The following is a 71,502-nucleotide window of genomic DNA, read 5'->3' on the forward strand; positions in this document are numbered from 1 at the left end:
TAGGGGTGTGTGCATGTGTGTGATGTGTGTGTGTGTGTATGTAGGTGTGTGTGTGTGTATGTAGGTGTGTGTGTGTGTATGTAGGGGTGTGTGTGTGTGTGTGTATGTAGGTGTGTGTGTGTGTATGTAGGGGTGTGTGCATGTGTGTGTGTGTATGTAGGGGTGTGTGCATGTGTGTGTGTATGTATTTGTGTGTGTGCGTGTGTGTGTGTGTGTTTGTGTGTGTAGGCGTGTGTGTGTGTGTGTGTGTGTGTGTGTGTGTGTGTGTGTGTGTGTGCTCCAAGGCTCCCTCTCTGCTTTCTGCTTAGACCAACAGACAGTAAAGTTGAGCGTCATAAACTCTCCCAGGCTGAATCTCCGTCCTGAACGTCTGTCAGCCTGAAGCTCAGATCGTTTAAAGGTTTTAGTGAAGAACCAGGAGCTCCGTCACGCTCCCAACGCAGGAAGGCAAAGGATGCCATGTTTCTTCCTGTGGTGCTTAATTAGACGGAGCCGGTTGGTTAATTGTTTGGCTGATACAGAAGGAAGAGAAGGAGGAAGAGGAGGAGGAGGAAGGGCTACTTGATTCATGACAAGGAACCAGAAGTTTGAAGGGTGTCGACAGATAAGAGTGCAAGGGTAATTAACAAGAGAGAGGGGGACGAGGAGACAAAGGAGAAGGACGGAGAGGGAGGGAGGGAGAGAAGTGCCAAGAAGAATAAATGTCATAAAAGCTGTAATGACTTCACACAGAAAGAGGAGCTGCTGCGGGAGCAACGAGATAAAGGAGGAAGAGGATGAGGCTGATGGAGAGGACTGGAGCCTAATTCCAGTTTATAACATGAAGGTGCTGCAGGCCAGCAGCCCTGGACACGCACAATTAACTTTATTCAAAATTAAAACTAAAAATAGAGAATCTGAAAGTAAACAAACACGAAGAGTGATGGGGAAAGGAGCCAGGATGAAGGAGGCTTTGGAAACCGACAGCCCGTTTTAAACAAAGTGGGCGGAGCCTAAGAACTCTGATCTGAGACAAATCAATCAGAAGACCGACCAGCTCACAGAGTGAGAGTCACTGCCTGGGTCCTCTGGACCTCCAGGCCGAGATGCTGGGGAACTGTTGGCTGATCCGGGTGGGTCCGGTTCCTGGAAGGTTCTCCACTGGTCCAGGTGTTTCTGCAGTGTTTCTTGGATTTCTTTATGTTTCTATCCGCCTACTTCATGTTGTCAGACGGGTTCTACCAATCAGGCCTCAGTTTGGCTAATTAATAAACTAACTAATATTAATTAATCATCCATGATGTTTTGCTTCAGTGTTTTGAACGAGTTTTGAACGTTTTGAACGTGTTTTTAACGTCTTTTGAACGTGTTTTGAACGTGTTCTGAACACGTTTTGAACGTGTTTTGAACGTGTTTTGAACGTGTTCTGAACGTGTTTTGAACGTGTTCTGAACATGTTTTGAACGTGTTTTGAACGTCTTTATGATGTGTTTTAGACATGCTCTGGAATGTCCCGTCTTACAGAAGATTTGGGTTGTTTTCTGAGCAGTTGACCATCCAGCCATTTATCTGCAGAGCCTCCAGGCTGCAGCAGGTCGAGGATAAACTTTGTCTCCTGGCTCACAGTAAACTCAGTTTCCTGCTGACTGGAGCAGAAGAAGCAGTCCGGGTCGGTGTTCAGGGCCGGGTCGTCGCCCTGTCAGGTCTCTGCTGCTGGACATCAGAAGAGCCTGCAGCTCTGACCGGGGCTGGAGGAGTGACGGGGTCATGACCTCCTCTGGACTCTGAGGAAAATGTGGCTGGAAGTTTTCACAGCTATGTTTTATGTTTTGTCCAGAACCTTTTTCTGCAGACGGTTTAAACTTGTCAACTGTTTCACCAAAACAGGACAGCAGCGGATCATCAGAGGAGACGTCAGCAGGGAATCCACTGGCTTCAGGTTCTGACCTTTGACCCTGAAGTCAGAGCGGGGGGCGGGGCTTCATGCTCCACAGCCAAGGCCAACGCTCCATCAGCGTCGTGATTCTCTGTAAACTCAACGTGAGTTTCTGGTTTCTCCGGGTTTCCCCTTCATCTGCTTGCGTTTCTGTTTCCTCCCCGTTTCCACGGTAACACTGATAAACCTCTCATGACCTCTGACCTCCTCTTCTAAGAGTCTGCATCATTAATCTGCTCTCCGTTCTCCTGGGAATGCTGGGATTGAGCCGCCATGCTGCTCAGCCTCAGGTGTGGAAATGTGGGCGGCCATGTTTTATGCAACAGAGAATATTCTGGGATGGCGAGCCGCCTGCCAGCTTCCTGCCTCTATATGTCAAGTGGAAGTTTAAAAATAGCGAGAACAGAGTTGCCATCAGGCCGTCGAACGCGCCGCGGTTTGCTCCAGTAAAGTGTGTTGAGCTGAATCTTCTCCAGATTTCCTCTCGTCGTCCTCAGGTCTCATTCTGTCCCGTCACCATGCCGATTCCTCCGCTCAGGGACCAATCAGGGCTCTCCTGCTCGCTTCTGGACCAGCCGTCCTCAGGGACCCGAACAGGCGGCGCCGACCCGGCGGCCGTCAGCGGGACGCCTCCATGAGCAGAACTTCTGCCGTCCAACAGGGATGAACGAAGAAATGGACTTCTGAGGATTCTGACGAACTTTAAACATTTTATTAGTAAAAGTAGAAAACGTGTTAAAACCAGAGCAGAGAGACATCAGCAGGGTCATAAGGTCATCACCAGATGCAGGTTCAGCCTGAGGTCAAAGGTCAGAGAACCAGAAGCTGAACCAGATGTTTGTTCGTCGTACAGTTAGCCGCCGTCGCCATGGAGACGCTGCTCAGTGAAACCAGAACATTTCTGTTGCCATCCAGCAGGTTCCAGTCAAACTGTCAAAGGAAAGAAACTTAAATGTGTTTCCATCAGCTGGTTTGGAGAGAATCAAGCCGGCGACGCAGAGCGTGATGTCATCAGATGATGTCATCACGCAGGCTGGAGGAAACAGGAAGTGGAACCAGCAGCCGAACTGCAGTGCTCAGCGGTGTGAACGGTCTGCAGAACGCTGCAGCGTGTAACACCTACAAACATCAAATGAATCAAAATAAAGGCTTGAAACCTTTAATCTGTGTGGAATTAATAATCTGTTCCACTTATGATTAACTTGCATAAATAAATAAGTTTCCATAATACTCATTTATTTTACAGAAAGTTGAACATGAACAGAGTTTCTGTCACGTTTCATGCAGCTTCGTAACGAGACAATCGATGTTTGGTGAAGCTTTAATCCGTCTGTTCTCCAGGAATTTGGCCTGAAACGGTTTGGATCTGTAAGATTATTAAATTAATCAACCGGGCTGGAAACGAGTTCTATGAACATGAATATTCTGGGGCTCACATCCACAGAACCGGTCCTGGTTCTGATCCCGTCATTGAAACTGTGGGCCCTTTAACTGCGCTCGCATTTAAAGAGACAGTGTCGTGTAAAATCCACTTTTCTATCTTAACATCATGTTATAAAGTTTTTCCCTCATCGAAAACAAACCTGGAGTGTCGCCTTGATCTTTTCATGCATGCTTGAGAAATCCTTTCATCTCCATGGCAACCATTCAGCTGCAAAAGCCTGCGTGGGCCTAGCTGGACCGGGATCCGCTCCCAAAACCAGAACCATTTTCCTGATGATCCGACTTCTGACCCGACGGATCCCGGCCGTTCCTCCTGCAGCGTTGGGAACCAGCAGAGACGATCCTGCAGAGAGAAGAAGAAAATTTCCCTCCAATAAAATCTAAACTATTTCCTTTCATCAAATGTTCCAGCAGCGTTCAGCCTGTTGAGCGGAACCGCCATGAGTGGTTCCCTGACCGGACCGACCCAACACTTTCTGCTTTCAGGACACAGATGGATCCGGATCGACTCGCATGCAACCCGACGTTTCCTGCTAATAAACCTCGTTCTTTTGCAATAAACATAAAAAATCATTTTCTGTTGATCTAGATCCTAAAAATGAAATAAACTAAAAAAAATTTACAAATATTTTAAAACTACACAAACCATAATTCATGGATGTTTTTGATTTACCAATACTGATTTATTTCCCCTCAAATAAAATCCCAATGTTCTTCATTTTATTGTTATTTTTCTTTAATTTCTCTGTTTGATTTTTTTTAAAGACGTTTTAAATTTAATCATCAATATCTGCTCCCAAGGAAAAGTCAGAACTTTCACACCTTAATCTTAAAAATAGTATCTCATAAGTAAAAGCATTTTTTAAATTGCATAGGAAAGTCCTGAAACGGGAACCTTTGTATCCACGTGTTTCCGGTACATCCATAAATCCTCCAACACCAGAAAACTGATCTGCTTCTCCTGGGCTTCATTTCTGCTCCCAGAAACAATCTGGTGCTTTTCAGTTAAATAAATGATGAATTAATTAAAGACTCTGATTAACTCAACTGGAAATTTAAATCCTTAAAACCAACAGACACAATAAATCACCACATGTTGAAGTTTCTCTCCTGCTGGAAGAAAAAAAAACATTAAATGACTTTTTCACTATTTCACTGCCAAATTTCAGATATTTTATAAAATGTTCCTAAATGATTTGTTTTTGGGCTCCTGGAGGATGAACACTGCAGCAGCTTCTCTGCACAGATCCTGTCAGGAAGGCTGGGCTGCTCGGTCAGCTCGTCCTGTCACTGTGAACTCAAAGGTGTTGGATAACAAACCAACATGCAGGCGTTGATCGGCATGCGGCTCCAGGCAGGAAGAATGTCTGCACGGGAGGACCGGGGTCCTGGAATACCGGCACAATGAAAAGCCACTTTGTCTTTGTTAGCGTGGCGGCAGACAAAGCGGCCGCGAGTGGGGCTTAGCAGCACGGAGCTGGCACGGCGGAAAGGCCGGGTCGGGTTTCTGAGGCAGCGAGGAATGCATGGGAACTGGCCCGAGAACACAGGGGGCTGGGCTTTGATTAGGCCGAGTGGGGGAGAGTCACTGATGAACCAAACTGACCAGAAACAGCAAAACAACGATTGGTTTTACTGCTGGTCAGGTGAGAATGCTAACGAAGTCCTTTCCCAGCATGCATTTCACCAGCAGAGGCGCGTCGGATCCAAACTTTAAAACATGAAAACATGGCGCCGACCCAAACAGTCAAAATGTTTCCTTCATCCTCATGTGAAGAAAATTTGTGGTTTTCCAAAAAACTGTTTTCCTTTTTGACCAAATCTGATATAATCTGGAAAAAAAAATCAGGAGGAAAGAGAATAAAGCGACATCCAGTCCAGAGCCGCTCCGCTCCGATGGACGTCGCTCATGAACGCTGTGGTTCTGTCAGAGTTTTCCTCCCGTCCGGACTCAGGCCCGGTCCAAACGCTCCACACAGACTCTGTGAGGAGTCCTGTGGTTGGTCAGAGGTTTGTTCCTGCAGAATTATTTATATTTTCTCTTCATCTCCTCCCGTCCACCGACTGAATGCAATGAGGAATTTTCTGTCAGTCAGTTTTAAATGTCTAAAAACTCCTGGATGGAAATTATTTTATAAGCTGTCATCATGTCGACGGTCCGTCCAGATCATCTGTCCGCAACTTTCCTGACCGGAGAGAATCTGTCCATCTGAGCAACTAGAGCAGAGCCTCAAACCAATCAAAGTCATGATGAGGTAACAGAGCCAGTCACAGCAAAACACGTCGATTAAACTTCCCATCAAACTGTAAAATCATGAACAATGTGTTTTATGAGTCCTTCGTTCCACCGATGAGGACGACGTCTCCTGCAGCCTCCGTCTGCTGCATGGCTGCTTGGTTCTGATTCTGAGGAATTTTCCCAGGATACAGATGAAAACTGCTTTGATTTTATTGATAAAATAATATTTATGCACACAAATGTTTTCTATTTTTGTATCTCAGTTATAGATCTACAGCAGGGGTGTCAAACTCCAGTCCTCTGCTGTCCTGCAACTTTTAGAAGTGCCTCTGCTGCACCACACCTGAATAGAATAATTAGGTCATTAGCAAGGCTCTGGAGAACTGAGGAGGTAATTAAGCCATTTGATTCAGGTGTTTTGTACCTGTGGCACATCTAAAACCTGCAGGACAGCGGCCCTTCAGGACTGGAGTTTGACACCCCTGATCTAGAGTCACTCCTGGCGCATCTGGATGGCGCCCTGAAGGGGGCGCTGTCTGCAGATGGGGGACCCTGAACTCCTCCTTACACGCTTCGGTTCACATGTGTCAAACTTAAGGCCCGGGGGCCAAATCTGGGCCGCCGTAGTGTTTTATGTGGCCCCCAGACTCCATGATGTTTTTCAAGTTGTTGTTGAAAATTCATATTTGTATGTGTCACATACAGAAGCTGCTTTAACTCTCTCTCTATTTGTCCACCTGCAGTCAGAAACTGAGGCGAGACGCAACATTAAGATGTGAAACGAGGGAAAAAGGAGAGAAACTGTGGGAGCGACAGCCGGCCATCGACTTTCTGCAGCCGAGGAAGGAGGGAAGAAAACAAATTAGGAGAGAAGGGAGGAGGATGAAAGAGGGACCTCATGTTGATCAGCCTGGGCAGACATGAATACCAACGAACCGGCAGGAAAACCTGCTGCAGCTGGACAGCAGGACGTTTAACTGACGCTTAACCTCTGACCTTCAGGAGGCTCCACAGGCCACGCCCACTGCGCCCCGATCACAGGAACCACAGAAGAAGAACTCTGGATGAGAAGCTTTGATCAACTCAGTTCAGTCCCAATGAGGCGAGTGAATCTGAACCAGCAGGGGAACTGGGGAACCAGCAGGGGAACTGGGGAACCAGCAGGGGAACTGGGGAACCAGGAGGGGAACTGGGGACCCAGCAGGGGTACTGGGGAAACAGGAGGGGAACTGGGGAACCAGGAGGGGAACTGGGGAACCAGCAGGGGAACTGGGGAACCAGCAGGGGAACTGGGGAACCAGGAGGGGAACTGGGGAACCAGGAGGGGAACTGGGGAACCAGCAGGGGAACCGGGGAACCAGGAGGGGAACTGGGGAACCAGGAGGGGAACTGGGGACCCAGCAGGGGTACTGGGGAAACAGGAGGGGAACTGGGGACCCAGCAGGGGAACTGGGGAACCAGGAGGGGAACCAGCAGGGAAACTGGGGAACCAGGAGGGGAACTGGGGACCCAGGAGGGGAACTGGGGACCCAGGAGGGGAACTGGGGAACCAGCAGGGGAACTGGGGACCCAGGAGGGGAACTGGGGACCCAGGAGGGGAACTGGGGAACCAGCAGGGGAACCGGGGAACCAGGAGGGGAACTGGGGAACCAGGAGGGGAACTGGGGACCCAGCAGGGGAACCGGGGAACCAGGAGGGGAACTGGGGACCCAGGAGGGGAACTGGGGAAACAGGAGGGGAACTGGGGACCCAGCAGGGGAACCGGGGAACCAGGAGGGGAACTGGGGAACCAGGAGGTGAATTGGGGAACCAGCAGGGGAACCGGGGAACCAGCAGGGGTACTGGGGAACCAGGAGGGCTGAACTGGGGAACCAGGAGGGCTGAACTGGAATCCAGACATGTTGGGAAGAAACCAGGAAAAACTTCAGCCTCCTGGTCACACAACAGTTTCCCAAATTCAGTTCTAAAACAAAACTAATCAAGGAGTAAAAGTTAAGACATGAAACATTAAAGACAATAAAAATAACTGATCAACTCTGGATCAGTTGATCCAGAGAACAGAAATCAATAAGCAGGAAGTGAAGATTTCTGTTTAATATTCAAAGTAACGAAGGAGACACGCCAGAAAAGTCTGATCTCCTCTCAGGTTCTACGTTTAAACCTGAGCCTGATCTGAGGAGGAAAATCAGGTGGAAGGAAAACATTTAGGGATTTAACTCTGAAATGAATTCTGGTGCTCAGGAAGACCGATGTTTAACTTTGTATCTGCTGGTGGTTTTAATGTGCAGAGATCAGAAACGGATTCAGTTCTGAATTATTTATTATTTTAGCTTAAAATCATCATCATCATCATCATCATCATCATCATCATCATCATCATCAGCAGCAGCAGCGGTTCTGGTCCAGAACTTTCTCATATAGAAGTTCTGTGCTTCACTTTGTTTCACTGCGTCTATTATTATAATTATTAATAAGGTTGGATTGGATTAAACCTGGAAGCCATTTTTAATGTCCGCCATCTTGACTGATGGTGTTAAAAAAAGGAGGAAAATCCCATCATGATCAATTTTTAAAATAATGATAATGACATATTCAGCTGCTTTTACCTTCCATTCAGTTTATTGAAATTAAAAACAAGCTGACCAGAGAAACTCCACAGTTTCAGTCAAACCACCAGTTTTTTCCAGTTTGAATGTTTGTGTTTTCCTGGTTTCTGTTGCAGCTTTGCAGCACACAGAGCCTCACATTTAAACCTCTGAAGCTGCAGACCGGGTTCATTAAGACAGAAAAGAAATGAAGCAACAACTGGAGTGGGAGACGCTGCGGCTCTCCAGGTATAATTAGCTGCATTGATTGCAGAGCACTCCACCGCTCCTCCAAACGGCTCCAGCTAACATCCGTCTCCTCCTGCGACGCTGAAATATTTTAAACGCTCTTTGTGTTTCCTGTTTGTGTTTGCTGAGCATCGTCATTTATATCCTGACGTGTGGATGCAGAAAGGATCCCTGCATCAGCAGCTCGCAGCTCGTCTGAGGCCAAACCTGCAGCTCTTCAGAGCGGATCTTCATCCTCATGAGGTCCAGACCTCATGAGGATGAACCAGGAAAACTGAGTCCTGGATGTGACCTGAGTGAATTCTCACAGCTTTTCAGCTCATAATGATCAGATTTCTGTCTCCAACAGGAGTTTAATGAAAACATCTGCTTTATTATCTCTTGTTTTTATTAAATTCATGTCTTAGATTCTAATTCTTTTCCCTGAGAAAATAAGTGGAACTAATAATTTGTTTCTGATTAGAGATTAAGTAACAGAGGGAGACGTTACATTTTTATTTCTTTCAGTTTTTCCTTTTATTTTTACTTCAGTTCTTTTCTTATTCGCTGCAGGTTTTATCACGTTTCTTATGTCTGGTTATTCATTTCCCAGTTCTACTGAAACGCCTCTTTCTCAGTCACTCCTTGCTGGTTCCTCCCAATCTTCCCCAGTTTTCCTGCATCCTCACCGTGTTTTCCTGGTTTTTCTTTATTATTTTTGTTTGACATTGGCTTCCTGTAGTTTTGTAAGTTTTGTTCTTTTTTTTTATTATTAAATTTGCAGCTCAGCGTCTGGATTCTGCTGCATTTGGATCCGTCTGTAAACATTCGTCATGACGACATCTGCACCATTCAGGGGAAAATAATATAATTTATGATGAATATGCATCTTTTATCCAGTAGAGTGGAGGTCAGCATCCCTGTCCTCCATGTCTGATGCTTCTCGACACGCCATTCGTAAAGTTATACATCAATATTAACGCCAGTCATTTTTATCCTGTTAAAACTGAACCATGGAGGTTTCACCATGTTTTCATACATGTCACAGTTTCAAACTGAACATTTAGTTGTAGTTTTAATGTTTGGCTCTAAATTAAATATTAACTTTTTAGCCAATATGAAAATTCACTTGCTGATAACCAGAAGTGTACTATCAAAATAAAAGCTTGGTGTTGAGAACCTCTTCATATCTCCTGCTGCTGAGTCTGAATGCTTCAGCGCTGATTCGGCGCCTTTAAAACGCCTCATCAGAGAAAAGAGGAAAAGAATCGATGATGAAGAGGAGAGAGGAAGGAGTTCAGAAGATTCAGCTTTTATTTTGGTAGTCCACTTCCAGTTATCGGCAAGTGAATTTACATATTAGCTAAATATTTAGCCAAATAAATATCCAGTTTGGAAGTGAGACAATAATAAAAGATCAACATGGAGGAAATATGAACCCGTTTCTCTTATGACAGACGAAATTATTGCTGTTAAATTGTGACATCAACTTTACAAATCATCACAGCTTCGCTGTTGCTGCACATCAGGGAACGATGCTTCCTTTTTATTTGACCCTGAATTCATTTTAATGCTTTTGTTTTATTATTTGGCTTGTAGCAGCGCTGAGCTGTTTGACTGACCTGGAGAAGTTTTATTTTACCGTGAATTATTACTGTGTGACCTGTCAGCTGCAGCAAAGTAGGAGCTTCATGTCCATCAGGTCCGTCGGGTCCATTGGGTCTGTCCTTCTGTCAGTCTGTCCTTCTGTCAGTCTGTCCTTCCGTCGGTCTGTCCTTCCGTCGGTCTGTCCTTCTGTCAGTCTGTCCTTCTGTCGTCCCGTCGGTCTGTCCTTCTGTCGGTCTGTCCTTCCATCGGTCTGTCCTTCTGTCGTCCCGTCGGTCTGTCCTTCTGTCAGTCTGTCCTTCTGTCAGTCTGTCCTTCCGTCAGTCTGTCCTTCCGTCGGTCTGTCCTTCCGTCGGTCTGTCCTTCTGTCGTCCAGTCGGTCTGTCCTTCTGTCAGTCTGTCCTTCTGTCAGTCTGTCCTTCCGTCGGTCTGTCCTTCTGTCGGTCTGTCCTTCCGTCGGTCTGTCCTTCTGTCGTCCCGTCGGTCTGTCCTTCTGTCGGTCTGTCCTTCCGTTGGTCTGTCCTTCTGTCGTCCCGTCGGTCTGTCCTTCCGTCGGTCTGTCGTTCTGTCCTTCCATCATTCTGTCCTTCCGTCGGTCTGTTGTTCCGTCGGTCTGTCCTTCTGTCGTTCTGTCCTTCTGTCGTTCTGTCCTTCCGTTGGTCTGTCCTTCTGTCCTTCCATCATTCTGTCCTTCCGTCGTTTTGTCCTCCCGTCTGTCTGTCCCTCTTTTCTTTCCTTCGGTCTGTCGTTCTGTCCTTCTGTTGGTCCGTCGGTCTTTCGTTCCGTCGTTCTGTCCTTCCGTCGGTCTGTCCTTCTGTCGGTCCGTCGGTCTGTCCTTCCGTCGTTCTGTCCTTCCGTCGGTCTGTCCTTCTGTCGTCCCGTCGGCCCGTCCTTCTGTCCTTCCGTCGGTCTGTCCTTCTGTCGTCCCGTCGGTCTGTCCTTCTGTCAGTCTGTCCTTCTGTCAGTCTGTCCTTCTGTCGTTCTGTCCTTCCGTCGGTCTGTCCTTCTGTCGGTCCGTCGGTCTGTCCTTCCGTCGTTCTGTCGGTCTGTCCTTCTGTCAGTCTGTCCTTCTGTCAGTCTGTTCTTCCGTCGTTCTGTCCTTCCGTCTGTCTGTCCTTCTGTCGTCCCGTCGGCCCGTCCTTCTGTCCTTCCGTCGGTCTGTCCTTCTGTCGTCCCGTCGGTCTGTCCTTCTGTCAGTCTGTCCTTCTGTCAGTCTGTCCTTCTGTCGGTCTGTCCTTCCGTCGGTCTGTCCTTCTGTCGGTCTGTCCTTCCGTCGGTCTGTCCTTCTGTCGTCCCGTCGGTCTGTCCTTCTGTCAGTCTGTCGTTCCGTCGGTCTGTCGTTCTGTCCTTACATCATTCTGTCCTTCCGTCGGTCTGTCCTTCTGTCGTTCTGTCCTTCCGTCGGTCTGTCCTTCTGTCCTTACATCATTCTGTCCTTCCGTCGGTCTGTTGTTCCGTCGGTCTGTCCTTCTGTCCTTCTGTCGTCCCGTCGGTCTGTCCTTCTGTCGGTCTGTCCTTCCGTTGGTCTGTCCTTCTGTCGTCCCGTCGGTCTGTCCTTCTGTCCTTCTGTCGTTCTGTCCTTCTGTCGTTCTGTCCTTCTGTCGTTCTGTCCTTCCGTTGGTCTGTCCTTCTGTCCTTCCATCATTCTGTCCTTCTGTCAGTCTGTCGTTCCGTCTGTCTGTCCTTCTGTCGTTCTGTCCTTCCGTCGGTCTGTCCTTCTGTCCTTCCATCATTCTGTCCTTCCGTCGTTTTGTCCTTCCGTCTGTCTGTCCCTCTTTTCTTTCCTTCGGTCTGTCGTTCTGTCCTTCTGTCGGTCTGTCCTTCTGTTGTCCCGTCGTTCTGTCCTTCTGTCCTTCCGTCCTTCTGATGCTCCTCAGTGGAACAAAGAGCCGCCCGGTTCAGAAACAACAACATGTTAAATATTTTACGAAGCTCTGCTGGTCGTCTGCTTTTAGCGCAGAGTTCATCTCCACCCACAGCAGAGCCTCATCCGAGGATCACAGCAGAACTGAGTTTGTGCTTTTAAACGGGATGTTTGTGTTTCTGATGTGAGCTGAGATCATTTACAGCTTCTGTGTTTCCTCTGTAAACATCATTATCCCAACAGCTCTGAAAACTGGAACGTTTCAGGAAAACCTGAACACAAACAGCACAGAGATGCTTCTAAACACTTCACAAATATCACAACTAATCGGTGAAAATGTTCAGTTATGGTCATATTATTATTACCCAGAGTTCCTCTGGTTTCAGGTTCAGGTAAAGTATTTGAAAAAACTGAATGGAAACCTCAGCATCCTCCTATCTGTGTCATTTGTAACGTCTGACCTGCAAACTGTGTTGATTTGCTGTTTCCAAATGAAAGATATTTTAGCTCCTAACGTCCAAACATGTAGATGAACCTGACTGGACTCTGTCAGTTTAATTATCCACGGTCTGAGAGCCGACTGAGGAGTTTCAGAGGGAATGAAGGAGAAACGCAGAGGAAATGAGACGGGAGGAAGGCTGGAGGTGCAGAAATGAGACACAGACAAGAGAGCAAGTCTTTCTGCATGGATCCACACACAGAGCACAATGATCCGGGGTTTCTCATATGTACAGTCATCAGATACCATATCTCCTCTGAAAGCCAAATAATGTGTCACATTTTGGAGATACGGCCTCCAGTCAGCTGTGAATGAGAGTCGGAAAGATGAAAAAGGGAAGTGAGGAGAGGAAATGAAAAACAGAGGGAGGAAGAAAAATGAAGCAGAAGAATAAACAAAACCATAACGGAGCGACAAAAGGGGAGAAAGTGAGAAATATGAGTCTGCTGGGAAACAAATGGGAGAACATCAGAGGTTTCTGCAGAGTTCAAACCTCACAAGTTAGAAAGTTTCTACCAGAAAAGCTTCACGAGGAGCATCGAGCTAACAAACACCACATGTGGGAGTTTATTGGAACGGCGTCTTAATTACAAACTGAGTATGGGGCAACCTCACCGGGAACCAACGGAAATCGCCATGGAAACCAGAGGGACGGCGCTTCCTGGACGGGACGGTCGGACCTGGGACTGCTGCGATTGAGCACAAAATCATCAGAAAAAGTCAGAATACAGAAAGAGTTCACCAGGATTAGAAACTGTAATTTAAAAACTGCTTCAGAAATTTCCTACTTTCTCTCTTTAAAATGGCTTTGAAGAGCTGAAGCTAAATGTTTGCTATCTGACATCTGAGACATCTTAAAATATAATTATGACTATTAGTCTAAACAATAAAAGAGATAACTCTAATTTACTTCATAACTAGTCAAAATGTAATTGTTTTTGTCTGAGATTACCAAAATAAAACAGGAAGTACGACCCAGAGGGACACAGAACCAGTAAATGGACCCAAAGTCTTTTGTTTTTATGTAAAACTCATTTTTATCTCGCTTCTAATACTCAAACCTTTATGTAACAATCCAGATGTCTTCTTTTAAAAAGGATAACAGATTCCCAGCTACAAAATAAAAGCACCAGCAGATTAAAGCCACAGAAAACTTGAAGCCAGGACCCTGTAAAATGAAGAAATAAATGTTTCTTAATTTTCTCATATTATTTTGTGTTTTATGATATTTTAAACCTGCTGAGAGTCTTTAATCATCTGTTTCTGTGTTTCCTCAAACTTCGTCCCAAACCGGAGCTTTTTATGAAGCCAAACGACTTCGGACTCCGGCTCACGCTGCAGGACGTCCACACAGATCCACTCAGCCAAAGACTTTAATTTATGGCTGTTTATCAAAATGTTTGATGGAGCAGAGAAAGTCGAGGTCACCTGGGTGTGAATCCAGATCATCAGTCAGATCAGAGAAACATTTCCCACTTCATGCTTTTAATAAACTCCCTGAAGTGGAAATTAAAATTCTGATCGTTTGTCACAATCATGTTTTCTAATTCAAGGACAGCAGGGATGCTTTTAATCTGAAACTGAAAATGACAAAAACTGATCAAGTGGGCTCTTTGCACGTACGGCGTTGACGTCACATCGGCATGAGCCAACGCGGCTCACTTGTTTCCGCTTTGAGTTACCATGACAGCGAGAAAAGATAAAGTATTTCAGATGCAAAAAAAGCGACACTATGAACATTGTTGTCTTCCTAATATAATGGGCTTTTAAGTTTTCATTAATTTCCAAGCGATCCTGAATTAAGACGGTGGCTTGTAAATATCCGTCGCTACCAGTTGAAGCTAACGCTGCACAACACAAACATCACAGCCTTCACTTCACTCCGATCAGCTTCTTCAGCCTAAAACTACGGGGAGACGGATGGTGAATAAAGGATCCTGAGTTATTTCCATGGAGTCACTTCTGTATTCAGCCTGAAACAGTTTATGGGAACCAGAGAGCCGAGCCACTGATCCGCCTGAACATCCTGCTGTAAACACCGAACTATCTGAGCTCTGAACAGGAAACAAAGGTAATAAAACTAAATAACACGGTAAGAAACACAGCCATGTTTTTCTAAAAGCAGCAGCTTTGAACCTGAACAGCTGAACCAGATCTGACTCCAGAGCTGCTGCTGTTAAGCTAAGAGGCTTTTAGCTCCGTCAGGCTGCGGGAGCTAAAAGCCCGAACCGGAACCGGAACCGGAACCTCCCCTCTGACACCAACGACAATAAATACACAATATACTAGAAAATTAGATAAAAACATTGTCCGTTAGAATGTTTAGATACTTAAATATCACATTTTTACAAGAACAATGTCTGAAAATATTACCTGCTAGCATAAGCTAAAGTTAATGTTGGCCTCAAAGTTTAAGTAAAACTCACCTTCGTGTCAGTGAATATGTAACGAGGCTACATCTTAAAACCTTCCTCCAGCTTGTTGGGGCTTCGGATTGATGTACAAACATTGGCCAAGCCCTGCAAGCATCTAGTGTAAAATGATATTTTTATTGGATCGGAAACAATCGAGCCGCTTTTCCCCGAACGCGGAAGCTGAGGTGCAAAGAGTCAGTTCACCTGCTGCAGCAAACAGGAAGGGGCGGGACGGACCGCTGTCAGTCTCATACCTTATTTGGAAATGGGACCATTACAATCCGGAAGTGAAGGGGAAGCTATTTCCTGTACTTCCGTTTATATTTTCTTTTGAAATCTGTGATATATTTTCACCTTTAGGAAGGAGTTTCACTCTCAGAATGTATTTGAACTTCTCTCTTTTATTTACTTCACGGCAGCTCACAGTTTTTAACAAATTCTGTAGCTTTCTTTGTACTTCTAAGTCTGCTCCTTAAGTCGCATCTTTTCGGGCCTGCTACTGCCTCTAGTGGCGCGGGGGTGGTAGCACAACCAATATAATACATTACTAAATCAGAATACCACAACGTCTTTATTATTTTTAAAAATGATTTTTTTCCTTATATCTGTTTAACAACATTAGTTGTGACAACCTGGGTTGTTATACTTCGGTACCTAATTCATTTGTTTGTTATTGACTTTTGCTCAATTAAATTTCTTACGTATAAACTGCAAATGGTATTTTTATTATAGTTGATCATGTTGTTTTTCATGTCTCCTTATGTCTTTTGTTCCTCCTATAATTGATGGAGATATATAGATATTATTTCCCTGCCAGCATGCCCAGGTGGGCCCCATATGGGGGAAAGAAGGGCAGACCATATGGGTCCCATATGGGTTTGTCTGCGGGTGCAACGGTGGCCCCACATGGGTTTGCCCATGTAAGGCCACAGCCCACATGGGCCCTATATGGGGCCTACATGGTGGTGGGCCCACAATTATATTATTGAGACTTTTTGTTTTTAGAGTCTAATAAATAGAAAAGAGAATTCACAGAACAATATATTAGTGACTCTGAATCATCTGCTGCTTCAGTGCCTTATGGTGTCCCACAGGGCTCAGTTCTGGGCCCTCTGCTTTTCTCTCTTTATTTACTGCCTCTGGGTTCCATCCTCAGGAAACATGGGATTTCATTTCATTGTTATGCTGATGACTGTCAGATTTATTTGCCCCTGAAGCAGAAGGACGTCCATCAAACATCTCCTGGCCTGTCTAGGTGATATTAAAGCTTGGTTGGCCTTGAACTTTTTAAATTGTAATGAAAACAAAACAGAGGTGATGGTGTTTGGTCCCAGTGACTCCTGCGAGTCCTCCTCTGTTGACCTTTGACCTTTGGAGGTACATTTTAAACCTGTTATTACAGATCTTGGTTTTAAGGTGATTTTAAACTGGACAGCCAGATCAGAGCCGTGGTTAAGTCCAGCTTTTAACATTTAAGGCGACTGGCGTCAGTGAAATCTTTTCTTTCCATGTTGAAACATGATCCAGGCTTTTATTTCCACTCGGTTGTATTACTGTGACTCCCTTCACCTGGGAGTCAGTCAGTCGCTGCAGCTGGTTCAGATGCTGCTGCACCACTTTTAACAGGAACTGGAAAGAGGGAGCATGTGACCCCTGACCCCTGACCTGGCCTCACTTCACTGGCTGCCTGTATATTTTAGGATTCATTTTAAAATTCTTATGTTTGTTTTTAAATCACTACATAATCTTGGCCCCGGCTGACCTCTCTGAGCTTCTTCACCCCTACGGGCCCCATCGGTCTCTCAGGTCCAGCTGCTCCTGGAGGAACCGAGGTCCAGGAGGCTCAGAGGGTCAGAGCTTCTCTGTCATCGGCCCAAAGTTATGGACCGACTTGCCTTTGCAGGTGAGAGACGCCCCTTCACTGTCCACTTTTAAAGCTCGTCTTAAAACCATCTATTTTATTTGGCTTTCAACTCCAGCAGGATCTAGTTTTAAACTGTATGTTTGTTTTTAAACTGTAAGAGTTTTTATTTGTTTTATTGTTATGTTGTGTTTTAATGTACAGCACTTTGTATCAGCTGTGGTTGTTTTAAAGTGCTTTATAAATAAAGTTGGATTGGATTGTCAGAAACATCTGATGAGTGAGTAACCAGAGGTCATGTGAATGGTGGGAGCGGGCTTTGACTGGTCCGGCCGGCTGGCTGAGCTCGGTCTGAGCCGCACAGCGGCGGCTAATTGCACATGGAGAGGGTGAATTTAGATTGACTCCAGCTATTTAATATTTCAGAAGCAGTTTTTATAGTTGTGAAAGTGCTGAGTTGAAGCTCATTATGCACCAGCATTTGTCTGCATTGCTATCTTCGGAGCTGCATTAGTTGTTGGAGGCACTTAAAGCCCATTAGTTACCTGCTGTGCCAAAGATTTCTCCTAAACCAGCAGGCTTGATTAAAACGCGGAGAGCTAAAAATATTTTATTATATGCTCTGCATTAACTTAAAATCAAGGAAGAAATGAAGAGATCGCCTGTGAAAGTTGGAGAGTTTAACAGAGAGGTCCAGAAGAATTTCTTCAGAACCTGCAGGTTCTGTGGTTTACCGTCCAGCTGATCCAGGAGCGAAATCATCGCAGGCAGAAAATCCTGAAAAACACAAAGAAGATTTAAAACCAGATTGTTTGTGTGCTGGATGCTGAAGCTGCATAGCCACTAATAACAACAACGTGGATGTGATGTGGTTTTGGGGCGAACTCCCAGAATCCTCTGCTCAGCTGCTCCAGGTTCATTCATGACTTTGTCTTTAAAGATGAATCTGGATTTAACAGTTTTCTGCTTCCTTCTGGTTTCTGTGAACCTGGTTGCTGTGCTGCAGTTTCTGAGATGATCCGATTTAAACATCGTGATAAACGAACCGGATGCAGCAGCTGCTGTTTTCTAACGGTGATGAAGATCTGAATCTCACCTGAAGTTCTGCTGGTTCTGGACCTGAACTGAGCCGGGAGGTTCTGCCTGCTCCTCGTTCTGCTTTCATCTCTCTGATCTCAGACAGAAACAAGCCTAAAAATGCATCTGCATATTTTTAATGAAAGCGCTGACAGATGATGGCAGCAGGCGCTGGATTTACCGCCGCTCCCCAACTGTTCCTCACTCATAAAACATGAAATATATCCTCGGTGTTCTCACTGCTAAAACAGCAGCAGGAGTCACACAGTCAATCAGCAGTGTTTACTAATGCCGATTGCTGCTGCAGGCTGTAGATAAAACTGTTTGTGTGAATCAAAGCAGAGGCTTAATTCCCCGGGTGGATCCGGTTCTGCCGGCCCGGCCGTCGAGTCGTCGCTCCGACTTGTTGCTGCTGCCCTGCGGCTTCTGGCCGACGTCCAGATCTGGGAATGAAAGGGCAGAAACTTCAAATGAAGGGAAAGTGGATGTGAAGCCAAACAGAAACGTGGGAGCGTCCTGAAGCACGGCCTCCTACGTACGGATCAGAACCAAACAGAACCACCACAGGCTCCCAATCTGTTTCACTTCCAAACAACAGAAGGAAGCAAAAACCAGGCGGGTGGCTCAACTTTATTCTAATTACAGCATGGACTTTAACGTGTTAGTTTCAATTAAGTCATTTTTTTAATTCTTATTTTTATTTATTTTTTTTTTTTTTACAAACAAAAGTTCCCACCAGAACCTTTGTATTTGTGTGTTTCTGGTACGCCCATAAATCTGACGGACAAGCTAATGAAACACAGGAGATTTAAACCGACTGAAACATTTCACCTCCACCTGAAGATCAGCATCCCCACAGCATGATGCTGCCCCCACCTTCCCCAGCCAGCCTCATGGTGTCACATGCACCGATCAGAGGAATCCACTTGTTTACATATTATGCAGTCACATTTGCTTTATTTTATGTTGAAAATGTTTAATTACACTTTATTAGAGGAAATTTGTTGATCCTGAGGTGAATGCGGTTGTGGAGTCCGCCACCAGGGGGCAGTGTGGCGTGAAGGCAGAGTGAACCGCGTTGCAGCTTCCGCTGGTTCCTGATTCATCATTTCTGCTGTTCATTCAGGTAATATTGCATGAGACGCTTACAAATCACATATAGCAAGACCGTATCTGATTCCGATGCTTTATATTTAACTTGTATGTGGTTTTAGTAAAGTTGAACCTGTGAACCGAACCGTTGTTGCTCAGCAGACACCAGGCTGCGTAATGGCGGCGCCATTTCCACTTTAACTGACACCAGAAACGCTGTCATAAAGTTCAGGCATCGTCGGTGTCATACGAAAATGGTTGTAGTTGTGTTATTGGCTTTGTTTGTATATTTAGCTATTGTTTACTATTGCTTTGGGAAAATAAGAAGTATTGGTTATCAGGCCGAGCTGAAGGGAATATTATTTCAGTTCGTATTTCATAACTTGCTAAGCTTCTGATTGGTCGATCCAGCTAAGCAGTTTAAACGGAGTTAATGGCTGTTTTTGTCTGTTATTTTATTCTGCCATCATGTTCGAAATAAAAATAAAACATAATGGCTCCTCTCATGCATTATTGTTTTGAACAATTATAATTTTTAGTTGTTTATCTTTTAATCTGTTCACAACCTGCTGACGTCAGCTTTTTGCTGTTTCCGTTCCTCAGATCATTTTGTGTTTCGGTTTGTTGGACAGGAAACGTCTGTTTGTTTCAGACCTGACATTCTGGTGTTTTTAGAATATCAGCTGATCCTGATGGTCCAGATGATGTGGAGCAGAGTAACCCGCCCATCACTTCCCACCAGGTTTTATCTTAGGGTAAAACTTTATTGTTCTTGTGCTGACATGCAGAGAAACCGGTCAGCTGACCTTTGACCCCATCGCCCGGATTCAGGGAGCCACGCTGCAGACGGACGGATGGGTCCCACTCTCATCCTGACCCAGCAGCAGGTTCTGGTGGTTCTACTGTCAGTGTAAACCCAGTTCCTGGTTCTGAATGGACCTTCCACTGAGGAACCGGGTCAGCTGAACGGAGCCAGAACCACTTCCTGCTGGCCTCTTTTCATCAGCTTATCATGGAAAACCAGAACCTGGAATGTTTGTTTCCTGGTAAACGTCCAGTCACCTCAAAGCAGAACATTTACCCAGAATGCAACGGTGCAGAATTAAATCTTTCTGAAATCCTGTTTACTTCGCCGTGTCCAAACAAATGTTGTGTTCAGGGCCCAGCGGGACGCCGGCGCGCAGCGGCAATGTGAGCCGCTAAGCGGAGTTTTGCTCCACGTCAGGAATGGGATTTGGCGCTCCGGATTCTCTCCCTGTTCTTCTTCTCTTTCCTTCTTTCTCCCGATCACTTTTTGATCCGTTTGACCAAACAGGATGGATTTTTGTTTGTGGTTTCGTTCTGCAGCCGGAGCGTTTTTATTTGATTAAAACGTCCAGTTCTGTGCAAACAGAAGGTTTTACTGTTGATTAAAGACAAACAACGTATTCATTTACAGACATGAAGCTCATCCAAATATGTCTGCTCTCAGGAATCTGAAGGCGATGAAGGAACGTGTCTGGAATCTGGAGAATTCCCCTGCAGCTCAGCCCTTTGCTTCCCTCCTGCCTGGTTCTGGTTCTGGTTCTGTCACCTGATTGGTGGATCAGACGGACAGCCAGCGGCTCGACGCCGCAGCGAAACTTTCTGCAGGATCCAAACATGCTGCAGGATTCCTGCATCAAACATGGAGGGAAAAACTCACCTGTCCAGGTAGAAACTGCTTCCAATTATTTTCTACTTGGGTTTTTCTTAATTTTTGAATAAAATCCTTTAAGGGTCAAAAAGTTTTGATTTTGATGGCATTAAATGAGTTTAAATGACATATTTTGGACGAAGAGACGTTTCATTACCTCGACACCGTTCAGGAAAGGTTCAAAGTTCTGGTTTGTAAAAATAAAAACACTGCACAACAAACCAGTATGAGAATTGCTAACAAAATAAAAATAAGTTACTAATAATGATAAAATGAAATAATCTGCTGTAAACCTGTTAATGTTGGATCATTCATTCCGCTTCCAGTTTGGTTTCTGTAGATCAGGAGCAAATAATCTGCAGTTTAATCATCATATCAGAGCTCATGCATGCAGCAGAAAGGAGACAAACACATCCGCCTGTCATGCTCTGCGTCTCTTTTGTTGTTTCTTCCTTTGTTCTGTTTCTCATCAGTCCCCATGTGTCGTTGGTTTGCCTCACAGACTGAATGTTTAATAGACAGAAAGACGGCAGTAAAACACAAAGGCAGGCGAGTGATGGAGGAGAAACGAGCCGTCCGGTCTGCAGAGAGGAGCTGCGGTTTCAACACGTCACTCAGGCTTAATGAGAGGAAGGAGCCAAGCTCTGCCTCCTTCAGTTTCATTAAACCTGATTAAACCTGAAGCAGCTCCTCCACATGCTGATTGGTCCGTGTTGGTTTGATGAGGCGGCGCTGAAGGAGTTTCCAAACCAAACATTAAACTCTCCTGACGTCTGATCAAACGCTGGCTGTCTGCTGAAGCTGATCCGTCGCTTGGTTCCAACTCGGGCGAAGCACTAAAGGCTGAGTGGCAACATACAACACCGGAGTCAGGAGGAAAACCTGCAGCTGAGTTTTCCTCCTGTCGCATGGCGAGGTGGTTTCATCATCACCATCATCATCATCATCATCATCATCATCATCCTGGGTCTGATCAGGAGCCGTTTGGAGCACAAACCCTTCATCATAAAATACTGCTGGATGTTTCAGGGCATTTCTCTATTTTGGTGGAAGATAATTAAGGCTCACAAAGACAACAGATTTATTTTGAAGAAACGGTTTCCATTTCCTCTTATAAACTCTACATACAGAAACAAAACACAGGAAGCAGAGAACAAGATTCAAAAGTCAATTATGTCAAATTTAAGTTGGTGCTTGATGGTTGTAATCTTTCAGGTCTGAATATAATCTGAATTGAGTTGATGCTTTAGCTAAATGCCGTGTTTTAGCGCTGCTATCGTCTTGGTTAGCGTTGTCCACCACTATCTGCGCCCAAATCCTCAGGGACGACGTTCAGCCGGTGCAGGTTTCCTCCAGGATGTCCTGGCAGCGCGAACACCTCCACCTGCCGGTCCGAGTCGGACGGAGAACCGGGAGCAAGGTGCTGATAGGCTGCAGCAGAGAGAGGGACATCAGCAGGACGTTCAGACATCTGAGCTGCCAACACATTTAACCCAGTGGACCCATCCGGGTCGGACGGTTTCTCCCTCACACGAATCCGACCCGCCATGCAGTGTTTCGTCTCGCTGCCTGCAGCCTCTCCTGCTTCTCTTCTCCTGTGAAAAAGCCGCAGGCTGAGCAGAACGTTCAACAGATTCTCCTTTTTCTTTAATCATAAAACGTTTGTAATTATAACAGTGAGGAGTTTCAGGGCTGCTGACCACTTCTGCTCTTCAGCATGTTTTACTGCAGCCATTAAACGCTTCTTTTGTCTGTCTGTAGAAAGTACGCCTAGCTCAGCGCTTCTGCGTTCATCTGTGTGAAATTGCTCTCATGCTTTCACTTACTGAGCCACATTAAAAGAGTTTTTCATACTTTGTGTCAGAATGAGCAGATGTATCCACGGCAGAGACAAAGAAACCGTTTGGCTCCGAGTTTCGTTTAGAGAGAGAGAGAAATGCAAAACCAGGAGCAGCTAACAGACTCCATCTGTCTGCAGAACCGCAGGAGACGAGTTGTGAAGGATTCAGATGCGGTGCGCCCATATCATTACCCCCAGAATGTATTTTCACTCATTTCCATTTAACCAGGCTCCATCCGTCCTCGGCCGCCGCTGGAAGCCGCTTCCCTTTGGGCTCGGCCGCGGCTCTAAATGTGAACGCATGCTTCTGCTTCACACCTTCCTGCTGAGGAGGAAGACTTGATGTGGCAGCGAGATGCATGAGAGCATCCTCAGTCTCGTTGTGTTACCTTCATCAGCCTGACGTTCAGCCGGCTCTTTGGGTGTGTGAACAGACGAGCGCAGCGCAGCGAGGTGTGATGTCTTCTGGAAAGTGTTTGTGAGGACCAAGTTTTTTGTGGATGAGAAGCATCGGCGGTCAGAAACCATGGCGACGCGTCTTTCTAACAAACCGAAGGTTTTCAGGACGGCTGTGTGCTGAGCGGGTCAAAATCCGCTCATCCAGAGAAACGAGACTTTAAAACCACAGAGAGACGTGTGGCTTTTGTATGGGGATTACCCATAATGCTTTGCTTGCTGAAGGTGAATGCAGTTCCAGCTTCCACCAGCAGATGGAGCATTTCAGCGGACGTCGACGGAAGCTCACCAACGAAGTTTTGTGGATATTTGTAATGGAAACGCAGCTCTTTCTGCTTCCAGCAGGGATTGTGTCTTGTTTTTTTGTTCACGTATTTTCAGAGGGTGGTTTGCTACTTAACCCTGGGAAAGGTCAAAGGTGAAACGTCCGGGGCTCCTAGTTTAGTCCTGATCTGATCTCAGTGGGTTAGCGGACAGGGTCGATGAAGATGATGATGATGATGCTCTCCAGTTGTTGCATCACTTCCTCTGGTAAACAGTGAAACGTTGAGTCAGAATCTGTTTCCTGGCTCTTCTGGATGAGGGATTTTCCTCCTCCTCTGCTGCAGCTACGTTACGTCCCACATTTCCTGCATTTTGTTCGTTTCGTGTTTGGTTGTGTGTTTTCTGGTTCTCCTCCTGAACATTTCCTTTTCTGAGAGAGAGAAAGAGCTTAGCTGGTTCTTACAAAGGCTAAGCAGCTGTGTTGACAGAAGAAGCTGATTCTCTATTCTCTTCTCCTCCATCCTTCTTCCGTTTAGTCTCTCGCACACGCACACACACACACACACACACACACACACATTCACCACGACTTGGCAATGAATCTTGTCGGTTTTAATAAACAGTTACATCTTTCAAGCTGCTGACGTTGCAGCGAGAGGCAGATCTCAGACGGAGAGGAAGGAGGGCGATGTGTGCGTCTTCCTGCTGAGCGCCGCCAAGCCACACCGAACTTCTGAGGCTGTGCTTTTTATAACCGATGAGGATTAAAATCAGCAGATTAACGGAGCGACTCGGCAAACCAGTCGATATGTTTGTTGGGTTTAACTCTGTGCTTCAGTTCATGAACCCAACAGTTAATTTAAGCTGAATCAGCGTTTATTCAACCTGAACCCAACTAAAACTTTACTGATGATGTGAAGATCTGGTTCAGTTCAAATATCCAGCCAGAATTATCCCAGAAGCAAACGTGGCTGACTAGCTTAACCACACTGGGATTACTAATCCCAGTGTGGATTACAGGAAGCACTCAGTAAATCATATTCTTTGGAGTTGAACGAGAGAAAGAAATTAAATTCTAACCAATGCAGACAACAGATCAGCCGCGAGGTACATGTATGTCAAAAATGATTCAGAAAACGTTTTCATTTTCTCTGTCGAGCATCAGTTTTATTAGAAAAGCTAAAAACTCCTCACACTGAAACATTTCAGCCAAAGTCAGAAAGTTATTCCAAATTTTTCCCATCGGTGCTTCAAAATGTGCATAAAAATCTTTGATGGAAACACAGTTAGTGAAAGACTTAAAAACTGAGACAGGAGTTAAAAATGATGAAAAACGAACCAGAAGAAACGGCAAAATAACCGAAGGAGAGAAACTAATGAAGACTGGAAGAGCTGGGCTGAAGCGTAAAGAACCAACATTAATGCCAGAGAAACACACTTTAAACAAGCAAAAGACAAAATAAACTAAGAAACTAAACACCAAACATCCATCCATCCATTTTCTTGCACCCTTTTTCCCTCAATGGGGTCGGGAGGGGTGCTGGTGCCCATCTCCAGCCAACGTTTCGGGCGAGAGGCGAGGTCACCCTGGACAGGTCGCCAGTCTGTCGCAGGGCAACACAGAGACACACAGGACACACAACCATGCACACACACACTCCTAGGGGCAATTTGGAGAGGCCAATTAACCTGACAGTCATGTTTTTGGACTGTGGGAGGAAACCGGAGTACCTGGAGAAAACCCACCATGCACAGGGAGAACATGGAGACTCCATGCAGAAAGACCGGGAATCGAACCCAGAACCTTCTTGCTGCAAGGCAACAGCTCTACCAACTGCGCCACTGTGCAGCCCGCAGAAACTAAACAGTATTTTAAAATTATTGAACAGAGAAATGAACTAAATGCGGTTACATAGAAACCTAAAACAGGAAATGATCCAGGAAGACGGAGGTTCGGACTGAAATGAAACAAACTTTAAAGCTTTTAGTCGTTTGGGAAGCAAAATAAAATATCTATTTTTATTCCACAGTTGGATAAAAAGTTCATTTAAACCCAAAGATTTCCTCAATAAGTTTAAAAAAGCAGAAATGGAGTCAATCCCAGTGTGGCTGCCACACTGCTGCATCAGCGGAGCGTTTATCGGAATCCAACTGGGAATAATTCAGCCGGGTTCACGGATAACGATGAGAAAACCTTTTCATGACGGCAGTTTGGTTTTAAAACCATCCTGGTTGTCCTGACCGTCGGCTGGAAGCGGGCGGTGAACCGATGGAGGCCAAGCTGGTCCTGGCTTTAAACATCGCCATGGCAACCATTTGGCAGTAATTGAAGAAACTGTGCGGCTGCGTCCAAACATTTCTCCTTTTCTACTGCAAAAAAATCCACATTCACTGTCCTGAAGGGCTGAACCGTGTTAACTGTGGAAAACTGAAGAAATTAAACGTTTCAGTCGTTCCTGCAGCACATTCATGGTGTCATCTTCAGCGGGAACCAGTGGTTTTCTGCCGTCAGCAGAGAGTGAATCTGCTGCAGGGATGGAGAAGCATCACTCATTCACTTCCTGTGGAGGGAAACGCTGACGGATCCGCGCCTCCGGATCCGCCGCTAACGCTCACCGGGTCGCGCTTCAGGGTGCAGAAACGGACGCTGTCGTTCCTGGAGCTGCTAAATGTTGGCTTCCTACTCCTTCTTCATGTCTTAATCTGGACCTTCCAGATCCAGAGCGGTTCTGTGAAGAGGGAGCAGCTCTTGTGTGTTTCACTGCTGCTTCCTCTGCTGTCTTTGTGATGCAGATTCAACACGCAGCATTAAATTTACCGTCCGTTTATGGCGCGTTTCTGCTTTGACATGACATTACAAAACGAAGTCCTGATGAAAATGTCAGTGATCATATCGGGTTGGAGTCACTCTCATCCTTCACCTCTCTCCTCTTCCTCTGGGTCGGTCTCCACCCGCTCCGCCTCCAGCATCTTGATTCTCCGTCTCTCTGTCTGAAGCCACTGACCGCTCCGTCTGTAATTATTCCTCCCAGGAATCTCTGCTCCTCGGAGCTGACGTTGGGACGGATCAATAAGCCATCAGTTGCATATTGAGAGCCGATAGTTTCAGCCCTGCCCAGGAGGCTAATTCTTCTCTTCTTCAGTTTGCTCTTCTCTGTCCATATTTGTCTTGTTGTTTGGATATAAATATCGATAAATGTCCTCTATTTATCATCTGAATGATGGGATAATTAATAAGTGGAAGCTCAGACTCGGATCTGATTGGACGGCAGCTGCTGCATCACCTAAACTCAGTTCTGCAGGTTTTGAGCTGAAATGTTTCTGCTTCTATGGCTCAACATGAGAGACGTTAATAAAACCAAACAGTAGCTTTGCTGCAGCAGCAGCAGGGTCTCGTATGGAGGCTAATCGCTGTCGGTGCTAACGATGTCGGGTTTAATCCAAGCCTCCAGGCCGGACCGAGGCCGTCCTCCTCCTTCCTTTGAGGTGAACTGATGTCTCCGACTCTGGCTGCTTTATTCAAGCTTTAAGAGCTTCCTCCATATCAAGACTTTTTAAAGTAAAATGTAACATTGGAAATGTTCAGAAAGCCATCAAACAACTGATCTGTGCAAACATCGTCCGCTGATCTTCCGACTCATGGAGGGAAAATTCCAGACATTCCTCTTCATAGCAACACTTGAAAGTCCTTCATGGTGAGTTTAACGGAGATATTCAGTTCTCCAGGACGCTCCGGGTCAGAACCGGGTCAGAGGAAGAGGTCTCCTCCCTGGGTACCCATAAAGATTCCCGAACCATCTGATCCGACTCCTGATCCGATTCCTTCTGACGGAGAGTTCATGTCTTTGTATGACTGATTCAGAAAAAAACTCAATTCAGTCACTTTGACCAGGGTTCTGGTTCTTCTCATCATGACCCAACTCTCCTGACTCTTAGTGAAGAAAGGACGAGATGGACCCGAACACCGAGATGGTCGAACGTCCGTCCAACCTGAGGGCCGGTCCAGGTTCTTCCCAGAGAGCCTCAGCTTTAACCGGAGTCTGGTGGAGGTGTTACAGACCTGGAGGTTCTCCATGGCGCTCTAATATTCTTCATGACCGAAACAAACAGACTCTTATGTGGTTTTAGTGAAACATCAGTAGTTCTTCGCTGTAAGCATAAATATGAACGACCAGTCAACCATGGCAGTAACCATGGTAACCTCCTCTCAGTAAACGCACCGCGCTGCTGGAACCAGCGTCACTTTTAAAGGTTCTTCCTGTTCTGGTCTCTGGGTCCAGAAGAAGCGTCAGAGTAAGATTCAGCGGCGCGGCTTCAAGCCGGCGTCGGGCGTTTCTGGTGCAGCTGCTGCAGATGGAAGGACGCGACATGCTGACATGTGCTGCAGGCGACGAAGTGCCAGTCATTTACAGTGAAACTCTGAGAGACACGTCGTCGGTGGACCAGGACATGAAAGGAGGGAGATGGAAGAGCCGCCCGCGTCCGACAGCGTGACAGGCGGTAAGCCCGAGCGACGGCTCAGCGTCCAGCTGGAACCTGCAGGTTCTGGTGGGTCCAGCTAGAGGAACCGACGTGTGTCTGCTTTCATCCAGAAGGTCCGGAAGGACACAGGATCCGTACTAAAGCAAAGGATCTGGACAAGGGAAGAATGTGACGTTATAGATGAAACAATGGCGATTTCTGCACACAAGCAGCTAAAACTTTCCCATTTCTTGGATCTGAGGAGTTTTATAGAAAGATCATTCCAGAGAGTCAAAGACCTTAATGGAGTCAGAATAATCCATGTCTGCATCGCAGCGCACTGAAAAACAGATTTTTGTCTCCCACCTCCAGTATGAGATATTGCACTGTATTATTTAAGATATCAGGACTGTACTAAATATAAGTGGCTTAAATACAGACCCTCGAGGAACCAAACAATTTATATTTACCTGTCCAGATGCGTAATTCATAAATGACACAGATTATCTGCAGATTAGCAGAGAACCAGTCAGTAAATTGTGGTCGGCTGAGTCAAATGTGGAGCAAAGACGAAATAAATTAAACTTTGTTCAGGATTTTTATCGGTGCAGCCGCAGAGATCCGATGTAATCTGGAAACGACTGAAGAGATTATTTTCCATCATAAAATGGTACATTTGATTATAAGCGGTTATTCTAAGGTCTCTGCCAGAAGAGGTAGATTTAAAATGTGATTGAAACATTTATTATTGATTCTGGATTAGTTCAGTTTTCTGATTCGCACAGTGCTGCTATTTTCCTCTGAATTTTGTTACAAAATGAATCTCTGAAGTTTTAGCTGGACTTCGTTGTGAACGGTTTATAAAAGAGGAATCTGAAACTTTCTCTTTCTGCTTCTAGTCTAATTTCATTTTGTTGAACTTCATTTCCTGCCATGAATGAATGAACGTGTGTGTTTAACATGAGCCCTCTAACGTGTTCAACACAGCAGCGTAAACATTTGATGCTGATGAAACAAAGCTCAACATGACTGTGTGCTCATTTTACTGTTTTATTGTTTATTTAAACCCATTTTCTTGCTTTTTTAAATTCCTTTAAAAAAGCTTTGAACTTTGAGCTGCTTTTCATTCACTTCTGATCTGAAAACGTCATTTTAACTGTGATACCTGGAGAGGAAATCAGTGTTTCACTGCATCTTGACCTGGAACATTACCTCTTTGTTTTCATTTTAGCGGATCAGCTGGCCATCAAGCGGTCAGGAAGTTATTGTGACGTCGTAACTCCGCCCACTCCGCCATGACGGACGTCAGAACAGCAAGGCTCCTTTACAGCCTGTCAGAAAACAGGCAGCCGGGTCTAACAGCGCTTTGATTCAGTTGATTTCACTTTAAAAACGATCCGCTGCGCGGTCGGCAGGATAGAAACCAAACTTCTCATTTTGTTGTAAAGCCTTTAATGAGGAAAGATGCAGCGGCGCTGGACAGCAGCCATGATGGCTGGCAGCCTTCGGTGTAATCGAAGGTATTTTACAAGGCAAGAAGATTAACGTTCATTTAAGTAAGTATGATTAGAAAGGAGAAGGTAAGGGTCTGGCCATGGACAGGTGAGTTACAGACACAGCAGCTCAACAAGTACAACTTTGGAAACCGACTTCAGTCGCGCTGCTCAACACATCATGGCGCCTGGAATGGTTAAGTGACGTAGGTCAGATCTCACCTGTAAACCAGAGAAGGTTTTTCCCGGCGGTGTGTGAGCCGGGTCGGGTCGGGTCGGGACGCCGAGCAGAGATCCGGTTCTCCGCCTGCCAGGCTGCTGCTGGGGAAGATAATCACAGCACATTCTTTGGTGACAGCATGTTTTCAGGGAGAAGCTTTCAGAAGTGAATACCCAGATCAGGAGGAAGCCTCCGAAGCTTTCAACGCCGAACAAATCAGCCATCAGCTGATCCGAGGTTCATTCAGCAGCAGGAAGACGCGGCGCAGCGGCGCTTCCTGAAGATGCTTCTGTGTTTCGTTGCTGCTTGCAATCACCTCCTCTCTGTTCCTGTGAAGTGAAGCGTCGTGTCAGATAAACAGATTAAAAGCAGCTTAAATGGAGCAGCTCAGATTCCTGACCCGTCGTCTCGACCCAGGGACGGAAAAAGGCCTCAGAAAGTTTCCAGAGCAGGAAAACAACTTTGTTTTTCTCGTCTGTAATAGCTTTTGTAGGATTTTGCCTCCTGTGTTGATGTCAGGAAAAAAATCAATAAAACGTGTGCGGCGAGATTTTGCACACCTGAAAGAAAATCACTGGAGCTACAAATTCTGAACTGTGTGAAGCTTCATGGATCTTTCCTGGAAAGATGCGCCGATTTTTCTACATCACTGCGTCCCTATTTGCTTTTTAGAATATAAATGTCCCATTTCAGACGTTCTTCACTCTGTTTAAAATTGATTTTCGAGCTTCGCGCACAATGAATACTTCAATCACATCTGAAAAGTCCCCTTAACAGGAGCTGCTGCGGAGTTTCATGTTCGCTTTGTGGCAACACGACAGAAAAGATTTCCATGAGAACTCAGAAAGAAAAACTACATGTAGAAATTAAATTACGTGAATGGGAACACCTGGTGAGAAACGGTGAAACCGGTGAGCAGGCAGATGTAGATGAGGGGAGGGAAGCGTGAGGCCTGAGTAAAATCTGATTCCAGCGCCGGCGGAGAGGCTCAACGCCTCGACCTTCACCGTCTCCCAGGCTGACGGCGCTCGGCTGCGTTAAGACGTTTTTCTGTCAAACCTCACTGCTACTGCAGATGTGAACGCCTGTACGGAGGCCATGTGTGCAGGTGAAGCAATAACTGAATGAAGAAAACGATGATGAGCTTTACTGACCAAAGGCAGGTCAGGCTTTTAACCAGCAAACACAAAGTTGGTAACATTCTGCTGTAAACCGGTTAAACTCTGATGAGTTTCATTCACCACGTTTCTACACACACCAGACATTTGACTGGTTGGTTTAGGAGCAGCTGCTCAGAGCAGCGCTGGTAGAAACGTTAAGGGTTCATAGAGGAGCCGTGTTGGGGAGACTTCCTGGAGGCGGAGCTTCAGAGAGAACAGAAGCTTCTTAAAGAGACAGAGACCCAGTTTATTGGAGTCACATCTGATTTTCTATAAAATGTCTCTGTGTGTGGAAAACCAGCAATACTGGCCCTTTAAAAAAGGGAAAATTAAAAGTAAGTTTTTTCTCTCCTTATTTGTGATGCGCCACAAAAATTTAGAAGAAAAAAAAGTGGAAACAACTTCTGAGAAAATATTGTTTTTTTTAATATTTTTCTAAATTTAAAGACATTAAGATAGAAAACATTTAAAGGCTTCTCTGATATCTGTCATTCATCCATGAATCATTGGTTGCCATGGAGACAGGGTCGATGCGAACACATAAATCCCCCCCCCCCTGAAGGAAGGTACGTAAAGGAGCACATGCGCTGCACTTCTCAGGTACGCTCGCTCTACCCCGTGAAAGGTGCGTGAAAAGTAAAACTCGCTACATTTACCCCGTTAATGGGCGCGAGGTGAAGGGGCATAAGGCGCGCCGCCCCCTCCAGACGGGGTTCTGACGCCCCCTGTGGTGCAGCGCCCCTATGCGCTGCATGCCCACTTTTTGCGCCACAGCATGGAGACAAACATGACGCTCGTATTATAATCCACTCAGCCAATCAAACCGAAACCCATAAAACCTTCAGGTTTCTACTTTTACCCTCAGAGTGTCATTTTCAGGTTTCATTTTTATTCTGGGATTCTTTTTAAATTCCTTTTATGCAGTGAAACTCGTATGTTCCAGATTTTATTGCACTAAACTAATGATGCCCGACGCTTTGAGCACACCGTGACACGTTTTTCAGCTCTCTCAAGTTTTCATGGGAACGTTTTCAAGTTGAAAAGCATGAGCAACATTTTCTTTTGTTACGTTTTGTGTTTAATTAACCCTTTCCTGAGGATTTCTCCTCTCTTCCAGCGCTCCACCGCTGTTCAACACGCAGCCGCAGGGTGCCTTGCTCAGAGGAACCCTGCAGGAATTACTCTGTCATGTTCCATACAAAAGTTTCCCCAGCCAATCAGCAAGGTCTGAAAACCAATTTTGGTCAACAGTGCCCTCAGTTTTTTAGAGCATCCATCAGCAGGCGCCCACAAAACTCATTTCAAGAGCCGCTTTAATAGTCTGGCGGTTCTTGACCTTCCGTCTCAAAGTGGCTGCAGCTGTTGCTGCTGACGCCTCGTTGTGTCCAGCCGCGCCGGCGGACTCACATTTCTTTAAATCCGTTATGACATCTGTGAATTTCTCTGTCAGCAAGCAGCTTTTCCTGCATGAGAAGGAAGAAATGCATTTTCTTCCCAGTGTTTGTTCTCTGTCTGCTTTCCCTGCGACACGCTGAGAACATTCTTCACAGCGGAGCGGGAGCGGCGGCGCTCCGACGCCGAGCTTTGATTAAAGAACGAGGCGGGAAAAATAGCTTCACTGCCAACAGATGTTCAACACGCCGGAGCTTTTCATGGTTAAACTTACAAGTAAGGCGCAAGAGAAGAAGTCAGAAAGAAAAAGAAAGTGAATAAATAAACTTGATTCGGAGACTGAAGACTGGAACTGATCAGCTGGTAGCTAAAGGCTGGAGACGCTTCATCTCCTGCAGCGACTGATGCAACCAAACAGACTGACATGAACCTGCAGCTCTCTGGGTAACTAGACCGGCCTGGATCCAACCTGATCACCAATAATCGAAGCTCAAGTCGGAGGAATCTCTTCAAAGAATGACAGAGGTTGTGCGGCGGCCATGTTGGAGCTTCAGCTATGGGGAAACTTTACTGGAGACACAATCCCAGTGATCCCAATGATCTCAGTGATCCCAATGATCTCAGTGATCCCAATGATCCCAGTGGTCCCAGTGATCCCAGTGGTCCCAGTGATCCCAGTGGTCCCAATGATCTCAGTGATCCCAGTGGTCCCAGTGATCCCAGTGGTCTCAGTGATCCCAGTGGTCCCAGTGATCCCAGTGATCCCAGCGGTCCCAGTGATCCCAGCGGTCCCAGTGGTTCCAGTGGTCCCAGTGATCTAAGTGGTCCCAGTGATCCCAGCGGTCCCAGTGATCCCAGTGGTCCCAATGATCCCAGCGGTCCCAGTGATCCCAGTGATCCCAGTGATCTAAGTGATCCCAGTGATCCCAGCGGTCAGAGGAACCAGGACATTAAATGGTGAAGGTAAGACCAGGATCCATAAATATTGTTAGCTATTACTTGCTCGGCTGCCCTGAAACAGCCGATGCTCAGGCTAATGCTGCCGTTAGCATTCCCTTTTTGCTCACATGCTAGCTGCTAGCATCCTATAAATAAATAAAATAAACCTCACCGTTCCAAAGACCAGACCATGTTTACCGTGGCGTCGTTTGGTACCAAACCCTTCTCCTCCAGACGTTTCCAGGTCTGGTTCTGCTGTTTGGTTCTGCAGGATGTTGACCGGACCCGGTACTTCATGACATCTACATGCTGCGGCGGGTTTCTGGGACGACGGGGCCAGAAAATCACCTCGGGCTGTCGGTGCCTCGCTTTGTTTTTCAGAAACTGAGAAATTGGTGGAAACAGAGCAGGAATATTTTATCCTTTTTCAGACCTGCTGTTTGTTTTCCTCCTTTTCTTTTTATCTCCATCTGCCGGGAAATTTCCTTAAAAGAAGCTTAACTTGGAGTCCGATTTGCACCAAGCAGGAAACCTTTTGCTTCCTGATCTCTGCAGAAAAGTTGAACTAAAATCTGGATAGTAAGAATCTGATCCTGAGTCGGGAAACTGCTGAACACCAGAGAGTTTAACCTGCAGGAAAAGGTCCAGGGATTATTTTTATCACTGTGAGAAAAACGCATTCTGGCTGAATCAAGCTGTATTTATTTCCACTTCGCAGGCTGCAAACGACTCCTCCTACCTTTTAAAACCTCATTTGACCGTGTGTGTGTGTGTGTGTGTGTGTGTGTGTGTGTGTGTGTGTGTGTGTGCGTGGGTGCGTGTGTGTGTGTGCGTGTGTGTGTGTGCGTGTGTGTCTCTGTGTGTGTGTGTGCGTGTGTGTGTGCGTGTGTGTCTCTGTGTGTGTGTGTGCGTGTGTGTGTGTGTGTGTGTGCGTGTGTGTGTGTGCGTGTGTGTCTCTGTGTGTGTGTGTGCGTGTGCGTGTGTGTGTGTGTGTGTGTGTGTGTGTGTGTGTGTGTGTGTATTAGCCCTGCACGGCAGCAGCTGCAGGACGGATAATGAGCCAGCGGAGCCGGCTGGCCCTCCTCCAGATAAACTGCTGGCTTTAGTGACACTTTGCAGGTTTCCTGTTTCTTCCTGCTGGTTTTTTCTGAGATCACAGCTCAGAAAATCTAAATTACAAAATTCTGGGATTATTCTCAAAGTTTTCTCATTATAAAGAGACATAAAAGTTGTTGGAATTAGATTTATATCTCATTGAAACTAAAATATGTTCTGGTTTAAAGTGGAAAGGTGTTAACAGTAAAACAGCAGAAAATCAGGATGTTAAAGAGTAAAAGAAACAAGTTGATGGAAAAGAGTCACAGCGAAAACATTTAAAACTCAATCTGTCAGATTAGCGTAATTTCATAACTTGTAAGAAGAAAATATCTACAATGAGATAAAATGTCTTGTTTTCACAAAAACTTCCTTGTTTTTTGTCTTTTAAATTTTATGTAAATTCTGTCTTTCAAACATAAACGTGTCACTAGATAACATGAATTATTCAGTGATGTCTGCAGCTTATTATTTAATTAATGACATTAACTGACACATATTGATTAGTTTCTACCTGGAGGTTGATATATTAGTGATGAACTAATAAAATCTTGTTTTAACCAGTTTTATTTCTCATTATGATGAAGAAGTTTCTCGTTATAAAACATGTCGTATTTTATTTCTCTCTAGAACGATTGTGTTGTTGTCCAATCAGATCATGAGGATGAGATTTTCTCTGGTTTTGTTCCACTTTAATAAGTGATGTCATGTTCTGGTGACCAGAGGATCAAACCTGAACCTGCAGGGAAATCTGGGCTGTGAGGACTTCAGCAGGGTAGCTGACCGAGCAGCTTTGTTATTTCTGTGTGCGTGTGTGTGTGTGTGTGTGTGTGTGTGTGTGTGTGTGTGTGTGTGTGTGTGTGCTCTTTAGCACGTCCTTCACTGCTTGTTAATTCATAACGAGTGTTTGGCTGCAGAAAGCCCGTTTCTGCTCCATCATCTCAGCGGGGTTATCATGCTCGCTCCTCTTCTTCACACATGGCTGCTGCGCCTGGGGAGCGGCTGCTCAGCGCTCTCCGCCTCTGAGCGCCGCGCCTGCTTCGCATTCAGGCGGCGGCTCCTGGGAGCGTCCCGCTGCAGCTCGGCTCTCCGTGTTGTTCGTGGCCCCGTCGAGGATAACGGCTCCTAAAGCCAACTCTCTTCTTGACTTTCACTCACAGAACAAATTAACTGTCAGCGCTTCCCTCACTTTACATCCTGCAGGGCTGGAATAAACGAATCGGAGGCGTGACAGGCTCTCCAGGTTTACCGTGTTAAAAAATCATGCTGAAGGCCAAGTTCAGCAGATACTTTATAACAGAATAAACAGTAAGACTGGAGCTGGTAAAACACAAGGACCTGTTGACGCTCAGCGGGTCACAGACGTCTTTAAGGATGAAACAGTCGGACAGAAGAACCTCACGGTTCTGATGAACAGAAATAAATACCAGATGGAACTGATGTGTCTTCTCAACTGTCCATATTTGGTTTTTTTTTTATGCTTTAATTCTTATGCCTTAAAACTTTCACTGATTTTGTCACTGATAGCTGGATTTCATGAATATCTTGAAGATTTTTGGTCTTTTGATTCTCAGAAGGTCTGATGAAAAGATGTTGGACATTAAGAAGTCTCAAACACAGCAGGGGGTTGGATAGCTGTAGGGTGTTTTCCCACTGATGGACCCGGTTCCACTGGACCCAGAACATCTGCTCCACCTCCAGCTGCTCTGGTTCTGAGTCAAACCAACCTGTTCCCCTCCTGATGGTCCAGTCGACCGGGTTCCACTGGACCCAGAACATCTGCTCCACCTCCAGCTGCTCTGAGTCAAACCAACCTGTTCCCCTCCTGATGGTCCAGTCGACCGGGTTCCACTGGACCCAGAACATCTGCTCCACCTCCAGCTGCTCGGAGTCAAACCAGCCTGTTCCCCTCCTGGCCTGTGGGGGCGCTGCACCAAGAACCACTGAAGACACTGAGAGCAACTTCCTTCTTCACCAGATGGAAACAAGATGGAGGATTTTAGCGGTTGGAGGATTTCTCTTTAGGCTAAAGACCAGGAGCCATTTCTGCTGCTAGCGCTAGGCTAACATGTTAGCTTTGGTTGGATTTACCCAGAATGCCCTGCGCTGTAGTCCACTAATAGAAAAAATATGAGATTTTGCTTGTAGGTTATTAAAAGAGCTTGTTCGCCCTCATCCTCCTCTGCTGCTGAGAGCAACACAGATTATTTTGAAGTGAAAATATAAAAACACTAATGTTACATTAAAATGAAAGTTTATTTGATCAGATGTATCAGGCGGTCCATCTCTGGAGGTGATTATTGTTGGTGTGGAACCGTTTCAGGTGTGTTTAAACTTGGCATCTGACGCGTTTGAGTCCAAATCCAGAATCTATTTTAAATCTCCACTGAACAAGAGGCGGCTGCTGATTGGCTGGCAGGTCCGTGTGATGACAGAGGCGCCATCTGTTCTGATCAACTTCCCCCTACGTTTCCCTCTGATTACCACGTTGACGAGACGCTTCAACTTTCAAGCTGCTTTACAGCAAAGTTGCATCATGAAGGTTTTTATCGCTGCGATCAGATTTTCATGATGCAATGAGAAGACAGGGGAGCAGAGGGAGGAGCGCTGCAGCGGCAGCCTGCTGCAGCGGCAGCCTGCTGCTGCTGCAGCAGGCTGCCGCTGCACAGCTTCATAACTGTTTTCACACAAAGGAAAGACACACCTGAGCTCTGACCTTTGACCTGTGCAGCCACTGCATCAGGGTTTCATCAGAGGAAATCAGGAACGATGCGTCTTCAGGCTATAAGCCTGCTACCCAAACCTGAGGACGATCTGAGCTGTGGAGTTCAAAGGTCAATTCAGTTTAAAAACAAAAATACTTTAACAATACCGGAAAAAATATATTTTGTTCTGACATGAAGTCATTTTCTCCAAACAGTCCTAGTTTCCTCCAGTCTGCTGTCCAGACGAACAACGAGGTGTTTCTATTCCTCCACGTTCTGAATTGTGTGACCTTTGACCCTGGTTCTCCTGAAATCTCCAATCATGACTGATCCTAAAGCTCAGCTTCTTGTCCATCTGTAATCCGCCCGACGACTGCCGAGTCATCAGAGTATTTCTGTGGATGACAGAAGTTGAATTGAGGGCAGAGCACCCCCTGCTGTGCCGCCTGGCTGGAATGAAGGAATTTGTGATGAGAAACGTAAACACTCGGCACTTTGCATCGGCTTTCAGGACTCTGGGCCTCATTTGCTCTCGTTCCTGTTCAGACAGACTAAATGTTTTCTGCACAAATTGGACGGGTGAGTTGGTGTCAGAGGCTTTAAGGCTTTGTGTCTCCAGAGTTTTGGAAATGTTCACTTCAGCTTCTTTAAAAGCAAAGTTTGGAAATCTGGTTTCTAATCAGAAACAGGAAATATAAAATCCTGGGTGTTGGAAAAGAGCTGGACCATCAGCTCCAGTAAACAGGATTTCACTGGGCGAAAATGTTCTGGGCGTCCATGTTGGGACGGTTCTCAGCCGGAACAGCAGCAGGCGTCTCCGTAACCTGCAGAGCGATGGACATCGCCACTTCCTGTCTGTCTGAGCCAGACAGGAAGTCTGGCTCAGCTGCTTCATACCTGAGAGGATCAGCAGAAAGGCAAAGAAGCGGACGAGTCTTTTACTTCTCAGATCTTTTCTTCCTGTGAACGTAACGAAGCCGAAAACAATTAAATTCATCCAGCAGCTTCCCGCCAGGCTTCCGTACTCCTTCACTCCGCATCAGGGCCGTGCAGAGGCCACTAAGGGGCTCAACAACAAAAAGGCCCATCCAACCGCATTTTAGGACAGAATATTAAAGCCTCTCAGCTTTCAGAGTTTAATAAACAATGATAAATTACAAAAATGTGACATATACAATTAAAGCTAAGGAACATCTCCATATAGAGCATAACTCTATGCCTATGCAAGATATTTTATTAGTCATTTCTTTCTGGAGGTCTATTTTGTTATAGGAAAGTTTTACAATATTCAAACCTGCAATTTAGCAAGATATGTAAATCAGAGCTGGACCACCAGACATATTTAGTCTTTACATAATTACACTATTAAAAATATAAACAAGGGCTCAATGCAACCTTTTAGTGACTGTAATCTATAAAACAAAGATCTGCCTGTTTGCTGCAGTGGAGATGAAGACGGTCAGGACAGCAGAGCTGCAGCAAACTTTAACTGGAACTGCAAAAAAAAACAAAAATTTAATTGTTAATGTCACCATGAGAAAAGCTACTGAGTTCTGCTTTAAAAAAAACTTGTTTTAAAATTAAAATCACACATTTGTGACTCATAAAGTGAATTTTTTTTCTTTTTTGCAAAACAAACTTATTTTGCTTGTCATGAATCTTTTCTTGTTGTTCTAAGTTTTTGTTTGTGACTCAAAGTTTTGCTTGTGATTCTCACATGACGTCGTGAGCAGAGACTAAAACCACAACAACAGATTTATGATGTGTGCAAATAAATGTTTATGTTTGGTAAAAATTAGTTAATTAAAAAAAAAGTATTTTAAACAAAACTTTTTTTTTTAAAGGAATCATTCCAAAAGTTTTGATTACAATTTTATTTTACTTAAATGAACTTAGTTTGTTGTTCATTGAATAATTGGGAAACAAATTTAACTTCATACTCTGTGAACCAGATGCTAAACTTAAAGTCTGGGTTGAGTTTTTTCCTTCATTAATGATAAACTTTTATTACATTCATTATATCCATCATGGTAATTCAGGGTGAGTTATTGTTAATTCTAAATTAATATCCTTGTTGGACTTTTATTTAAGTGTTATTCTCCTTCAAGATACATTTACCTAACGCCAGAATAAATGAAATGTACATTATGCAGCAAAGGAAGTTAGAAGATCTGACATTTATCCATTATGGAGATGATCGGTTTTGGACGGGCGATGTGCCCTTATTGCATAATAAATACTAAAGAATAACTGCTATCATTAACGATACAGGGAAGAAGCTGTTAGTTATCTAGCTTTGCTAGCAAAGTTGTTAGCTAGCAGTTAGCTAATAGCACAACAACAACAGCCTAATGTCTGTATGATAAAATAGTGAATGGATAGATAAGAACAGTTTCTCCTCACCTGGCTGTCTCCTCCCCTCAGTAGTTCTTCAGAGAAAGGCAGACGCAGAGGCCTGTCAGTGTCAGTTGTATTTCATTACCTCTCTGCTTAAACCGCGACTCCGAGCTGAAGCAGAAACGATACTTCAACGTTTTCCGTCATCTGACAAGCAGCAAGTCTCCACTTTATTCACCAAAAACGATTTTATTTCACCAAAAACTGTTCTGTAATCTGGAACTTTCGCTACGTTGAGCTCCAGTTAGCCGCCTCATCTCACTGCGCGAGAGGCAACTGGGTCACGGGCAAAAGGTCAAAGGTAACAAGGTGACCGGTTTATTATGTTAAAGAAAAAAGCAAAGAATTTTAGCACGTTTTTATGTGTCAGAAGAGGGCTTAGGAAATAATACCAAAAAAAAGACATTTGACCAAAACGGCACTTTGGGGCAAGGAGCAACAAGGGCAGGTGCTGAAGCCCCCCCAGCCCCCCCCTCTCTGCACGTGCCTGCCCCGCAAAGCGTCTCTCCAACATTCAGGGTCTGGAATCTGAGTTTTGGTTTTTGCACCAGAAGAAAATCTATTGTTGAATCTTGGAGGAGCTGGAAACAGTCAGAGATGTGAAAATGTTCCCACTGGAGGAGGAATTAGCTGCAGAGTGAAAGATTGAGGACAAACTGTCAGAATCGCAGCTAACCTGGTTTCTTTTGAAGTTCCTCCATGAAGCTGTCCGTCCCGTCCTGTGGAGGACACGTCTTCTGTCCCCGCCTGATTCCGGTCATTCAGAAAGTCCCGCTGCCTGCTTTCTGCTAATAAAACATTTTACACTCCACCGAACAGCCGGTTAATAACTTGTCTCTTCATTTCTGGGATGAGAACAAAAACCTCCCAGTTGCGCTCATTAATGTGCAACAACGTGAAAAATCCAAAGTGTGACAGCGAGCCTCTCTGCGATGGACTCTGACAGGGCCAAGAAATGATTTCTGATTTATTCTTTTTCTTTCTCTCCAGTTTCCTCTGATCAGAGCAGAAACTGGACCGACGTATCGACTGTTTAGTCTCACTGCTGTCTGAGGAAAGTGTCTCTGTCCCTCGTCCAGCGGCATGAAGAGGGAAACGAAACACCTTGACTTTCACTTTTCCTTGCGAAACTTCAAGGTAATACAATCATTTCCTGAGATTATTCTCTAACTTTACTGCATGTTGGGTGGTAGCAGCTAGGCTAGCTAGCCAAACGTTAATGAGCGTTAAGAGCTTCGCTGCTGTTTCGCACCTGGCTCCTTCCTGCTGTGTCGTGTTTTCTGTCTCTGCGTTGCAGCTTGGAGCCGTTTGGAGAAGCTGGTGGTCGATCCAGAGCAGCTTTGCTCTCCAGACATGATATCTGGATGTCATGGCAGACAGGTTGCATGCATGAAATAAGAACCTTAAAGCTCTGCTGCAGTCTGGTTCTGATCCAGCAGCGCAGCTTGAGAGTACCAGAGATGTCTTCCTATTTGTAATCAGGAGTGTGTGTGGAGTGTGTGTGGAGTGTGTGTGTGGCCCAGCTGGCATTTGGAGCGACGCTCCATGAAGGCGTTTCATTTAAATCCTGTAAACTCAGTAATGAGCTGCTGAGCTGAAGCACCGTCTGACCTCTGCTGGAAAAACACTCATTTTCCTCCACTAACTTTCTGATCCAGATTGTTGCTGCTTCATTAGAATAATCACCTATAATCTTAGCTAATTCTGATAATGACATGGATCATTTTTCCTATTATTCTGCATTGTTGTGCTTTTATATTTGTGCCTTCTGTGTGAAACACCTTGTGATTAGAAAGGTAGGCGACTAAAAGGGATTAATGTTATATTATTATCTAAATGTCAGACATGAGAGCATCATTACGCTCTATTCAACGTCCTCTAAAGATTTCTGTCTGTAACTCAGGAACTGATGGGACTTAATCTGGACTGGAGCAGCTCTCAGCCAATAATAACACGATTCTTCAAATCATTCAGCTAAATCAGATACTTCCAGTTTAGCAGACTGGAGAGGAAAATCCGTCCTGTTGAAGCTCATCGAACAAACAGAGTTTATTTTAATGAAAAGCTCGACTTGCATTCTGCTGTTCGTAATGGAGGCTTCATGTGGAAGACGGTAAAAAATAATCTTCATCTTGGTGACAGAAATCCTCCTCAGAGCGAGGAAGGGAGCTCCGGGACTCAGCCGTCCATCAAACGCTTATCAGTCCAGGAGACGATGGTTCTGACACGGAGCCGGCTCAAAATGTTCCAGATTCCACGATGAGATACGGGAGAACACAGAGAGGAGAGGAAATGATGGGAAATTACGGAAAGGGGAGAGAAAAAGTCCAGTTTCTGTCATTTAAAAATTTCTGACAGGAAGTGACAGAACACAGTGTTTCCCTTTCCATCCACAAAACCTTTATGATTCCTGCAGGCTGTGCTTCGCACAAGTTCCTCTGGATGAGCTGCAGGTTCCTCTGGATGAGCTGCAGGTTCCAGGTTCCTGTGGATGAGCTGCAGGTTCCAGGTTCCTGTGGATGAGCTGCAGGTTCCAGGTTCCTGTGGATGAGCTGCAGGTTCCAGGTTCCTGTGGATGAGCTGCAGGTTCCTCTGGATGAGCTGCAGGTTCCTCTGGATGAGCTGCAGGTTCCTCTGGATGAGCTGCAGGTTCCTCTGGATGAGCTGCAGGTTCCTCTGGATGAGCTGCAGGTTCCTCTGGATGAGCTGCAGGTTCCTCTGGATGAGCTGCAGGTTCCTGTGGATGAGCTGCAGGTTCCTCTGGATGAGCTGCAGGTTCCTCTGGATGAGCTGCAGGTTCCTCTGGATGAGCTGCAGGTTCCTCTGGATGAGCTGCAGGTTCCAGGTTCCTGTGGATGAGCTGCAGGTTCCTGTGGATGAGCTGCAGGTTCCAGGTTCCTGTGGATGAGCTGCAGGTTCCTGTGGATGAGCTGCAGGTTCCTGTGGATGAGCTGCAGGTTCCTGTGGATGAGCTGCAGGTTCCTCTGGATGAGCTGCAGGTTCCTCTGGATGAGCTGCAGGTTCCTCTGGATGAGCTGCAGGTTCCTCTGGATGAGCTGCAGGTTCCTCTGGATGAGCTGCAGGTTCCTCTGGATGAGCTGCAGGTTCCAGGTTCCTCTGGATGAGCTGCAGGTTCCAGGTTCCTGTGGATGAGCTGCAGGTTCCAGGTTCCTGTGGATGAGCTGCAGGTTCCTGTGGATGAGCTGCAGGTTCCAGGTTCCTGTGGATGAGCTGCAGGTTCCTGTGGATGAGCTGCAGGTTCCTCTGGATGAGCTGCAGGTTCCTCTGGATGAGCTGCAGGTTCCTGTGGATGAGCTGCAGGTTCCTCTGGATGAGCTGCAGGTTCCTGTGGATGAGCTGCAGGTTCCTGTGGATGAGCTGCAGGTTCCTCTGGATGAGCTGCAGGTTCCTCTGGATGAGCTGCAGGTTCCTCTGGATGAGCTGCAGGTTCCTCTGGATGAGCTGCAGGTTCCAGGTTCCTGTGGATGAGCTGCAGGTTCCAGGTTCCTGTGGATGAGCTGCAGGTTCCAGGTTCCTGTGGATGAGCTGCAGGTTCCAGGTTCCTGTGGATGAGCTGCAGGTTCCTGTGGATGAGCTGCAGGTTCCTCTGGATGAGCTGCAGGTTCCAGGTTCCTGTGGATGAGCTGCAGGTTCCTGTGGATGAGCTGCAGGTTCCTCTGGATGAGCTGCAGGTTCCTCTGGATGAGCTGCAGGTTCCTCTGGATGAGCTGCAGCTTCCTCTGGATGAGCTGCAGGTTCCAGGTTCCTGTGGATGAGCTGCAGGTTCCTCTGGATGAGCTGCCGGTTCCAGGTTCCTGTGGATGAGCTGCAGGTTCCTGTGGAATAGCTGCAGGTTCCTCTGGATGAGCTGCAGGTTCCTCTGGATGAGCTGCCGGTTCCAGGTTCCTGTGGATGAGCTGCAGGTTCCTCTGGATGAGCTGCAGGTTCCTCTGGATGAGCTGCAGGTTCCTCTGGATGAGCTGCAGGTTCCAGGTTCCTGTGGATGAGCTGCAGGTTCCAGGTTCCTGTGGATGAGCTGCAGGTTCCAGGTTCCTGTGGATGAGCTGCCGGTTCCAGGTTCCTGTGGATGAGCTGCAGGTTCCTCTGGATGAGCTGCAGGTTCCTCTGGATGAGCTGCAGGTTCCTGTGGATGAGCTGCAGGTTCCTCTGGATGAGCTGCAGGTTCCAGGTTCCTGTGGATGAGCTGCAGGTTCCTCTGGATGAGCTGCCGGTTCCTGTGGAATAGCTGCAGGTTCCTCTGGATGAGCTGCAGGTTCCTGTGGATGAGCTGCAGGTTCCTGTGGAATAGCTGCAGGTTCCTCTGGATGAGCTGCAGGTTCCTCTGGATGAGCTGCAGGTTCCTCTGGATGAGCTGCAGGTTCCTCTGGATGAGCTGCAGGTTCCTCTGGATGAGCTGCAGGTTCCAGGTTCCTGTGGATGAGCTGCAGGTTCCTCTGGATGAGCTGCAGGTTCCTCTGGATGAGCTGCAGGTTCCTCTGGATGAGCTGCAGGTTCCTCTGGATGAGCTGCAGGTTCCTCTGGATGAGCTGCAGGTTCCAGGTTCCTGTGGATGAGCTGCAGGTTCCAGGTTCCTGTGGATGAGCTGCAGGTTCCTCTGGATGAGCTGCAGGTTCCTCTGGATGAGCTGCAGGTTCCTCTGGATGAGCTGCAGGTTCCTCTGGATGAGCTGCAGGTTCCTCTGGATGAGCTGCAGGTTCCTCTGGATGAGCTGCAGGTTCCTCTGGATGAGCTGCAGGTTCCTGTGGATGAGCTGCAGGTTCCAGGTTCCTGTGGATGAGCTGCAGGTTCCTCTGGATGAGCTGCAGGTTCCTGTGGATGAGCTGCAGGTTCCTGTAGATGAGCTGCAGGTTCCAGGTTCCTCTGGATGAGCTGCAGGTTCCTGTAGATGAGCTGCAGGTTCCTGTAGATGAGCTGCAGGTTCCTCTGGATGAGCTGCAGGTTCCTCTGGATGAGCTGCAGGTTCCTGTGGATGAGCTGCAGGTTCCTCTGGATGAGCTGCAGGTTCCTCTGGATGAGCTGCAGGTTCCTCTGGATGAGCTGCAGGTTCCAGGTTCCTCTGGATGAGCTGCAGGTTCCAGGTTCCTCTGGATGAGCTCCAGGTTCCTCTGGATGAGCTGCAGGTTCCTGTGGATGAGCTGCAGGTTCCTCTGGATGAGCTGCAGGTTCCTCTGGATGAGCTGCAGGTTCCTGTGGATGAGCTGCAGGTTCCTCTGGATGAGCTGCAGGTTCCTCTGGATGAGCTGCAGGTTCCTGTAGATGAGCTGCAGGTTCCTCTGGATGAGCTGCAGGTTCCTCTGGATGAGCTGCAGGTTCCTGTGGATGAGCTGCAGGTTCCTCTGGATGAGCTGCAGGTTCCTCTGGATGAGCTGCAGGTTCCTGTGGATGAGCTGCAGGTTCCTGTAGATGAGCTGCAGGTTCCTCTGGATGAGCTGCAGGTTCCAGGTTCCTCTGGATGAGCTGCAGGTTCCAGGTTCCTCTGGATGAGCTGCAGGTTCCTCTGGATGAGCTGCAGGTTCCTGTGGATGAGCTGCAGGTTCCTCTGGATGAGCTGCAGGTTCCTCTGGATGAGCTGCAGGTTCCTGTGGATGAGCTCCAGGTTCCTCTGGATGAGCTGCAGGTTCCTCTGGATGAGCTGCAGGTTCCTGTGGATGAGCTGCAGGTTCCTCTGGATGAGCTGCAGGTTCCTGTGGATGAGCTGCAGGTTCCTGTGGATGAGCTGCAGGTTCCTCTGGATGAGCTGCAGGTTCCTGTGGATGAGCTGCAGGTTCCTGTGGATGAGCTGCAGGTTCCTCTGGATGAGCTGCAGGTTCCTCTGGATGAGCTGCAGGTTCCTGTGGATGAGCTGCAGGTTCCTCTGGATGAGCTGCAGGTTCCTCTGGATGAGCTGCAGGTTCCTCTGGATGAGCTGCAGGTTCCTCTGGATGAGCTGCAGGTTCCTCTGGATGAGCTGCAGGTTACAGGTTCCTCTGGATGAGCTGCAGGTTCCTGTGGATGAGCTGCAGGTTCCTGTGGATGAGCTGCAGGTTCCTCTGGATGAGCTGCAGGTTCCAGGTTCCTCTGGATGAGCTCCAGGTTCCTCTGGATGAGCTGCAGGTTCCAGGTTCCTCTGGATGAGCTGCAGGTTCCTCTGGATGAGCTGCAGGTTCCTCTGGATGAGCTGCAGGTTCCTCTGGATGAGCTGCAGGTTCCTCTGGATGAGCTGCAGGTTCCTCTGGATGAGCTGCAGGTTCCTCTGGATGAGCTGCAGGTTCCAGGTTCCTCTGGATGAGCTGCAGGTTCCTCTGGATGAGCTGCAGGTTCCTCTGGATGAGCTGCAGGTTCCTCTGGATGAGCTGCAGGTTCCTCTGGATGAGCTGCAGGTTCCTCTGGATGAGCTGCAGGTTCCTGTGGATGAGCTGCAGGTTCCTCTGGATGAGCTGCAGGTTCCTGTGGATGAGCTGCAGGTTCCAGGTTCCTGTAGATGAGCTGCAGGTTCCAGGTTCCTGTGGATGAGCTGCAGGTTCCTCTGGATGAGCTGCAGGTTCCTGTAGATGAGCTGCAGGTTCCTGTAGATGAGCTGCAGGTTCCTCTGGATGACCTGCAGGTTCCTCTGGATGAGCTGCAGGTTCCTCTGGATGAGCTGCAGGTTCCTGTAGATGAGCTGCAGGTTCCTCTGGATGAGCTGCAGGTTACAGGTTCCTCTGGATGAGCTGCAGGTTCCAGGTTCCTCTGGATGAGCTCCAGGTTCCTCTGGATGAGCTGCAGGTTCCTGTGGATGAGCTGCAGGTTCCTCTGGATGAGCTGCAGGTTCCTGTGGATGAGCTCCAGGTTCCTCTGGATGAGCTGCAGGTTCCTGTGGATGAGCTGCAGGTTCCTGTGGATGAGCTGCAGGTTCCTGTGGATGAGCTGCAGGTTCCTCTGGATGAGCTGCAGGTTACAGGTTCCTCTGGATGAGCTGCAGGTTCCAGGTTCCTCTGGATGAGCTGCAGGTTCCTGTAGATGAGCTGCAGGTTCCTCTGGATGAGCTGCAGGTTACAGGTTCCTCTGGATGAGCTGCAGGTTACAGGTTCCTCTGGATGAGCTGCAGGTTCCTGTAGATGAGCTGCAGGTTCCTCTGGATGAGCTGCAGGTTACAGGTTCCTCTGGATGAGCTGCAGGTTCCAGGTTCCTCTGGATGAGCTCCAGGTTCCTGTGGATGAGCTGCAGGTTCCTGTGGATGAGCTGCAGGTTCCTCTGGATGAGCTGCAGGTTCCTGTGGATGAGCTCCAGGTTCCTCTGGATGAGCTGCAGGTTCCTGTGGATGAGCTGCAGGTTCCTGTGGATGAGCTGCAGGTTCCTGTGGATGAGCTGCAGGTTCCTCTGGATGAGCTGCAGGTTCCTCTGGATGAGCTGCAGGTTCCTCTGGATGAGCTGCAGGTTCCTGTGGATGAGCTGCAGGTTCCTCTGGATGAGCTGCAGGTTCCAGGTTCCTCTGGATGAGCTCCAGGTTCCTCTGGATGAGCTGCAGGTTCCAGGTTCCTCTGGATGAGCTGCAGGTTCCTCTGGATGAGCTGCAGGTTCCTCTGGATGAGCTGCAGGTTCCTCTGGATGAGCTGCAGGTTCCTCTGGATGAGCTGCAGGTTCCTCTGGATGAGCTGCAGGTTCCTCTGGATGAGCTGCAGGTTCCAGGTTCCTCTGGATGAGCTGCAGGTTCCTCTGGATGAGCTGCAGGTTCCTCTGGATGAGCTGCAGGTTCCTCTGGATGAGCTGCAGGTTCCTCTGGATGAGCTGCAGGTTCCTGTGGATGAGCTGCAGGTTCCTCTGGATGAGCTGCAGGTTCCTGTGGATGAGCTGCAGGTTCCAGGTTCCTGTAGATGAGCTGCAGGTTCCAGGTTCCTGTGGATGAGCTGCAGGTTCCTCTGGATGAGCTGCAGGTTCCTGTAGATGAGCTGCAGGTTCCTGTAGATGAGCTGCAGGTTCCTCTGGATGACCTGCAGGTTCCTCTGGATGAGCTGCAGGTTCCTCTGGATGAGCTGCAGGTTCCTGTAGATGAGCTGCAGGTTCCTCTGGATGAGCTGCAGGTTACAGGTTCCTCTGGATGAGCTGCAGGTTCCAGGTTCCTCTGGATGAGCTCCAGGTTCCTCTGGATGAGCTGCAGGTTCCTGTGGATGAGCTGCAGGTTCCTCTGGATGAGCTGCAGGTTCCTGTGGATGAGCTCCAGGTTCCTCTGGATGAGCTGCAGGTTCCTGTGGATGAGCTGCAGGTTCCTGTGGATGAGCTGCAGGTTCCTGTGGATGAGCTGCAGGTTCCTCTGGATGAGCTGCAGGTTACAGGTTCCTCTGGATGAGCTGCAGGTTCCAGGTTCCTCTGGATGAGCTGCAGGTTCCTGTAGATGAGCTGCAGGTTCCTCTGGATGAGCTGCAGGTTACAGGTTCCTCTGGATGAGCTGCAGGTTACAGGTTCCTCTGGATGAGCTGCAGGTTCCTGTAGATGAGCTGCAGGTTCCTCTGGATGAGCTGCAGGTTACAGGTTCCTCTGGATGAGCTGCAGGTTCCAGGTTCCTCTGGATGAGCTCCAGGTTCCTGTGGATGAGCTGCAGGTTCCTGTGGATGAGCTGCAGGTTCCTCTGGATGAGCTGCAGGTTCCTGTGGATGAGCTCCAGGTTCCTCTGGATGAGCTGCAGGTTCCTGTGGATGAGCTGCAGGTTCCTGTGGATGAGCTGCAGGTTCCTGTGGATGAGCTGCAGGTTCCTCTGGATGAGCTGCAGGTTCCTCTGGATGAGCTGCAGGTTCCTCTGGATGAGCTGCAGGTTCCTCTGGATGAGCTGCAGGTTCCTCTGGATGAGCTGCAGGTTCCTGTGGATGAGCTGCAGGTTCCTGTGGATGAGCTGCAGGTTCCTCTGGATGAGCTGCAGGTTCCTCTGGATGAGCTGCAGGTTCCTCTGGATGAGCTGCAGGTTCCTCTGGATGAGCTGCAGGTTCCTCTGGATGAGCTGCAGGTTCCTCTGGATGAGCTGCAGGTTCCTGTGGATGAGCTGCAGGTTCCAGGTTCCTCTGGATGAGCTCCAGGTTCCTCTGGATGAGCTGCAGGTTCCAGGTTCCTCTGGATGAGCTCCAGGTTCCTCTGGATGAGCTCCAGGTTCCTCTGGATGAGCTGCAGGTTCCTCTGGATGAGCTGCAGGTTCCTGTGGATGAGCTGCAGGTTCCTCTGGATGAGCTGCAGGTTCCTGTGGATGAGCTCCAGGTTCCTGTGGATGAGCTCCAGGTCCCTCTGGATGAGCTGCAGGTTCCTGTGGATGAGCTCCAGGTTCCTCTGGATGAGCTGCAGGTTCCTGTGGATGAGCTGCAGGTTCCTGTGGATGAGCTGCAGGTTCCTCTGGATGAGCTGCAGGTTCCTGTGGATGAGCTGCAGGTTCCTCTGGATGAGCTGCAGGTTCCTCTGGATGAGCTGCAGGTTCCAGGTTCCTCTGGATGAGCTGCAGGTTCCAGGTTCCTCTGGATGAGCTGCAGGTTCCAGGTTCCTCTGGATGAGCTCCAGGTTCCTCTGGATGAGCTGCAGGTTCCAGGTTCCTCTGGATGAGCTGCAGGTTCCTCTGGATGAGCTGCAGGTTCCTGTGGATGAGCTGCAGGTTCCTCTGGATGAGCTGCAGCTTCCTCTGGATGAGCTGCAGGTTCCAGGTTCCTCTGGATGAGCTGCAGGTTCCAGGTTCCTCTGGATGAGCTCCAGGTTCCTCTGGATGAGCTGCAGGTTCCTGTGGATGAGCTGCAGGTTCCTCTGTATGAGCTGCAGGTTCCTGTGGATGAGCTCCAGGTTCCTCTGGATGAGCTGCAGGTTCCTGTGGATGAGCTGCAGGTTCCTGTGGATGAGCTGCAGGTTCCTCTGGATGAGCTGCAGGTTCCTGTGGATGAGCTGCAGGTTCCTGTGGATGAGCTGCAGGTTCCTGTGGATGAGCTGCAGGTTCCTCTGGATGAGCTGCAGGTTCCTCTGGATGAGCTGCAGGTTCCTCTGGATGAGCTGCAGGTTCCTCTGGATGAGCTGCAGGTTCCTCTGGATGAGCTGCAGGTTACAGGTTCCTCTGGATGAGCTGCAGGTTCCTCTGGATGAGCTGCAGGTTCCTCTGGATGAGCTGCAGGTTCCTCTGGATGAGCTACAGGTTCCTCTGGATGAGCTGCAGGTTCCTCTGGATGAGCTGCAGGTTCCTCTGGATGAGCTGCAGGTTCCTCTGGATGAGCTGCAGGTTACAGGTTCCTCTGGATGAGCTGCAGGTTCCTGTGGATGAGCTGCAGGTTCCTGTGGATGAGCTGCAGGTTCCTCTGGATGAGCTGCAGGTTCCAGGTTCCTCTGGATGAGCTCCAGGTTCCTCTGGATGAGCTGCAGGTTCCAGGTTCCTCTGGATGAGCTCCAGGTTCCTCTGGATGAGCTGCAGGTTCCTGTGGATGAGCTGCAGGTTCCTCTGGATGAGCTGCAGGTTCCTGTGGATGAGCTGCAGGTTCCTCTGGATGAGCTGCAGGTTCCTCTGGATGAGCTGCAGGTTCCTCTGGATGAGCTGCAGGTTCCTCTGGATGAGCTGCAGGTTCCTCTGGATGAGCTGCAGGTTCCTCTGGATGAGCTGCAGGTTCCTCTGGATGAGCTGCAGGTTCCTGTGGATGAGCTGCAGGTTCCTCTGGATGAGCTGCAGGTTCCTGTGGATGAGCTGCTGCAGGTTCCTCTGGATGAGCTGCAGGTTCCTCTGGATGAGCTGCAGGTTCCTCTGGATGAGCTGCAGCTTCCTCTGGATGAGCTGCAGGTTCCTCTGGATGAGCTGCAGGTTCCTGTGGATGAGCTGCAGGTTCCTCTGGATGAGCTGCAGGTTCCTCTGGATGAGCTGCTGCAGGTTCCTCTGGATGAGCTGCAGGTTCCTCTGGATGAGCTGCAGGTTCCTGTGGATGAGCTGCTGCAGGTTCCTCTGGATGAGCTGCAGGTTCCTCTGGATGAGCTGCAGGTTCCTCTGGATGAGCTGCAGCTTCCTCTGGATGAGCTGCAGGTTCCAGGTTCCTGTGGATGAGCTGCAGGTTCCTGTAGATGAGCTGCAGGTTCCTGTGGATGAGCTGCAGGTTCCTCTGGATGAGCTGCAGGTTCCTCTGGATGAGCTGCAGGTTCCTGTGGATGAGCTGCAGGTTCCTCTGGATGAGCTGCAGGTTCCTGTGGATGAGCTGCAGGTTCCTGTAGATGAGCTGCAGGTTCCTGTGGATGCGCTGCAGGTTCCTCTGGATGAGCTGCAGGTTCCTGTGGATGAGCTGCAGGTTCCTGTGGATGAGCTGCAGGTTGCAGGTTCCTCTGGATGAGCTGCAGGTTCCTGTAGATGAGCTGCAGGTTCCTGTGGATGAGCTGCAGGTTGCAGGTTCCTCTGGATGAGCTGCAGGTTCCTGTGGATGAGCTGCAGGTTCCTCTGGATGAGCTGCAGGTTGCAGGTTCCTCTGGATGAGCTGCAGGTTCCTGTAGATGAGCTGCAGGTTCCTCTGGATGAGCTGCAGGTTCCTCTGGATGAGCTGCAGGTTCCTCTGGATGAGCTGCTGGTTCCTCTGGATGAGCTGCAGGTTGCAGGTTCCTCTGGATGAGCTGCAGGTTCCTGTAGATGAGCTGCAGGTTCCTCTAGATGAGCTGCAGGTTCCTCTGGATGAGCTGCAGGTTCCTGTGGATGAGCTGCAGGTTGCAGGTTCCTCTGGATGAGCTGCAGGTTCCTGTAGATGAGCTGCAGGTTCCTGTAGATGAGCTGCAGGTTCCTGTAGATGAGCTGCAGGTTCCTGTGGATGAGCTGCAGGTTCCTCTGGATGAGCTGCAGCTTCCTGTGGATGAGCTGCAGGTTCCTCTAGATGAGCTGCTGGTTCCTCTGGATGAGCTGCAGGTTCCTCTGGATGAGCTGCAGGTTCCTCTGGATGAGCTGCAGGTTCCTGTAGATGAGCTGCAGGTTCCTGTGGATGAGCTGCAGGTTCCTCTGGATGAGCTGCAGGTTCCTCTGGATGAGCTGCAGGTTCCTGTGGATGAGCTGCAGGTTCCTGTGGATGAGCTGCAGAGTTCTGCAGCTCATCCAGAGACAGCAGCCGCATCGTTTCCTGTGTCAAACTGTGTTTGATCTAAAACATCTGAATGCAAACCCTGTGATCAAAATTAGACACTTTATTAATTGTTGACATTATAAAAACATTCAGCTGGTTAACAATTGGAATGAAATGACAGCAAGAGACAGATTAAAGATTGAAACAGGATTTTTCCATTTACGGGGCAGTATCATATAAAGTCACTTTTTTTATCTTCCCATCATGTTATCATGTTATTCCCTCATCAGAAACTCACCTGGAGTGTCGCCTTGATTCTTTCATTCCTGTTTGAGAAATCCTGCAATCGCCATGGCAACCATCCAGCAGTGCAAAACGTCTGGGTGGGCCTAGCCCCGCCTTTTAAATGCAGCTCCTCCTCTGAGCTGCAGCTCCAGAGCTTCAGCCTCACAGAGCAGCTCCTTCAGACTAGCCAGCAGCAATTAGCGAACAGCTGATGGAGCTGCTGAGTAAGTAACATAGCTGCTTTGTTGAGCTATAAAATGACACCATGTGCCTAGAAAATACATCGGTTGTGGTTGAGATCGGCAGCAGACATCATGCTGCCACCACCGATGGGGAGAACGTCTCAGCACAGAAGACTTAAATATAAGGAATCAAGAACAGAGCAATCATTAAAACAGCAGGCAGTGTTTGGTAAAAATGTGCTTTCAAAGACAACATATTTCATTTTTAAACACAAAGTTAAGGAGGGTAAATTATTCATGGTTGCTTTCTCTTCCGTTTCAGTTAAACTTGATGAAATTGATGTTTTCCTCTCCAAACAGCCATGAGAATCCAGCAGCAGCGACGACGACGATGATGATGATGATGATGATGATGCAGCCAGTCACGTCGCCGTTTCCTGCGGCGCTCAGGTCTGATCCTCCACCTCCTTTCAGCCGCTGATGGAGAAAATGTCTCCCAAAAATTGCAGATGCAAAAACTGTTTGTGTGAATGACAGCGATGGATCATCGTATTCATGTACGGATGAGCCACACACACACACACACACACACACACACACACACACACACACACGCACTCACACACACACACACACACACACACACACACACACACACACGCACACACACACAGCCGGGACGACGGCTGCAGATCTGATTTGGTATTAACTTCCATCCTGGCTGGATGTGAAACAAACAGGTGAAACAGTTCAGCATGAACGAGACGCTTCATGCATTATTCAACGTTTTCATACAATATGAGCGGACGGACCGGCGGACGAACGGACAAACGGGCGGACAGACGGACAGACAGACGGACGGACGGACGGACGGACTGGCGGGCGGCGGGTGGAAAGACGGACGGACTCGCCTTCTATCTGATCTTTGAAACAAAATAAGACTTGATCTTTAAAAGATGTAAAAGGAAAAACAGCTGAACTAACTTGTTTCTCTATCACTTACAGGAAAAAGAAGCGAACCCAGAGCTGAGCCCAGAGGCACCCCTGGATTAATCTGAAAGGTTAACGGAGAACCGCAGCTGGAGCCTCCACACACACCAGAACCAGAACCGGGCTGGGTTTGTCCTCATCAGTCTGGAGGAAGGCTGTCGGTCTGTGTTTTCTGTTAAAATCATTTTCAATATTTTTATTTTCAGGGAAACTCAGTTTTGGGTTTTATTACCTCTAATAAAATCAGCCTGTTAAATACTTTTCATTCAGTTCATAAATCTGTTTTTTGATGATTCTACTTCTAGTTTTACTCTGAATAAAGAGAGTAAATTAATGATGCATGGAAATAAGAAGAAGATTTTCTGATTTTCTCTGTTTTCTGGACTCAAACATGTTTCAAAGAACCTGATCCAGTTTTACCTCCAGGCTGGTTCTGGACGTTTTCAGCTCCAGATTGAGCATAAAATCGGGTCCGGACCGGCCGGCGCTCGCTGAGCCATGTTGAGCTTTTGTGGATTTCTGCAGCCAAACTGCTAAACTAACTGCTGATCCTCAGTTTGTATTTTTAAAGTCGATCATCTTTAAAAGCAGAAAATGAATTTGCCACCAACATGGTGATCAGTGAGATCCATCTTCATCCTCATGATATAAGAACCTTCCTCATTACACTCCTTATTTCTCTAATTTAAATATTAAAATCTTCCTCCGTTTGAAGTTTCACAGCCAGAAATGAACTAAAATTCAGTTTATTTGTCTCGTCATGAAAGAATAAAACGGTTCATTTATAAAATCACGTTTTCAAACTAAATGTTCAATTAGAAAAGCCAAATATTTAGCTCCAGACTGGTTAGCTCCTGGCTAGCTAACTGTTAGCTAATGTGCAACTTCACTTGTCGATAAGCGGAAGTAGACTATCAAAATAAAAGCTGGATCTTGAGGCTGAATCCGTGAATGCTGAAGCGTCTCTGCTGGTAAAAGTTTGGATTAGTTTTAAAATGAAAGAAAAGAGGAAAAGAAACGAAAAAGATTTGAGATGAAGCTTCTCAAAATCTTGGCTTGGAAAACCAGGCTTTTATTTTGGTAGTCCATTTCCGGTTACCAGCAGAGCCTAAATATTTCAAACTAAATATTTAGTTTGATACTAAATCAGTCTGATGACTCAGCATAACATCTCGTCTGTGGAAACTATAGTTGAGAGAAATATGAATCATTTTAATAACATTTGTTTTTAATTCATGTTTTTATTAACGAGTTTTTACAGTGAAGTGATTCTGTGAGGCGGCGACAGATTTTACTTCCTGTATTAATAAAACAGTTTAATGGGAGATGATGAATATCTTTGCATTATCAACCATCTGTCCTGTTGTCAGCTGTAATAACACACACACAGACACCTCCAGCTACTCTCCCATTGTGGATGTGGATCATGTAGGATTGTGGAAATTTGTGCAACAATATCCATCCATCCATCTTATCCATCCATCCATCCATCCCCGGGTCGCGGGGGCAGCATCTTCAGAAGGGAGGCCCAGACTTCCCTCCCCAGCCTCTTCCAGCTCCTCCAGGAACCCCAAGGCGTTCCCAGGCCATAGAGAGACATCGTCCCTCCAGGTGTCCTGGGTCTCCCCTCCTCCCGGTGGGACCTGAACTCCTCACCAGGGAGGCGTCCAGGAAGCATCCTGACCAGATGCCCGAGCCTCAACTGGCTCCTCTCGACGTGGAGGAGCAGCGGCTCTACTCTGAGTCCCTCCCGGATGACCGAGCTTCTCTCTCTAAGGGAGAGCCCAGCCACCCTGCGGAGGAGGAAACCCATTTCGGCCGCTTGTATCCGGGATCTGGGCCGGTTGAGCTACAGAGACGTCAAGTCGTCCAGAACCAGAGCAACATGATGCACAGGTAAAAAAACCTCAGCATGTTTCACTAAGGCTGCCACACTGTGCATCACTTTACAGTTACATGGTTATAAAATATGATCTGATTCTCATTCGTCGGGTTTTTATCGTTTCTTAAAGAATTGATTTTGACGTATCGTCAGGTTGGTGGAAACATTGAAATTCAGAATAACTTCTTCACTTGCTTGAACTGATGTTTGGCTTTTCTGAAAAAAGAGTTAAAGGGGAGATGGAAACACATCTACAGAGTAATCAGTTCTGGTGGATCACCAGAGGAACCACAGTCCAAACCGCCGGGACGATCCTGGACGGACGGGACGTTCCTGGATGGACGGGACGATCCTGGACGGACGGGACGTTCCTGGATGGACGGGACGATCCTGGACGGACGGTATGATCCTGGACGGACGGGACGATCCTGAATGGACGGGACGATCCTGGACGGACGGGACGATCCTGGACAGACAGACGATCCTGGACGGACTGGATGGACGGGGCGATCCTGGATGGACGGGACGTTCCTGGATGGACGGGACGATCCTGGACGGACGGGACGTTCCTGGATGGACGGGACGATCCTGGACGGACGGGACGATCCTGGACGGACGGGACGATCCTGGACGGACGGGACGTTCCTGGATGGACGGTATGATCCTGGACGGACGGGACGGTCCTGGACGATCCTGAATGGACGGGACGATCCTGGACGGACGGGACGATCCTGGACAGACAGACGATCCTGGACGGACTGGATGGACGGGGCGATCCTGGACGGACGGGACGATCCTGGATGGACGGGACGATCCTGGACGGACGGGACGATCCTGGACGGACGGGGCGATCCTGGACAGATGGGGCGATCCTGGACGGATGGGACGGACGGGACGATCCCGGACGATCCTGCTCTCCACAGCATCAGTCGATCTGACGTCCTGCTGATGTTTTGGGATGTTTGTTTTTCTGCTGTCAATCAAAATCCTGTCAGAAATCCTCAGTTCCCCAGAATGTCAGCAGGTTTCCTGTTTGATGGTTTCAGCAGAAAAACCAGCAGAGGCTTTAAACTACTGGAGGACAAAATGATGTTCTCGGTTTTCCTGCTGTGATTCTCCAGATACTGGTCTGATCCCAGTAGTCCCAGTTTGGCCCAGCACAGCTTTCTGGGACGATGTTCCAGGAAATGGGTCAGATCTGACAGAAAGTCACTTTGATTTTTAAATTATTGCTTCGTGGTTGAGTTGCTGCTTCCGCCTCTCCTGCCACTGTTTCAGTAGCTCCTCGCACCACACAAACACACACACTCACAGACACACACACACACACACACTCACAGACACACACACACACAGACATGCACACACACACACACAGACATGCACACGCACACACACACACAGACATGCACACACACACACACACACTCACAGACACACACACACTCAGACACACGTACACAGACACTCACACACACACACACTCAGACACAAACACGCACACACATGCAGACACACGTACACACACACACCCACACACACTGACACACACACAAGCGCACGCACACACACACACCACACAGACACACACACACCTACACACACACTCACACACACACACCACACAGACACACACACACCTACACACACACTCACACTCACACACACACACCACACAGACACACACACACCTACACACACACTCACACACACACACCACACAGACACACACACACCTACACACACACACACACCACACAGACACACACACACCTACACACACACTCACACTCACACACACACAGACACACACACACCTACACACACACACACACTCACACACACACAGACACACACACAGACACACACCTACACACACACACACACAGACACACACACAGACACACACCACACAGACACACACACACCTACACACACACTCACACTCACACACACACACCACACACACACACCTACACACACACTCACACACACACAGACACACACCACACACATACACACACCTAACCCTAACCCTCTTCAGTTTTTATTAAACCTTTGGAGACATTTTATAAATTTTGTGTTGAAGATCTGAGCTGATTCCAACGCTGATGGAGATATCGTTTATTGATATCGTCTCAGTTTCATCGGCCGATACGATGTTGGTGCTGGAATCTCATGCTGACATAATTTATATCAGTCGACCTTAATGCTGCTGTTGACAGAACAACATTTTGAAGATAAAATATAAACTTTAAAGGCCTGTATCTTTTCACCGTCTCTGTTTTTACGGGAGAATTCAGTCAGCTTGTGAAACATTGTTTAGATTCTCCTGTTTTTATTTTTTATTTGATTGAAATCTGTCCGTTTCTCTCTGCAGATCAGAGCCGCCGTGAGGAGACGCTCCTGATGTCCAAACCAGCCTGGAAATGAGGAATCCCTTCAAAATAATGTTTCCTGGAAAAACTGTTTGGCTCAAAAGTTTAACTAACATTTTTTTAAACGTCTCTGGGAATGTGATGATCCCATAACCCCACTCTGATCCTCCTTACAAGGAATAAAGAAACTCTTTGCCCCTTGACCTTTCCCTCCCTCCCTCGCTGACCTCTGACCCCTCCGTCCTCAGGTCACTCTGAACATGACGGATCCAGCATCTGAACAGACCACCCAGATGAGACAAAGCGTTTTCCTTAAGAAAATACAACATTTTTACTTTTTGTGATCCTTCAAATAAAAGATGAATTTTAATTTTGTTCTGGTAAAAAGTCTTTTCACCTCCAGTCTGTATGAAGCCAGCAGGAAACGCCACAGAAACCCAGATACGACGACGACAGCTGAGTTTAAGGATTTATTTCATTGTGTATTTATTCATTTCATAGTGGCGTTTTATTTTGTAAAGCTACTTAATGTTCCTCATGGACTTTTATTTTTTAATCCTGCCCTCTCATTTGAATATAAAAGTTTGAAATAAAAGGCCCTGAATCTTTTAAATTAAGTTTAAATGTACAAATTAAGACCATGAAATACGCAAAAGGAAGAAAATATTTTTTTGTCTTTTGTTTTTATTTCATGGAGACGTTTTATTTGACAGCCCAGTGCTTGTTTGTCTACTAATGTTTGCATATTTCTTAAATATTTAAACATATTTTAGCTCATTTTAATGAAGCTGCTCTCCGTCAAACAAGCCAATGCTAACATGAGCTAGCTTAGCATAATGCTAACGGAACATTTAACTGTTGATAGAAACTCCGCTAATAATCTTAACTTTAGTCTACAGAAACTAGACAGAAATACTCAGGATATTATCTGTAACCGTTTTATTTATAATATTAACATTATAGACGTCTGACGGCTCGCAGTGATTGTAGCATCTCGCTGCGGGTTTATTTGTGGAGATAATCCCGCTGCCCGTTCATAAAAAACCCCCCAGAAACACGCAGCGCTCTGCGGTTCCACACAAACATCTAATGAGCCGATTCAACCTGCAGACGCCCACAAAGCTGCTTCTGATTAAACCTTCACTTAAGGAGCTGCTGCAGAGAAAATGTGAGCTGCAACCTGCTGGGTCATGGGAGACAGAAACAAAGCAGCGGCGCGGTCCGCCCACACCGAGGAGGAGGAGGAGGAGGAGAGCAGCAAACATGAAGGTCTGGCCTGCACATACACACACACACACACACACACACACACACACACACACACGCTCCTTCAATCAGCGGGACTTTAATCTGAGTTACAAACGTATAAAAACACAAACGTGAAGAAAACTGTTTTACCTGAAACTTGTTCTCGCATTTAAACATGAAGGCAACGTCCAGCCTGATTAGAAATGTTTCACCTGAGACCTGCTGCTGTGTGTCACAGACCAACACTCACCAACAAAAGAACAACGACTGAAATAAAACATGAAGCAGGCATTCTGTCCATCTGAACCAGGTTTTTCTACAATGCACACACTGAATTTTCTGCTCTTCGCAGGGGTGAAGGTAGTTTTAAATTCTTGGGGTACTATGACAAAAGTAAAACTGCTTCTTTGTGTGCTTTGGAGTTTCTGTGCTGATTCATTTTTTTGCGAAGCAATAAAAGCTGGTAGCTCTTTAATTGTTACAAAATAAAGCTGTATTTCCTCCTTCAGCCCACTGGCTGCAATGTTGACACCTTGAGATGCCATGAGACCTAAATCCTGAACATCATGGCATGGAGAGCATCCCAGTTTTCCATGTCTGGCATATAACCATTTATTTTAGCTTTTAAACTGGTTCTATTGATCCTGTGTCCAGACAGAGGGATAATCAGTAGGCAGCATCATGACCTGTTTGTTCTGAAGATCCTGCAGCTTCTCTTCCTAACATGGCGCCTCCTCACCCTGACTCTCACACTGACAGGAGGAACCACAGAGCTCTGTTAGGTTAAAGCTCATCTTCTGAAGTTGGGATGTTTTTCCTCCAACAGGTTCCAGAGGAATCACCTCAAACCAGATGTTGGACTGGATTTTATTTCACTGTCATTTGTTAGAGCCTCATTTTCAACAGTGGAGCTATAAAGGTTGAAAAAGGTTATAATTAAGTCTAATCAACATCAATATTTCCACTAAATAAGAGGCAATTGTTAGATAAAGGAAAAGTCTCTCAGACTCTAAGCTCTAAGCACCAAACTATTTTTTTTTATATCAGACAATTTAATTTCACATAATTATCGCGGTAGAAGCCATTTGTTTGTTAAATACTTAATGAGACATATTTACCGTGTTTGATGTTTGTTGTAAATGATGTATAGTCACAAAGATAATTAGTCCAAGTTTGTCGTTTATTGAACATTCAGAAACTGCAGCGGTTGTGATGCACCAGGACAAAGGTAAACAAAGGTAAAACAACCTGAACAGGTGATCAACTCTAAACCACTCGCACCTTTTTATTCTCCGTCTCTCTCTGTCATTTAAGCACAGCCGTTGCCATGGCAACCTCCTGCGCTCCACAAGCCGAACAGAGATTATGTTAAAAACATTCAGTCCGTTACGATATCAGGTTTGCAGGTTTGATATTTATTATTAATAAGCCTCATGAACACAGTGGTGGTTGATTAGTTCGTTTTAAACTCCTGCTCTGCTCCTTATTTTGGTAATGGAACCGAAACGCACAGGACACAATAATCACTGAGATTATTATTGTTGTTGGGTCATTAATTTGAACACGTTTTGTGGATTTTTGTTGTTGTTCTTTAATAAATTTACGAACGTTTTAACCCAATCAGAGGACGACCTGATGCTCTCAGCCAATCAGAGGACGACCTGATGCTCTCAGCCAATCAGAGGAGGACCTGATGATCTCAGCCAATCAGAGGACGACCTGCTGCTCTCAGCCAATCAGAGGAGGACCTGCTGCTCTCAGCCAATCAGAGGAGGACCTGATGCTCTCAGCCAATCAGAGGAGGACCTGCTGCTCTCAGCCAATCAGAGGACGACCTGCTGCTCTCAGCCAATCAGAGGAGGACCTGATGCTCTCAGCCAATCAGAGGACGACCTGCTGCTCTCAGCCAATCAGAGGAGGACCTGATGCTCTCAGCCAATCAGAGGAGGACCTGCTGCTCTCAGCCAATCAGAGGACGACCTGCTGCTCTCAGCCAATCAGAGGAGGACCTGATGCTCTCAGCCAATCAGAGGAGGACCTGATGCTCTCAGCCAATCAGAGGACGACCTGCTGCTCTCAGCCAATCAGAGCAGGACCTGATGCTCTCAGCCAATCAGAGGAGGACCTGCTGCTCTCAGCCAATCAGAGGACGACCTGCTGCTCTCAGCCAATCAGAGGAGGACCTGATGCTCTCAGCCAATCAGAGGACGACCTGCTGCTCTCAGCCAATCAGAGGACGACCTGCTGCTCTCAGCCAATCAGAGGACGACCTGCTGCTCTCAGCCAATCAGAGGAGGACCTGATGCTCTCAGCCAATCAGAGGAGGACCTGCTGCTCTCAGCCAATCAGAGGACGACCTGCTGCTCTCAGCCAATCAGAGGAGGACCTGATGCTCTCAGCCAATCAGAGGAGGACCTGATGCTCTCAGCCAATCAGAGGACGACCTGCTGCTCTCAGCCAATCAGAGCAGGACCTGATGCTCTCAGCCAATCAGAGGAGGACCTGCTGCTCTCAGCCAATCAGAGGACGACCTGCTGCTCTCAGCCAATCAGAGGAGGACCTGATGCTCTCAGCCAATCAGAGGACGACCTGCTGCTCTCAGCCAATCAGAGGACGACCTGCTGCTCTCAGCCAATCAGAGGACGACCTGCTGCTTTCAGCCTCCTGCTGCGTCCAGTTTGTCACCTCATGCTGAGACTCAAAACCTCCCGCGATCGTCGTGTTGCTCCGCTGCTCTAGTAAAGCACGAACAGTTCAGAAACATTATGAAATGAGAAGAAAGCTATTTATTAACTGATTAAGTCTGTTTTAGATTGTTCTTGAAAAACTAATCAGTCACGGCTGATTAGTGGGTGAACTCACGGCTGCACAGTGAACCCGTTCATGTTTTACAGCAGACAGCCGCTCCTCTCCTGCAGGTGCTGCTACCCCTGCTAAATCTTTCAGGGGTAGCGGTACCCTGCCGTACCCCCTTACTGTCACCCCTGGCTCTTCGTCACCGACTGCTGAAGCTCATGATGGATGGAGACGATCTGTGAACCTGAAGCATCTGTTGTTCCTCTGGCTGCATGTCTGGTTCCACTGCTGGACGGTGAGTTTCAGTTTGGTCTAAAACCTTCACATGACAAAATGTTCAAATTTATATATGGAAGCAAAAATACACAAGAGTATAGATTATATTTCTCTCCTGCTCTCTCAGAGATAATTTCATTCTAGATGTCACAGCTCAACCAATAAATGAACAAAAATGCTGAAAAAAAACACTAATGCAAAACTAGAGAGAAGAGTTATGATTATGAAGATATATTTACAGGTTGGGGTTAGTCCTGGTCTAGCAGATGCTGCTGGAGATCCAGAGCAGCAGAGAAACGGAAAAGGTTGTGGACAGAAAGCTGGACAGGTTGTGGACAGAAAGCTGGACATGTTCTGGACAGAAAGGTGGACAGAAAGCTGGACAGTTTCTGGACAGGTTGTGGACAGAAAGCTGGACAGGTTGTGGACAGAAAGCTGGACAGGTTGTGGACAGAAAGCTGGACAGTTTCTGGACAGGTTGTGGACAGAAAGCTGGACAGGTTGTGGACAGAAAGCTGGACAGGTTGTGGACAGAAAGCTGGACAAGTTGTGGACAGAAAGCTGGACAGGTTGTGGACAGAAAGCTGGACAGGTTGTGGACAGAAAGCTGGACAGGTTGTGGACAGAAAGGTGGACAGAAAGCTGGACAGGTTGTGGACAGAAAGCTGGACAGTTTCTGGACAGGTTGTGGACAGAAAGCTGGACAGGTTGTGGACAGAACGCTGGACAGGTTGTGGACAGAAAGCTGGACAGGTTGTGGACAGAAAGCTGGACAGTTTCTGGACAGGTTGTGGACAGAAAGCTGGACAGGTTGTGGACAGAAAGCTGGACAGGTTGTGGACAGAAAGCTGGACAGGTTGTGGACAGAAAGCTGGACAGTTTCTGGACAGGTTGTGGACAGAAAGCTGGACAGGTTGTGGACAGAAAGCTGGACAGTTTCTGGACAGGTTGTGGACAGAAAGCTGGACAGGTTGTGGACAGAAAGCTGGACAGGTTCTGGACAGAAAGCTGGACAGGTTGTGGACAGAAAGCTGGACAAGTTGTGGACAGAAAGCTGGACAAGTTGTGGACAGAAAGCTGGACAGGTTCCGGACAGAAAGCTGGACAGGTTGTGGACAGAAAGCTGGACAGGTTGTGGACAGAAAGCTGGACAGGTTGTGGACAGAAAGCTGGACAGGTTCCGGACAGAAAGCCGGACAGGTTCCGGACAGAAAGCCGGACAGGTTCCAGACAGAAAGCTGGACAGGTTCCGGACAGAAAGCCGGACAGGTTCCAGACAGAAAGCTGGACAGGTTCCGGACAGAAAGCTGGACAGGTTGTGGACAGAAAGCTGGACATGTTCTGGACAGAAAGCTGGACAGGTTGTGGACAGAAAGCCGGACAGGTTCCGGACAGAAAGCTGGACAGGTTCTGGACAGAAAGCTGGACAGGTTCCGGACAGAAAGCTGGACAGGTTCTGGACAGAAAGCTGGACAGGTTCCGGACAGAAAGCTGGACAGGTTCTGGACAGAAAGCTGGACAGGTTCTGGACAGAAAGCTGGACAGGTTCTGGACAGAAAGCTGGACAGGTTCTGGACAGAAGGCAGCTGCACCATTCAGCTGTTCAGACAGTCGGGTTCCTCCTGGATTCCATCGGATCGTTAAATCGGTGAATAAAATCGGATCTCGTCTCTGTTTTCCAGTCTGCGGCTGTTTAAATGCTTGAATTTGTCTCCAGTTTTGTAGATGGATATTGATCGGGCAGAACGGGTTTCCTGATGAGTCGGCGTTCAGCAGAATGACGGTCGGCTCCAACTCGGCCTCCTGGTCCCACTGGGACGGAGACGGATCGTCACTGCTGCACACACACGACCTCTGACCTCTCCTCCAGCTAGCTGCTGTAGCCGCCTTGTTGAGCGCGTCAGAGCAGCTGTCAAAGTTTTTTCACAAACTGTATATTGATTCTTTTTCATATAAATAATTTTATCTCATGAATGAATAAACAGGAAGCATCTTCCCTCTGTAAGTTCAATATGTTCAACTTGTGTCTGCAACTAAACATTTAGCTAGGAAGCTAATAATTAGCTAGGTAGCTAAATATTCAGCTAGCGAGCTAAATAACTAGTTAGCATGCTAAATATTCAGCTAGCAACATATTTAGATATGACTGTAAATGCTTAGCTCGCAACCAAATATTTAGATTGGAGAATATTTTTTTTGGACTTAAATATTTAGCTTGTGAATTAAATATTTACTTGGGAACTTTGACATTTATAAATGTATGAACAACATGGTGAAAATATGACTTAAAAATGAACCCATATTTTTTCTGTCTCTGTGACACGTTAAATAAACCCGTTCTTTTTTTACAGTGTAACTTTACACCTCATAGTTGTTCTGAATTATGAGACTGTAACTGAATCCATCTCAGTTCGTTTCATCTCCAGAAGCTGGTGGTTTGCTACGTTTCTGCAGGAATCGGAGGAAACCCTGTGAAGGACCCGACTCCTGCAGAGCAGAGACTCCAGAGTTGATTAGCTGGTTCAAATAAAGGCCAGTTGATGGACAACGGATGGGGATTAGAGCAGAGAAGCCTCAGAAACTTTCTGCTCCTTTATCTGGCGTCTCTTTCATCTGGCGTGGAGAAGATTAGTCCAGCTGCTGGCGAGGAACATCGATTAGCGTCAGCTCGCATCCCTCATGCAGCAGCAGCGGCTGCACATGGCGGAGCTGCTGGTCGGGTTGAGAGGATTTCTGGACGCTGCTGTGGCAGCTGAGCAGCAGCAGATGATTCTTCACAGCTGAAATGTTCCAACAGCAGAAACTTTCATCTGAGCATTTATCACAAAACATGAGAATGAATCCGATGATAAATCAGACACTTTGACTTCAGGTCAGCAGCTTTTTATTTTAATAGTAATTACACAGAGACGACTTTGTGCAAAGTTAACCGCTGGGGGCGCTCATGATCCCAGATATTGTGACAGCACAACTGCAGAGTAAGACACAGTGAGCTAGCCATGGAGCTAGCCATGGAGCTAACCATGGAGCTAGCCATGTAGCTAGCCATGTAGCTAACCACACAGGAAATAAGTAGCGATATATTTGTTTTCTCCTCTCTTCCGACGTCAACATGAAAGACTACATTTCTTTACCATGGCGGCCATCTTTACTGCGTAAGCAGAGCTCTGCGGCGGCCATCTTTACCATGGCGGCCATCTTTACCGCGTAAGCAGAGCAATGCGGCGGCCATCTTTACCATGGCGGCCATCTTTACTGCGTAAGCAGAGCAATGCGGCGGCCATCTTTACCATGGCGGCCATCTTTACTGCGTAAGCAGAGCTCTGCGGCGGCCATCTTTACCGTGTCGGCCATCTTTACTGCTGTGAACAAAGTGCTGCCGGGGGACGGAAAGTGTTCCCACAGAAATCTAACAGCGTCGCATTTAATTAGCTGCAGGAACAACCAGGCAAAAAAACCCCTGTATTTCTTCCCTTCAGTTAATCTGACGCTGAAGGATCAGCTGATACCAACTAGTGGCGCCGAGTCGGGTCAAACTTTCCTCTGATGCTCCAGATTCCCTGGATGGTTTTTAATTCATCTGAACACAAATAGATTCTTTCATAACATAAAAACATTTGCTGCATTAATGGTTTGTTTTGATCCAGAACAGAAAATAAAAACTGAAGCAGAAAACATCGGATTAGTTTTAAAATGTTTCTTAATTCAGACCAGATTTAGCTGCTTTTATTCCTGACAGACACCATAAATATTTCACACTGTTAAAATTCATTTGTGCTTCATTTATGTATGATTATGACACGACGACGTGCATGTGGCCGTTTTTACTGGAAACCCAACGACAGAGTGTCTGATCAGCTCCTCTGATCATCTCAGGCCTTAAAACAAACTTTATTTTACTGCTGATGTATGAACAAAGTGAGGATTGAATCTCCTGGACACGGTCCGGTCCGGTCCGGTTCCTCTCCGTCCATCGTTTCATGAACACAGACAGGATCATGAGGCCATTTCTTCCCTGCAGCAGGAGAAACGAGCAGCAACATTAAACAATGTGTAAAGTAGTGAAGCAGCGTGTTGCTCAGCTTCATCCCTTCCAACCAGAACTACAACAAACAGAACAGCAGCAAACCCCCGGGACTAAACAAACAAACAAACAAACAAGAAACAGCAAATCAACAAAGCAGCTAATTATGAAGACTTGCATTGCTGCTGGAGATCATTAGTGGAGGGATATTAATGCAGATGACTGTTTGAACACAGGAAGCGTGTTGCAGAGTGGCAGCGTTAATAATGCAGGCGCCGGCCTGGGAGCCAACCTCCAGGACCGCAGCGCATTTCATTTCAATATTTGATATCTGCAGAAAAAATGATGTCGAAGATGTTTATTAGAGGGGAACTGAAGCAGACAGGCAGCCGATTAGCGATCGGTTTGAAACCAGAGTTACGTTCAGTTCTGTTCAGGAGAAGCAGCAGACATTTGGTCCCGCTCCGGTTCTGTTTTCTGATCCGAGTGTTTCTGAGCTCAGATGGAGACGAGCTGATGCAGAATCAAAATGATCTGATTTAAAACATTCACTTCAGCCTGATCTGAAGAAATCCTCAGGGTTCTGCGTCCTTAAAAAGTCTTAAATTCATTTTAGAGGTTGTCCTTTAATCTGCCAATCAGAGGCCTTAAAGTTCCTCATCTTATATTCTACACGGTCCTTTTACTGCAGGACTTTTCTGTTCTACTCAGACTTCATGTCCTCTGACTCCAGGTGGTTGAGGCTAATGCTAACTAGCTGCTAATCCCTGCTAGCTAACTAGCTTTTTTCTGAACTCTGACGGTTTAGTGGATTTAAACTGACCTAGTGAAGAATTTCATTTCTATAAAACTGTTGCCATGGAGGGAAATGCAGCTGGGGAGGAAAAGGAGGAACAGTTATTAATGTTTGTAACTAAAGAATGTGGAAATAAATAGTTAATCTCAGAAGGAGCTCATTTCATCCCCAATAGTTTCCATTTTTACAAATCTGTGGTTTTCATGTTTGTTCCTGTCGGGTCTGAAATTTCATTCATGATCTTAGAAGTCTTGAATTTGAGTTGGTGGAATCAGCAGGAATCCTGATCCTGCATGTCCGGTTCGGGTCAGACAGCCCGGTTCTGTTGCCCATCTGGAGCGAGCAGCAGCAGAACCGGCCTGTCCTCTGAAGGTGTTCCGGTGCTGCGGCCGGTTTTCCTGCGACGCTCCTCAGATGGAGCCCGCCATGATTTCACGCCTGCAGGTTTTTCTTTTCACCGAAGCTGTTTGACATGTGAGCCTTTTGTCCTTGAACTTCTTGTTCTTTGCTTCAGTTTGGTTCTCAGACCCGATGATCCCGAACACGGCGCGGATAATTCATCCGCCGATGGCCTGGCGCTTTCAGGAGAGACCAGAGATTAGTCAGCGCGCTCGCCGCGGCGCTTTGTCTTCGCCTGTTTGTGGCGAACATCAGGACACAAACACGCCTCTTCATCAGGATTCCAGAGAGAGGAAGACGGGATGAAAGGGAGGACAGGAGGAGCGGCTGGAGCAGGTGGAGGAGGAGAAGGACAGAGAGAGGACAGATGGCCGGGAGGAGAAAGGAAGAACGGCGAGGATGGAGGAGAAGTTGGAGCGAAGGATGGATGGGAGGAAAGAACAGATGGTGGAAAAGAGAGAGAGAGAGGAAGGATGATGAAAGGAGCAGGAAGATTGGAGGGGAAACAGGAAGTGAGGTTTTTAGGAAGACAGAGGAAATGGAGACATAAAGGGAACAGATGGTGAAGGACAAACAGGCCCGGTTCTGTTGGACCGGTTCTATCAGAACATCAGAACAGGAACCTGGACCTGGAACAGCCAAACATAAAACTTCACTTTGTGAAGAGCTCTGATTGGAGAGCAGCAGGAGGCCCAGAGGGAAGACAGGGGGCGCTCTAACGGAGCCGGATGAGATCGGAGCAGCTTTGGACTCGGATCAAGATTCTTCTGATTCCCCAGAGGCTTTTCCAGGAAAACAAACTTTACTCCATCAGCAGGGAGATGCAAAATGCTTTACATGAAAATAACGACAAGTTGGAAAACTGATTAATCAATATGAATATTAATCGGCGCCAATAGGATCATTTCAGCCTGGACTTAAAGAAATTCACATTTATTCCAGATTTGTGGAGCATAGATGCTGAATCCAGAACCAGGAGACTTGAGAGGTCTCTGGGTGGAACCGGGTGGTGTAGAACCGGGTCATGTAGATCTGGGTGGTGTAGAACCTGATGGTGTAGAACCTGATGGTGTAGAACCAGGTGGTGTAGAACCGGGTGGTGTAGAACCGGGTCATGTAGATCTGGGTGGTGTAGAACCAGGTGGTGTAGATCTGGGTGGTGTAGAACCAGGTGGTGTAGAACCAGATGGTGTAGATCTGGGTGGTGTAGAACCAGGTGGTGTAGAACCAGATGGTGTAGATCTGGGTGGTGTAGATCCAGGTGGTGTAGAACCAGATGGTGTAGATCTGGGTGGTGTAGAACCAGGTGGTGTAGAACCAGATGGTGTAGATCCAGGTGGTGTAGATCCAGGTGGTGTAGAACCAGGTGGTGTAGAACCAGGTGGTGTAGATCTGGGTGGTGTAGATCCGGGTGGTGTAGATCTGAGTGGTGTAGAACCTGATGGTGTAGAACCGGGTGGTGTAGAACCAGGTGGTGTAGATCTGGGTGGTGTAGATCCGGGTGGTGTAGATCTGAGTGGTGTAGAACCTGATGGTGTAGATCTGGGTGGTGTAGATCTGAGTGGTGTAGATCTGAGTGGTGTAGAACCTGATGGTGTAGATCCAGGTGGTGTAGATCTGAGTGGTGTAGAACCTGATGGTGTAGATCCAGGTGGTGTAGATCTGAGTGGTGTAGAACCTGATGGTGTAGAACCGGGTGGTGTAGATCTGGGTGGTGTAGATCCAGATGGTGTAGAACCAGGTGGTGTAGAACCAGATGGTGTAGATCCAGGTGGTGTAGATCCAGGTGGTGTAGATCCAGGTGGTGTAGATCTGAGTGGTGTAGAACCTGATGGTGTAGATCTGGGTGGTGTAGATCCAGATGGTGTAGAACCAGGTGGTGTAGAACCAGATGGTGTAGATCCAGGTGGTGTAGATCCAGGTGGTGTAGATCCAGGTGGTGTAGATCTGGGTGGTGTAGATCCAGGTGGTGTAGAACCTGATGGTGTAGAACCGGGTGGTGTAGATCCAGGTGGTGTAGATCTGGGTGGTGTAGAACCTGATGGTGTAGAACCTGATGGTGTAGAACCGGGTGGTGTAGATCCAGGTGGTGTAGATCCAGGTGGTGTAGATCTGGGTGGTGTAGATCCAGGTGGTGTAGAACCTGATGGTGTAGAACCGGGTGGTGTAGATCCAGGTGGTGTAGATCTGGGTGGTGTAGATCCAGATGGTGTAGAACCTGATGGTGTAGATCTGGGTGGTGTAGATCCAGATGGTGTAGAACCTGATGGTGTAGATCTGGGTGGTGTAGATCCAGATGGTGTAGAACCTGATGGTGTAGATCTGGGTGGTGTAGATCCAGATGGTGTAGAACCAGATGGTGTAGAACCAGATGGTGTAGATCTGGGTGGTGTAGATCCAGATGGTGTAGAACCAGGTGGTGTAGAACCAGGTGGTGTAGATCCAGGTGGTGTAGATCTGAGTGGTGTAGAACCGGGTGGTGTAGATCCAGGTGGTGTAGATCTGGGTGGTGTAGAACCAGGTGGTGTAGAACCTGATGGTGTAGATCTGGGTGGTGTAGATCCAGATGGTGTAGAACCAGGTGGTGTAGAACCAGGTGGTGTAGAACCTGATGGTGTAGAACCTGATGGTGTAGAACCGGGTGGTGTAGATCCAGGTGGTGTAGATCTGGGTGGTGTAGAACCAGGTGGTGTAGATCCAGGTGGTGTAGAACCTGATGGTGTAGAACTAGGTGGTGTAGAACCTGATGGTGTAGATCTGAGTGGTGTAGAACCTGATGGTGTAGATCGGGTTGGTGTAGATCCAGATGGTGTAGATCTGAGTGGTGTAGATCTGAGTGGTTTAGAACCTGATGGTGTAGATCGGGTTGGTGTAGATCCAGATGGTGTAGATCTGGGTGGTGTAGAACCTGATGGTGTAGATCTGGGTGGTGTAGAACCGGGTGGTGTAGATCCAGATGGTGTAGATCTGGGTGGTGTAGAACCTGATGGTGTAGATCTGGGTGGTGTAGATATGGATGACATCACTGCGGCTGCTGAGACTTCATTGGATGAGACGGTGACTCTGTTTACTGCAGAAATAAACTCGGATGCATCGTTAAATGTTGCTTTGATGCTCTGATGCATGAACAATTGATTTGTAAACAATAAACTTGTCATAGAAGAAAATAAAACATAAAACGTGTTTTTTGTTCTGGCACTAATTCGTATATATTGAGGAAAAACATCTGGCTGTTGATGAGAAACATGAAGCTGCTGATTGTCTTCCAGTATTATTCATGTCTCTAATTTTCCCACATTTTGCTGCAACCAGAAACTTTTATTTTATTGGCATTCATGCAACAGAACAAAAACAGAATAAATCATAATTATGTTGTGAAGGAAGCAGATGAACGTCACATTTCATCCGATGTGAAAGATTATTATTTATTAATTAAAGGAATTAAAGAAGAAAACAACCGAGACGCCGAGGAGAACAAGAAGCGAAGTGAGAAAACGTCTGGAATAAAAAAGGAACAAACATGGAGACGTTCAGCAAATAAAGAAACAGAAACACAATCTGAACTCCCCTTTACTCTGATACCCATAAATACAATTCAGTCCTTCTAGTTGTCCAGCTGAGTCTAACTGTCAAAAACTTTGGGTTTAAGTGATGCCAACTCCGCGTTTGAATCCTTTTTTATATGAATTTTGGACAAAATTCTTTGCTATTATTTCCAAAGTACAACATTTGCAAAAAAAATTTCACAAAATGTCTTGTTTTGGTTGTAATTACCCAGAATGCCCTGCTCTGTAGTCCACTTCCTGCTTTTGGAGCGCTTGACGCTCACATTCAGACCGAACCCAGACCGAGGTCCGGAGGACCAGAGTTTGTCTCGGAGTCCAATACTTTCCAACCGAACTGGACTCTGGACAGACGGACTGGAGTCAGATTAAAGCGACTGAACGGGGTCAGCCATGTTGACTGGACAAGTCCCCGTCCGCTTGGTGAGGTACATTCTATGTTGGTATTTCTTCATGTTGGGTCATATTCATGTGCTTAATTATTGCAGATCTTTCTGTATTTGCTTCTGTCAGACGGTTTCGAGACGAAGCGAGGAAATTTAAATCCTGGCTGCAGCTGCCTTGTGACTCATGAAAGAAAATCCACAAAAGCAGAAATTCCCTCTGTTTGAAGCAGCTGGATAAGACGCACTAATGAGTTTCCATATCCTGGATTGCATTAGTTATTATCGGGGAGGTGCAGGGAGCAGCGCGGCTGCAGGCCGGGGCTCGTATTGTTCTTCAGGATGGAGGGAGGTTTACACAAAAACAGGCGGCGGCCCGGAGCTGCACTGTCATCATGTCATAAATGCAAATGAAAGCAATCACAGGCTTATGAGCTTATATAAGGTTAGACTGAGGTGGGCAGGAGCTAAGAGCTTAATTTCCCTCTGTGGATGAGGAATGTGTTGCCAGATATGCTCCTTTTATCATGCGCCATATTTTAAAGCCATGCTGGGAAAATGGGCTCCTTTATCAGCACATATCACACAGCGGGCTGCAGAGCGAAGCCATTTCCTTTCTTTAAGTTGCCTCACTTCACCTTATTTGCTCAAATCAACACTCCTGAAAGGTGGAGGTAAATTCTTCAGACAGGAAGTGAAGAAATGAAGCTGAAATGAAGAAAATGCAGATGCAGAGTGAGTCTGTGTTTCGATCAACCAGTGAAGGAGCGTCTGCTTCAGAGAGCCTCGCTTCCCATCAGCTGTTTTCTGGCAAAATACGAAAGAAAAGCAGGAAAAACAGGAAGTAATTTAATGAGATCACAGAGAAGCATCACCAAGATTTACCTTAAAATGTCCATTATTTTACGCTTTGCAGTAATAAAAGTATTAAAAACAGATCCAAGGTGAGATCATTTCCCCCCAAAGCCTGATGATAACTTCTGGTTTATGAAATATCTCTGCAGAGGGAGAAGTGAGTCATCAGGCGGCTTCGGGTTTCGTCTCTCTGACTCCTCAGGTCAAAATGTTTTCTACAGTCCAACAGCTGCAGCTCAGTCCTTCCACCGATCCGACACACAGCAGCAGAGCAGCTAAACGGGAAGGACCAGGGTGATGTAATGGTCCAGTCAAAGTCCAGACCTTTGTTTAAAGGCAGAATGGCTGTGCAGAAACAGTTCTGCAGGCTGCAGGGTCCGACTGCAGATACTGCTTACTACTGCTTACCCTGAGAAACCCCCATCGTTTTAACCTCAGTTAACGTGAATGTTGAACATTTTGATGATTTTCAGAAAGTTTTCAACAATTAATCTAAAACCTTCTGATAACTT

At 47.1% G+C, this 71,502-nt stretch overlaps 3 long non-coding RNA genes across 3 annotated transcripts in view; 2 read left to right on the forward strand and 1 right to left on the reverse strand.

Annotated features, from left to right (window-relative positions):
- The first annotated feature begins 18,080 nt into the window (after positions 1–18,080).
- On the forward strand, positions 18,081–52,655 carry LOC103464260 (uncharacterized). Its single transcript, XR_533625.3, has 5 exons — positions 18,081–18,856; positions 20,294–20,514; positions 39,910–40,056; positions 51,761–51,850; positions 52,406–52,655. It is a non-coding gene; the product is annotated as an uncharacterized LOC103464260 (long non-coding RNA).
- A 91-nt stretch (positions 52,656–52,746) lies between these two features.
- On the forward strand, positions 52,747–57,020 carry LOC145551603 (uncharacterized). Its single transcript, XR_014087472.1, has 2 exons — positions 52,747–54,286; positions 56,653–57,020. It is a non-coding gene; the product is annotated as an uncharacterized LOC145551603 (long non-coding RNA).
- Positions 57,021–64,842: 7,822 nt separating this feature from the next.
- LOC103464262 (uncharacterized) overlaps positions 64,843–71,502 on the reverse strand; it is a 15,638-nt gene continuing 8,978 nt past the window's right edge. The window contains exon 3 of the long non-coding RNA XR_533627.3: positions 64,843–64,985. This is a non-coding gene — a long non-coding RNA (uncharacterized LOC103464262). The remainder of the gene's footprint in view (positions 64,986–71,502) is intronic.

The sequence above is a fragment of the Poecilia reticulata genome, chromosome 5 (assembly GCF_904066995.2).
Source record: "Poecilia reticulata chromosome 5, P_reticulata-male-v2, whole genome shotgun sequence".
NCBI lineage: Eukaryota > Metazoa > Chordata > Actinopteri > Cyprinodontiformes > Poeciliidae > Poecilia > Poecilia reticulata.